The 69,484-nt window shown below is 52.1% G+C and overlaps 1 protein-coding gene across 3 annotated transcripts; it reads left to right on the top strand.

The window, feature by feature from the left end:
• Positions 1-10,152: 10,152 nt before the first annotated feature.
• ICE1 (interactor of little elongation complex ELL subunit 1) lies at positions 10,153-66,660 on the top strand. Of its 3 annotated transcripts, XM_047094242.1 has the most exons (19): positions 10,155-10,437; positions 22,666-22,724; positions 23,380-23,414; positions 25,862-25,880; positions 26,624-26,735; positions 28,242-28,318; positions 29,264-29,301; positions 31,410-31,492; positions 31,715-31,754; positions 31,840-31,896; positions 39,706-39,792; positions 42,551-42,963; positions 45,139-49,902; positions 51,040-51,208; positions 53,754-53,914; positions 57,052-57,242; positions 59,500-59,606; positions 65,168-65,266; positions 66,291-66,660. In XM_047094242.1, the coding sequence occupies exons 1-19, from the start codon at positions 10,354-10,356 to the stop codon at positions 66,470-66,472; spliced, it is 6,777 nt and encodes a 2,258-aa protein (XP_046950198.1). In that variant the 5' UTR covers positions 10,155-10,353; the 3' UTR covers positions 66,473-66,660. The 3 variants fall into 3 exon arrangements, with proteins under 3 accessions (XP_046950207.1, XP_046950198.1, XP_046950215.1); XM_047094251.1 differs by lacking the exons at positions 65,168-65,266; positions 66,291-66,660 and adding an exon at positions 60,267-61,659 and having other exon boundaries at positions 10,153-10,437; XM_047094259.1 differs by lacking the exons at positions 10,155-10,437; positions 22,666-22,724; positions 23,380-23,414 and having other exon boundaries at positions 25,092-26,395.
• The last annotated feature ends 2,824 nt before the right edge of the window (positions 66,661-69,484 follow it).

Raw genomic sequence — 69,484 nt, 5'->3', positions numbered from 1 at the left:
AACACCAGGTAAGTGGCTTCCCACTCTCTACACTTCAGACTCTGAGCTGGTTTCTGATGCTTCGACATGCCAAATTCACTTCTGACTCGGAGACTTTCTATTGTCACCTCCAGCGCCTGCAACTTTTTTTTTTTTTTAATACACTTTACTCTTTAGAGCATCTTTAGGTTCACAGGAAAATAGAGCGGAAGGTACAGGGTTCCCGCGTGCCCCTGCCCCCCGCACCGTGCTTAGCCTCCGACATTGTCAGCATCCGGGTGTTAAGTCTGTTACAGCTGATGAGCCCGCATGGACACATCCTCACACCCCGTCCATGGGGAGCGTTAGGGTCCACTCCTGGTGTTGCACACTGTATGGACTTTCACGCACGTACGGATGACGTGTATGTGTCATTACAGCACCACACAGAGTGGTCTCACTGCCCTCAAGATCCTCTGCGCTCTATCTATGCAGCCCCCCATCCCCCAACCTGTGACAGCCACTGACCCCTTTACTGTCTTCGCGGTCTTGCCTTGTCCAGAAGGTCACAGAGTTGGAGCCCTGCAACATGTAGCCTTTTCAGATTGGCTTCCGTCATTGAAAAATATGCATTTGGGGTGCCCGGGCGGCTTAGCTGGTTAAGTGTCCTGTTGTTGATTACAATCTCACTATTTGTAAGTTCGAGCCCGTCAGGCTCTGTGCTGACAGCACGGAGCCCGCTTGGGATTCTCTGTCTCCGTCTCTCTCTGCCCCCTCCCCGATCATGTCCTCTCTCTCTCTCTCTCTCTCAAAATAAATAAATAAACTTAAAAAAAATAAAATTAAAAATACGCATTTAAGATTCCTCTCTCTGTCTTTTCACGGCTCAACAGCTCAGTTCTTTTTAGTGCCGAATAATATTCCACTGTCTGGATGGACCCCGGTTTATCTACTCGCCTACTGAGGGACATCTTGGTTACCTCCAAGTTTTGACAATTTGTAATAAAGTTGCTGTAAACGTGTGTGCAGGCTTTCTCATGGAGATACGTCTTCAAGTCATTTGTTTAAATACCAAGGAGTGTGATTGCCGGAGCTCCCGGTGTTTAATCTCACAAGGTTATACTTTTATTCAGATGAATATCCACATATTCATGTGCTCATTGATCCTTTCAACAACTCTTTGGTGAGTGACTGCTTCTTCACTCCTTCTCCAGAAAAAAAAAAAAAAAAAAAAAAAAGCCTTTCCCTTGACTCCAATGGCCCTCTTCCAGCCACCGAGAACATCTCAAAAGCCACTGCTTAGATGTAGAGTGGCAGTTCCCCACCAGGGAGCTTCTGTGCCTTCCCCCCCCACCCCCACCTCCGCCCCGGGTCATGGGGCAAGTCCGGAGACAGCTACGACGACCACGGGACTGGGCCAGGCGTTCCTGGAGGCTGGCGTGAGACGTGGGGGACGGTGCACGGGGCATAGGATCGCCCCGGCTGGAGACCCAGGAGACCCGCTCAGAGTAGCCCCCAGCCTCAGGCCCCCTAGCAGAGCCCAGTGGAAACCCCCTACACCAAGCACACAAATCTGTGACAATACTTGCCCGCGTGGGACTGAAGACACCGGGGGCTAGGTCGTGCCAGACCTTGAATAGGGCTCACCAGACCTCAGGCAGTCCCGTGGATGATGGTAAGCAAGGTAGGGGTGCTAAGGGAGGGGAGCCCAGGAAACGTCAGGCAGTGCAGGAACAGACCAGTTCCAGAGCAGGTGCTCGGGGCCACGAGGATGTGGGCGCATGGGCGGAGGCCGTGGGACCTGAACCCACGGGGCTGGGAGGGCGCACGGTGGACGCGGGTGGAGGGGACGGCACGAGGGCCCCCCACGCGGAGAGGGATGGAAAATCAGAGCGGTCTCCGAGGAACCCTACAACAGAACGCCTGGCACCCTGTGAGGCCCACGGCCAGAGGTCAGCAGAGGGCTTAGCCTCTGTGCTGGACGTAGGGAGGTGGCACCAGACCCCCGGGGAGGGACCTCCAGGGCCGCGGCAGGGGGAGAGGGTGGGCAGTGCAGCTGGCAGGCGACAGCTGCCCTGGGTTCTGGGCGACTCAGCAGCTGGGACTCCCACGAGGGAGTCCGTCCTTGAAGGAGCCCGGCCTTCCCTGGACAGCGCCCCTTAGAGACCCCCTCCTTCAGACTTGCCTAGAAGGCCCAGGGATCAGTTCTAAACCAGCAGGCAGGTACTAAGGCAGCGGAGGACAGCCTTAGCGACGGCATCGGCGAGCGGGGATCCCTGTGACGCCTGCCTTGCTCCTGTCACCCCAATGCAGGGACCCACCCTCTCAGCCCCGAGGTGGTAAGGCTGGCCCTGGGGGACCTCCTCGGAGCGGAGCCCCCTTCACCAGGCCTCGGCTCTCACTCTGGCGCGGGTCCCTGTTTTCTCCGGGAGTGAGAGCCCTCCTCAAGGAGGCATCCCGGAGGAGGCCTGGTGGCAGGTGTGGTGTGGTGGGGACCAGAGCCCCGTGACAGTAGCTGCCTCCCATCGTGACAGTCTCTCCTGACCCAGCATCGGCCAGGCCCCGCCTTCTGGGCTTTCGTGCTCATCTCTGCATTGTCCTCAAGAGTCCTGCTAAGTGTTTGCCCAGAATCCCCCACCCTCTAGGTCTGACCCCCTCGATATCGAGTCCATTGTCCCCCAGGTCACACGTGGTCACTCCATCTGCCTAAAAATCCTGTGAGGTCAGCTGCTCCCAAAGCCGCCTTTCCCCAACGTTCCCTCTTAGGAACATTCCATTCTCAGGCTCCTCTTGGGGTCACTCGGCAGGTGTCCCAGGGCTCCCTCGGGTCTTATGTCCACGGCCCCAGGAGAGAGGACAGACATCCAGCATGGGCGGGCAGGAGAGCTGCTGTGTAACCGGAATCACGAAGGGCCTGGACGGACAGACAGAAAGGGCAATGTGAGACCTGGAATCCGAGTTTGGTGAGGGTGATATGGGTCGGTGCCCGTGGACCGGCCGGATGGACGTGCCTAGAACGGGGAGGGCCGGGCCATTAGAGGCAAAGCGCCCCTTCAGTGCGCAGAGTCTGAGGGCGAGGGTGGGGTGACTCTGTGACTCTGGACTGGGAGGAGGCCTGTCCCTGCAGGCGAGGGGGCCGGGAGGGGTGTGGCCAGGAGGCCGCTGGCAGGGAGCTTCCCTGGGCGTGCGGTGCCCCCTCCGCTCTCGTTCTCACGCTTTGCTGTCGGTGCCTTCGAAGCCTCGGTACGTTTGAACACAGGGCCTGGCGTTTTCATCTTGCACTGGGCCACGCAAATCGCGTAGCAGGTCTTGGCGCTGGAAGGTGCTGGAAGCTGGCTGGGCCTGGGGTGCGGGCGCCTGGAAGGAGCGAGTCGCTGAGGAGGGTCCAAGCAGACAAAGGGGCTGCGCAGGAAGCCGGGGAGCGAGCGGCCCGAGGGCAGGGCCGTGTCCGGCCTCCCCTCCCGGAGGCGCCGTGTGCCTGGCGCACGCGGTCATCCGGCGACCTTTGCCGCGTGATGAACGAGTGCCGGGGAAGGGAAGAAAGAAGGTGGACGAAGCGTGGTCTCTGGGTCTGGTCTCAGGGCACCTGGAGGTGAGCAGGGAAGAGGCCCCTGTTAAGGTACATTTGCAGGAAGCGCGTAAGACGGAGAAGAGCTGGGGGAGGCGGAGAGGGGCTGGGGAGGCGGCTGCCCCTCCGCCCCGGTCCAGGGAGGACAGCGGACGAGGCCCGGCGTGGACACAGCCAGGCCCCTTCACATCTCACATTCATCTTCCTCCTGGGAGAACGGGGCTACTGTGGGGAAGGAAAACGCAGGAGCCATGTGTGGCGGGGGGGGGGGGGGGGGGCACAGGGGCCTGGAAGGTCTGAGCAGGTAACACCTGGGCTGAGACCGGGTGAGGCAGAGGGCCAGCCAGATCCGGAGGACTGTGGGGTCACGTGGCACGAAGCATGGCCCGGACCGGAGCCCGGGGAGCCTTGGCGACGGTGGAGAGGAGTCCCAATCCTGTTTCTGGCGGAGAGGGAGACGGTGCATCGACCCAGAGCCTGTCCGCCTCTCTCCTGTCGGCGGTGTCGTCCTCATGGACAGCTGGACACCGATCTCGGCTGGTGGCAAAGGGCGGGAGCTGGCTGTGGGGGGGCTCCCGGGCCGTCCAGGGGCTGCCGGTCCCCGGATGGTAGTGGCGGCCGCGGAGGGGAGCTGGACGGCGGGGACGTGGCACCAGCAGGCCCGCAGGTGATCGGCCATGTGGGGAGGCGAGGGGGCCGAGCGGGGAGGACAGCCAAATCAGACAAGGGGACGAGGCACCAAGGCCTGCACGGCAGCACCAAGGAGACTCCCAGGGGAGGAGCCGCCACCGGGACGCCCGGCACCGCCCCTCAGTGGCGGCCCAGAGGGGCGTCCTGTGCAGGCCGCGCAGCCAGGTGCCTGGAGCCCCCTTCGAGGCACGGCCCGGGGGGCAGAGGAGGGAGGGCGGTGACCGCAGGGTCCGCACAAGTGCAGCAGGTGAGCAGGAACAACCCTGGGCAGGGCCACCGCGAAGCCATTCCACTGGCCGAGCTCTCTGTCGCCGGTCCCCACGGCGCGGGCTGTCTGGGGCCCCTGGTACCCCGGACCCCGTGTTGGGCCCGTGGCCTCGCAGGCGTCTCCGTCCACACGAAGCCCAGCACAGCTTGCTGGCCGCTCACCTCCTGTCTTGGGCTTGACTTCTCCCACCGGCCGAGCTCCAGCCTGTGCCGGGATGCCCCAGGGAGGCTGGGGGAGGGGGAGGCCTGGCGGGGTGGGGGAGGGGGAGGGGTTAGGGTTAGGGGAGGCCTGGCAGGCTTTTCCTCTGCTGCAGCCGGGGCCTGGGCCCTCCAGGCGGAGGAGAAGTTACGGTCCCTCGTGGTTGGTTCTGCGGTGACTTGGGTTCACAGGCTGCTCAGCTCGGGGTCAGAGTGCGACGTGGACAAGCAGGCTGTTGGGGGGGGGGGAGTCCCCTCCTTTCAGGACGGGGACCTCGGTGCTGCCAGAGGCACCTGCCACCCCGCAGGCTGCAGGCGACCTCGGGCAAAGGACAGAATCTGCAAGAACGGACGCCTGGAGGACGTCCCCTGGAGCCCAGGTTCAGAAGTGGGAGGAGGGGCCCTGTGGGGCTGGGAAGGGACTCTCCGAGGACTCAGATGTGGCCCAGGGCAAAGCGCGGCAGAGACACCGCCAGGGCCTGGAATCCGCCAGTACGAAAAGGGAGGCCGAGGCCCTTCTCCCTCCTCCCACCGCTGCGGAGCAGCCTCTGGGCAGAGTCTGCGGGCCCCCAGCAGCGGGAGCCCAGCGGGCCCAGCTCAAGGGTCCCAGTACCGCGGGGTGGGTAGCAGGGGAGGGGCGGGGCTGGGAGGCGGGAGCTCCCTACCCCTCAGTGCCCTGGGGCTCCTCTCTGCCCCCTGGGGGGGCAAGTGAGGAGCACAGAGGGTCTTCTGGGCCAGGCCCCTGCTGCTGACAGTCAACAGGGAGAAGGTAGTTGCACGCCAGGGGCCGGGGGGGCCGGGGAGTTCTCGAATGCCTCGGAAAACCTGATGCTGTTGAGCCGCTGCCCTGCCCTGCGGCTGGTACAAGACCCAGGAGGGGGCCCAAGCGGACCCTTCCCAGCGGCAGTGCTTCTGACGGTGGCGGAGGAGCCACGTTGGGCGTCCGGCTGCCTGCTTCCACTCTGCGTTGGCCGTGGCATCGGGTACACCTGCCAGGCAGCTTGCCTCCCTCGGGCCGCCCTCTGGGTCCCCGGCGGCTTCCACCAACAGGCCCACGATATCCAGTGGGCAGAAAACCCTCACCTTTTGTCCCCCGCCTGCGAAAGCGTGGTTCACTCCCCGCGCGCCCCACCTCCCACAGCCTCAGGAGTGGGTCCCCTTGGAATGACACCAGGGCACGTGCCTGGCTTGGGGTGGGCCACCCCACAGCCCCCTTCCTCCTTCCCTCCCTCTCCTTTGGGGTGGGTGGGTCGCACCCCGCCCACCAGCCCTCCCTGAGGGAAGCCTCTCTCCCTTGCCCCCGAGACCCCAACCTCCCTCTGCAAATCCCCAGAAGCGACTCGGGACAAGAGGTTTACTGCTGCCTGGTGTTCACAGAACACCCCACGAGGGGAGTGAGCCTGAACTCCCGTGGAAAGGATTATACAACCGTGAAAGTCCTTTAAAGTCATGCTTCATCATTAACACTCACATGGGTTCTGCATTCTCCTCCCAGTGATGCTTGTCTTGAAAAATGGATTCTTCGGCTTTCTGAGCGAGCTCCATCTTCCAGGAAGCGGCCGCGTTTCCCCCCAACTCTGCATCACTTCGAGGGTGGGAGCTGGGCTCTAAGCGAGGGCCCAGGGCCGAGTAGCGGCCCGTGGGGACAAGTCACTGCCGTAACCCAGGACAGTAAGTGACACCAGAGCAAAGGGAGCTTAGGACCATGCGTGATGGACTGTGAGGGGGCAGATGCTCCCTGAAAAGTACCTTCCACTGAGGACGCCACACAAATAGAACCTTAAATGTGGTTCCAAAGGCCATTTGTGTCTAAAAACACAAGGAAAGACTGACATCTGGTGGCCATTTGTTAGCATCTGGACATCACAGGTCCAGAAATTAACTTCTTCAGATGCTGTCTGAATTATAAACTGTCAGAGCTGGAAACCACTCCATGAAACATAGCCAGGGATTTTAAAAGACATCATGTGGTTTATTTTTATTACGCAGAAGCGCGTCAGATGAAGGAATAGCTCTTCGTAAAGCAAAACATAGGAACTTGCAAAGAACAAGTATCTTTCCGTTTTGAGTTCATATCTCCTTGGCTTCTAGACCAAATCTATTAACCATTTCAGGGGAAGACGACATTAATGAATTAAGTCATCAGTGTAACTAACCTCCAAATTATGTTACGTTCTAAAGCTTTAATTTGGAGATGTTACTGAGTATCCGGGAGGCCGTGAGGCAAGAACTGAGCCTTTGAGTCAGTTCCTCTAAACAACCGACTGGGCTCCACATGTACAAGGGAGCCCCCACATCAGAAGCCAGAATCTAGACATCTCTCCAGGCCTGAGGACGCTCGGACAGAAAAATGCAATGTTTTTCTTGTAAATTTGGTATGAAAAATTGATTAAAAAAAAAAAAAAAAACAAAACAAAACCAAACCCAAGAGACCACAAATTAGTTTTCTACAAGTAAGCTAAAGACATATTTGTTTTCCGAAATGGATACCATCGATAACTTGCTACTAAGTACTCTCTGCTTCATAGATCCTATGGATTTGGATCTGTCCTGGTTGCTTTTCCCCTAAATGACAGGTAATCCTTTATAAGAAAACACCGGCTCAAATAGGCCACTCACTTGACAATTTAAAGGCAGGTATGTGGTTCCAAATTCACTGTTCGTGACTTTCTGTAGTGTAGACGTTTGCTGGCTTTTTTCCATGACAACAATGAGACAGGTGTGGCTGTGGGGAATGGGGGAAAGAGGAAAAATGTAATTTTCGGCATTCCTCAATTAGTGGCCCTACGTCAGTTTCCATCACCACGTATAACATGTGGTTTTGTTCAGCTTGCAAGGTAAGAATGAGTTTTACATTTTTTTTTTAAAACTTAATTTATTTTTTTTTTCATGTTTATTTTTGAGAGAGAGAGAGAGAGGGAGAGGGAGACAGAGCGTGAGAGGGGGAGGGGCAGCGAGAGAGGGAGACACAGAATCCGAAGCAGGTTAAGGCTTTGAGCTGTCAGCACAGAGCCCCACACGGGGCTGGAACTCACGAATGTCGAGATCATGACCTAAGCCAAAGTCACATGCTTAACCGGCTGACCCACCAGGTGCCCCAAAATATATATTTTTAAGTAATGTCTATACACGACCTGGGGCTTGAACTCATGACCCCAAGATCAAGAGTTGCATGCTTCATGGACAAAGCCAGCCAAACACCCCAAGTTTTACATTTTTAAATGATTCTTTAAAAACCAAAAAATAATGACAAATACGCAGTAGATCTACGTGGCCCCCAAAAGCCTAAAACAGTTATTATGTGGCCCTTTGTAGAGTCTGTCTACCCTACGTTATACGAACAAAACATTTGTTTCTTTGAACGTCTTCAGGAATGGTTTGAGAAACGACGAAAATGCGCATTCAGTTTTGAATGTTAAATGCTTATTTTTTTTACCTTCACTTAAGTTGCAGCAAATTTGATTCACTCTGACATTCATTGAGTACCTACTGCGTACAGCACTTCACGAGGTTTATAAGGAAAACTGAGAGGTCTCAGAAGACATGACAATCACTGTAATCCAAGTCTAAATGCGGGGTTACAAAAAGATCAGTCAGGGGGCGCCTGGGTGGCTCAGTCGGTTGAGCAACTTCAGCTCAGGTCATGATCTGGTGGTTCGTGAGTTCGAGGCCCACGTCGGGCGTCAGGCTCTGTGCGGGCAGTTTGGAGCCTGGAGCCTGCTTCGGATTCTGTGTCTCCCTCTCTCTCTGACCCTCCTCTGCTCGTGCTCTGTCTCTGTCTCTCTCTCAAAAATAAATAAACGTTTAAGAAATTAAAAAAAAAAAAAAGATCAGTTGGTGCTAAGGGGAAGAAAAGAAGGTAGGTGTCACTTCAGGTTGTGGAATAAAATGTGGGACCTGGGAGGATTACCTGGTAGATGACAACCAGTAGACCTGGGAGGAAGGTGTTCCAGGCAAGGGGAAGAAACGGGCCGAAAGACAAAGGCAGAAAGGCAGCAGTGAGAGTTCTGAGTTCCAGCAACAGCAGGTGCGCTGTGGGTGTGGAGGGCAATGTAGAGGGAGATAAGGCTGGAGGGTAAGCTGGTGCCTCCTCCACTCAAATAACCTGGGGAAAAAAACACTCATTTGGGAAACTTTAAATAAAAGGGAAGTTACTGTTAAGACACGTTCGTCTGAATCAGAAGCCAGAGATGGAAAGTCACCAGGACGCAGACATGGTCTGCTCTCCCCTTTCTCTAATGGGTCACACGACGGTCTTCCGAGGTACATCTGCTTCCCGCTGCGCTGCTGCTCATCTCCTTTCCCCGTAAACCCTGGTCTTGTTTTCCGCTCAGGGGTAAATGGATCCGTCAGGTACTGGACCGCCTTAGGTGTCAACGACAGGAAATCTGGCTGTCAGGTCCGGAGCCCTGGTCCCTTGCTCCACAGCAAGTGGCAGCCACAGATTGTGTAAGAAGGGGCAGGGGTGCGGTATTTGTAGAGGAACCAGACTGCTCTCTGGGGAGGGCCGTTTCCCGTCGCAGTGTCCGTACTGAACATTTTGGAAAAAGCCGGTGAAGTCTGGTGTCTAGGTAGCACATACAATGCTCGTATCGAATGCTAAGAATTTGGACGTTGGGAAGCCGCGGGAAGTCTCTGAGCCAGGCAGTGATACGGCAACGAGCTGGGATCGTTAAGAAGAGAATTCTGCAGCCGGGGGATAAGGTGAAGACCTTCGGTCCAAGCCGAGGATCAGGGCCCGAATTTACCCAGGAATGCGGCCAGGGGGAGGAGTTTTGTTTTTTCCCTCTCAAGGGGTATACACTTGAGATTTGGGAGCGGCCTGCTACCGTCCGTGACTGGGGTCACCGGCCGCGCCCCAGCCAGGGCTTCGGGCCGCAGGGAGGGCCTGGCAGAGAGACCGACCGACCGACCGCCGCAAGCGCGGCCAGCTGCCGGGAAGAACGACGGTCCCGCAGGAAGGAGCGGCCGCTGTCGCGAAGGCCGCGCCACGGCGGGAGGACTCGCCCGGGGTCGTCCGCCGCACGGGGCGTCGGGAAGCGTAGTCCGTCCTTCCCCTCCGGGTACCCGGCCGGGCTCGGACAGAGCGGTTCCCTCCAGTTCCAAATCGCACACCTGCCCGGCCCGGCGCGGGACCTTCCATTGCTGCAGGCGCCTGAGTGACGTCATCAAGGGGGGTCACCGCCCCCTCGCTGAGGGCTGTAGGTGTCTATGGGAACCTGCCACACAGCCAGCCGGCAATAAAAGATTAACCCCCTACTCAGCGCAAGGGGTGCACCTCCGATGCCTCTGCTCTCCCTGACTTTTCCTTTGTGGGCGCCTCTCCCGCCGCCTCGGCTCGGCTCCGCTCCCTATTGTGCTCAGGCGGCGCCGCGGGCAGCCCCAAGCCGCGGAGAGGGGCGGGGCGAGCTAGGGCGGGGCGGGGTCCTGGCTGGGCGCTGTCGCGCTCGGGGGCCGCGCCGGGTCGCGTTTCTCTCTAGTGCCCGAGGCGGCTCCGGTTGGGAGAGCCCTTCGCCAGCTCCACGGGGACCTCTGTGCACGGATGGACCCGCCCGGACCCGGCGGGAAGCGGCCTGGCAGGCGGCGGCCCCGGCGGCGTCAGCAGAGGGAGGACAGGGCCCGGGCCGCGGGTCCCTGAGGCGCGCGGGCCCACCGGGCCCGGCGGTGGCACCATGATGCCGGGCGAGACCCATTCGGCGGCGCCCGGGACGGCGGCGGACCTCTCGCGGTGTCAGGGCTGCGCCTCCCTGCAGCAGGTGCGGCGCCTTCCCGGGCCGGGGGCGCGGAGGAGCTCGGCCGGCCGGGGCGTGGGGCTGGGGGTCCCGCCGCGCGCGCTGCGCCCGCTCCACGGCGGAAGCTCCCCCTCCTCCCCTGCCCGCCCCCCTTTCTACTGCAGTTGTATTGGGAACCGCCTCCTTTGCTTTATTTAGGCTTGCAACCCGGCACTCGTTTACCGGGATGCGGTGGTGGTAGCGGGGGGCAGCGTGAGCGGGCGCTGGCGGGGCCCCTTGCTTCACTCCCCCAGTCTCAGGGCTTCCCCGGGGCCGACGGGTGATGGGCGAAATGCTCGGGGCCGCTGCCTCTCCGAGGACGAGGTTTGGGGCTGCTCTGGCTCATCTTGAAATATTTCTTGCCCTGAGGCAGGCCGTGCTGGTTGGCGGGGAGGGTCATTCATCAAAGGCGTGCACGTACTGGAAGTTTCTAACAGCAGGAGGGACTGTTCTCTACGGTGACAGGAGAGGAGTTACTAGTGTCTGGCCCCAAGTCTTGTGAGGTAGTAGAAACGGTCCCAGGCACTTGTGTCCGACCTGATCCTCTTAGCTGTCTGATATCGAGGGTCTCTTAACTTCTGTCAGCACCATTAGTGGGGAAGTGGGGCGCCTCCCTGCCCTACCTACTAGATGTCATGAAGCTGTCACTCCTTCTGCCTGGTGTTCTAGGCACCAGGGACATAGTGAACAGAACACACGATCTGCCTTTATAAGTAAGACTCGTGTGTGCAAGTAAGACTTTACAGGATTTTAAGGATTGGGAGGAAAATAAAGGAGGAGTTGGAATGGTGGTCTTGCCTCTTGGCTGTGGTGGGGGCAGAGGGTTTTTGAGGGCGTGAGGTAGGGAGACCTGAATGTTGAGCCGAAGAGCGGGAGAGGACCTTCCTGCGTGGAGGGGTCAACATGGAGGAGCCAACAGGTGGGATGTTCGGAGGTGGGAGGGAGCAGTGGGTCTTTGGGGAGCAGAACAGCGTCTGCTTGGCATGGGCACAGTGTGGAGGGGAGAGTGGCTGCTGGGATGAGACCAGAGAAGAATGTAGGCCAGATAGGCTATCGAGATAAGGTGTTTTGTTTTTGTTTTGTTTTGTTTTGTTTTTAAGGGTGCTATCTGTGAAGTGATCCCAAATGTTAAGTGTTGAGAGCAGGGGAGAGAGAAAGGGAGTCCTGCACTGGCAGGAAAAGCGTTTCTGGGCTCAGCTGCTGCGCTGGATAGGTGTCTATGATGTGCTTTTATTTTCCCTCAAAACCCCAGGAACTTGAGTGAAGGTCTCTTGGATCTTTCATAAACCGCATTCTTTGGGCCAGTTTCATGCAAAACTATTTATAGGTAACCTGCTGTGTTTTAGGCAGCAGGAGGAAAAAGGCAAACATTCTTGATTTCTTGAGCTTCCATTTTAGGAGGTGGGGGGAGGGAACAGATTAAACAAGTTACATGAGAAAATAATAAATACGTTGGCGATAAATTAAGCAAAGGAGGGTAGAAAGAACAAATGGGCCAGGAAGGGGCCACTGGTTGGTGGAATTTACGTAGGAAGCCCTGGGAAGGCCTCTCTGAGAAGGTTCTGTTTGAGCAAAGGGAGTGAGAGAACGAACCCCGTCGACATCTTGGGAGGAGAGCGTCCCGTCCAGCAGGCAGATCAGGTGTGGACGCCCGACACAGGAGCATGCTGGATGTGCTTGGGAAGAGAAGACCAGTGTCGCTGCAGTGGAGTGAACGTGGATGTCATGCCCCTTCTAGGCCGCGGAACAAAATGCCGTAAAATACAATGGGAGTTCATTCCTCATAGTTCTGTTGACTGGGAGGTCTTAGATCAGCACAGGCAGATTTAGGGCTCAGGGCGGGGGGGGGGGCGGTGTGGTTCTGGTTCCTGGTTTGTGTCTGTCTGTCTCCTCGACATGTCCTCACCCCGTGTAAAGGGAAGGATGCTTTCTGGGGTCTTTTGGAAAGGGCACTAATCCCATTCCTGAGGGCTCTGCCCTCATGACCTAAACACCTCCCAAGACCCCACCTCCAAACGCTGTCACATTGGGGATCAGATTTCAACCTGTGAGTTTTGGGTGGAGTTTATTAGCAGTCAGGGAGTCTGATGAAGGCAGAATGAGGAGGGCCTGATTGTGGGGCTCTTCTGGACCACCGTAAGGATTTTGGCTTTTACTCTGAAAGAACAGCGAGCTGTTGGAGGCTTCTGTGCAGAACAACTGGTGTGAATTTCACTTTTCAGTTGTGGATTTGGTCCTCCTTCAGGAGCGTGGTTCCCCGTCCTCTGGTAGTTGAAAGTAGCAACTGTAGCTTTCTCGTGTGTAGGCCGGAAACTAAGTGTCATCCTTGGTTCCTGTCTTTCTCTCCCATCCTGCATCCAGTCTATCAACCCATTCCCTTGACCCAGCGTTCGTTTCCCCCCACTCCTTGTCTTCCCCGCTGCTGCCAGCCTGTGTGACCCAGCGCGATCTCTGGCCTAGAGATTCTCGCCGAATCTTGCCGAGGACTCCCCCTCTCCTGCCCTTGCCGCATTCCCAGACTTGGGTCTCAGAACAGCAGTAGGAGACCTGTGAAGTCTCTTCAATCCAGGGGCCTGCAGACTGGTTCCGTGGGGGGCAAGGTCATTGAGATCCAGGCTGTTGGCAGCTCCTCCCCTGGCCATCGCAGAGCACACGCCGTGCGGGCAGCAGGCAAGGAGCGGGCATGCTTGGGCTCCAGGGAAACTTGATTCACAAAAGCAGGGCCTGCCTTTGGAGACCTCTTCCCTAAATCAGGACACTCCAATGCATTTGGGGTTTTGCCTGGAACGTCTTTTTAGGGGAAGAGGAGGATGAGATACGCGTAGAGCCTTGAGCAAGTCTTTAATTTTGCAAAGTGAGGCTGGGAAAATAGGTTTGTGGCAGGCGATTGAAGATCTCGATGGTCACCACCTTACAGTTCTGCGTTAGTTTTCTCAGCTTATGGGCTAGAGCGAGGTCTTGTACGATTGCCACGTAGTAGCCGTGTCTTCCCTAAAAATAGCAGGTGGTGATGTACTGCTTGGATTGGAGGGGGTGCCACCAGCTGTGGTACGTGCTAGTGATAAAAGTCTGGGGGAACTGAAGCCTCCCAGGGATGGGAACAAAGAAGAAAAAGGTCTAAATGTGAGAATCTACAAAGAGGAGACGGGTCCCAGGTCTGGGAACTAGAAGACCAGAGAGTAAAACCTGAGCAGCTGAGCACTGGTGGAGGGAAGGGAAGTAGAAACGCGGCCGGAAGAGACGTTGGAAACGTGGGAGTGAGGTTCTGGAACGACCGCGGGATTGGGGATCCCCAGCCGCAGTCACACGTGGTGTGTGTGGCGATTTGTGTGGTACACCGTGCCCCCAGGTGCCCAGGGGACTTCTAGGAAAACAGAAGCGGCCCAGAGGGTACGCTCTATCACTTACGGAAACTTTGGAAACTTCTGCGGCAATCATGAGACGAGGTGCTGTCGTGAGGGGTCCGTGTAGGGAAAGCTGCTGGCGGAAGGCAAGTGTGGACCGAAGGGGACAGAAGGGCACAGGGACATGGGAGCCCGCGAAGTCAGGGTGGGGAACGTGGAGAACAGGGAGCAGGGATCTGACAGCCTGAGCGGGGTCACCTTTTGGAGAGGCGCCTCAGGACTGCAGCGGGTTCCACACTTGGGGCACCCTTGTGCCAGAGAAGCTAAGGGGGTGCCCTGCACAGAGAGGCTGTGTAGTGTCGCACAGCTCCCTGCATCTCGCACACCATGGGCAAGCAGGCAGGTGTCATCCCTGCGGGAGGCGGGTGCTAGGCCTTTGTTCCGGACTGTGGCGGGAGGCTGACTGTGTGTCCTAAGTCCCGCGGTCCTGTCCTTGCTCTGGAAATCTTCCCTCCTGCCCCCCTCCTCCTGCCCACTCCGTCTTTCTCTTTCGTGGTACCCTGCGGTCGTCGCTGCGTCCCGCAGGGTGCGGATTAACCACATCTTCTGCATCCTCTGTGTTTTGTGGTCTCGTGCCTCCTCTCCTGTCTCTTGTCACCCTCAGTGGTGATCATGGTTTGTCACTGAGCTCTGGCCCAGGGTGCGTATGGGTCCTGAGTGTGAGACGCCACGGGATCCAGTGTGGGTCCTTACTCTGTTGCCAGTGACCGTTCTTGAGCTGGTTGTTTTAGGTCTGGCACAGGCTGCTGTGTTCTGGAGGAGGCGAGGCCCCCTTGTCACCGGTTCCACTCCCTGCGGAGCAAAACCGTTTAACCCTGGGAACCCTGATGAGAGGCCGAAGCACATGGTGATCCTTTTGCGCTCGTGTCACTGGACTGGATGCGGGACACATGCTCTCTGGCCGTCCTCAGAGCAGAATCGAGCCTGTGATTTGTGTAAACTTGTGTTGGACTCCCACTGATAGTTGCCTGTGGTTTAGAACCTGAAACCTGTTCTCTCCTAGACATACCGTAAGTGGTTTGTAAGTGGTTGTGTTACAAGGGACACTCCCTTGTCCAGCATTGCCGGTCGTTGAGCAAATGTGTGTGCGTGTCGTGTCATGGTATGAGTTTGGAACACAGTCACAGACAGAAGGGGCTCGAGGCTCGTGTTCTAGTTCAGGTTACAGATGGCGAGAAAACCACAGAACAAGTGTGGGAAACAGGTACCACGTTGGGGGATGCACGGGGTACCCCGAGAGCACCGAGGGGCGGGGCAGCGGAAGGCGGCTTCCTATAGGAGGTGAATCTGAACTGAGGTCTGAGGATGATTCTTAGCTGAGTAAGGAGAGAGAGTGAAGGGAGAGTGCTGTGGCCCGGAGGGGGGCCACCTTGTCCTGCCTTCCCGGGAAGCGGAGCCACTCAGCTGGTCTGGCGGGAAAGTACCCGGAGCAGCGCTGGAGGGGGGCGTCCCTGCCTTCCTGCCGTGTTCCCGGCCACTCGACGCCAAGGAGTCCACGGGGGGGGGGGTCCTCGCTCACCGCTCAGGAGACACGCTCCGCTCTGGTGGAGATCAGTGTGGACTTTAAATGACTGCAGTTGATAAAAAGTTGGCCAGGACGAGGAGGCGGAGATGTGGCACCCTGGAGAGGATTCAAGGCGAGCAGCGAGCCACGTCACCCCCAGCCTAGGGGCTAATGGATTACTGTGATTTTTAAAATAATTTCTTTTGGAAAAAAAACAAAAAACAAAAAACGACTTAACTTAGAACGTACAAGAAAGTCGCCAGACCCCCCTCACCGATTGTCCAGGGGTTTGCTCGTGGGCCTTGTCCCTGCTGTGCACACACGCCTTCCCTGCCCTGCACGCGTTGGGCTGGGTTGCCCTGAAATCCGAGCGCCCTTCAGCATGGTGAGCCCGCTGCCCTCCAGTCCTGACGCGAGCGTCGGTGCAGCCGCTCACCCAGTCCCTGGGCCCCTCGCAGTTTGCTTCCGGGCCAAGGAGGAGCTTCTGCCTCTCGCTGGTTCGAGGCCCGGTCAGGAAAACGTGTTGCAGAGCACTTGTGTCTCTTCAGCCTCCTCTGTGGAGTCTCTCTCTGAATTTCGTGTCCCTGAAAGCTTCAGGAGCATAGCCTGTGTTCTCGTTGGCGGGGTCTGCAGACGTTGTGGGGGCCACGCTGTGTCAGGGCTCCGTGAGCCCACACCCGGGGCCAGGGGTTGGCCAGGAGCATGCACGTGAGCGCGCCCCCCTCCTCGCCAGGGGCCTTACGGCCGGAGGGCACAAAGCAGAGTCTGCCGGGCGGAAAGGCCCTGGGGTGGGGCCCTGAGGAAGCCCAGCCAGGGTGACTGGACTCGTGACGTTACCCAGCAGTGCTCAGTGACACACACGGAGTGTCTGCTGGGGGCTGGTCGGGCGGATACACACTCAGATTCCAGAAGGAAAGCAAGTTTCGGCAGAAACCACACTGCAGGTCAGCACAGGGAGCCACTCTTAGCGTCGAACGAAGGGTGGGAACCCTCTAGAATCCCAATTCCCCACACACCACCACGGGCACCCTTGTAGCAGGCCTTTCTGGGGACAGTCTCAGACCTGCCGCGTCCTTTGTTCCCACACGTGCCCTGGGGGGGCCGAGGGAGTGCTCCCGCCACCTCGTGAGCCAAGGCCAGAGACGCCGCGAACATCGCATAGTGCACGGCACAGCCACCGCAGACAGGAATCTGCCAGCCCGGATGTGAGTGTGGAGGTCGACCTGGGCACCGTACTTCTCCTGTCGCCACCTCTGCTAACTGACTTGCTGTCTGTCTACACGTCGTGCTGACCCCTTCTCTCGCCTGCCCCAGGCCCGCGGGCCGGCCCCCTGCCAGGTTGTCCCGCCCCTCCTCGCCCTGTGCCCTCCGGCCACCGCTCCCGTTCCACGTCCCTGGGAGAAGGGAGGGAAGGTAAGCAAACGGTGGTGCCCTTTACTTTCGTCAAGTGCTGGACGTGCGCAGTGACCGTCCAGAGGACCTTCGTGGATAAGATTGAAACGGCGCGCTGTGGCTCCCTTACGTGGGGAGTAAGTAGGGGTGACAGGACGTGCTGGTCCGGGAGCCGTATTGGCGGACGAGTGAGTGAGTGCGACGTAGGGCTGGAGGGAGACTCAAGGTGGGGTTAGCGATGGGGGACAACCGGGAGGAAGCCCGAGCCTTCCGGCAGATGTTGCAGCGCGACTTCCAGAAGAGCCAGACGGCTGGGAGAGAAGCCGCGGTCAGGGGAAGCCCGTCACGTCAGCCTGTCCTGGAGGGGAGCTCCCCACGCCTGCCTCCTTCCCGAGGCTGGGCGGCGTAGGGCCGTGTGCACTCGTAAATGAGCGAAAGTCACTTAGACACAGCCCGCCGCACACGCACAGCCCTGAGATGTGCTGGTTAGAGACGGTTCGGATCAGATTGGAGAGACACGGAAGACTTGTCAGGGTGCTGCAGGATCTGCCCGGATTTGAGCTGCGGTGAAGGCGGGCTCAGAGAGATAAGTCAGGGCCTCGAGTGCTGTGGTTTCGTCTTTGCTTCGTCTGCTTTTCCCCTGTGTGGTGCTGTGTTTTGTGGTTTTCATTTCTTACCTGTAGCAAATGTGGGTGAACACAGGTTAGAGAGGTGGCCAGATGGACAAGATGTGTCCACGGACGGACAAGAGCCAGCAGCCCCCAGCCCCACCTCCCTCCCGTCCCACTTTGAATTGTTCGCAGTGCGTTTTGTAATGAACCTTAATAGCGTTAAGTGACAGACTTGTGTTGCTGCTTCTTGCTCTTCAGTGTCAGGCGTCCTGTCGGATGGCTGACCTCGGCAGGTGCACGCTGAGCTCTCCTTGCAGCCGGGACCCTGCTGCCCCTGAGGCCCCTGCCCTCCCTCTGCTCTCCTGCCTTCTCAGCCCGTGTGTGATTTCGGTTCCATCCCTGCTCCGAGCGGATGCTTTTCTGACTGTATGGTCTTCAGAGCTGTACTCTGGAGTAAATCATGATTACTTTTCCTTTCTTGTGTTTTTTTGTTTGTTTCCCCGGATGAGCGATTCTAGCCTTAATTCAGCTTGCTCATCTTGAACATGTTAAGGACTCTTTGCTGTATGCCAGGGACGGGTTGACCCTTTCCTGGCTCATCCTGTTTACTTCTAATAGCAGGCCAGCTCTGTCCCTCCCAGTGCTCTGTCTCCTTATCTATAGGATTGGAAAGGGTCCTGAGGCAAAGGGAGGCTAAATAAATCTGCCCAAGGTTCCCCGGGCTGGAAGGAGGTGGGGCAGGAATTTGAATCCAGCTGTGTGGGACTCTAGAGGTTTCTGGAATGTCTCTTGCATGGTACTTAGCACTATAGAACGGCATCTGGAAGCAAGGTGGGGAAGATGAAATCCACTAGCAAAGAACTGGAAAGAGGATGGGAAAAAAGGAAGAATCACTTGTGTTTAAAAAATCATAATTTAAATGCATGGTGCGAACCAACCACGTTGACTTGCAGCTCTCTGCCGGTTAGGTCAGAATATCCTCAGGGCTTTCATTCCGCCAGATGCTCTGTCGTTTGCTCCTTAAGGGGGAAATTCCGTGCAGAGCCTTGGGGCCTGCTCCTTTCCGGGGTGCAGCCGCCTTCTCGATTCTCGTCACCTCTGTCTTTCGTGCCACGTCGCCTTCTCTGGGTTTACTCCACGAGTTTGGGGGGGGGTGGTCACGTGTGGTCATGACCTGCAGTACCTCCCTCAGTAAGGATGTCTGCGAAGTAGAACGTTTGTAGAACTTTGTAGAACTTCTGACTGGGAAGAGTCTATTTTCAGCAAACTTGAATTTACATAAAATCTTGTTGGAGGGAAAAACCAAGAGTGTCAGTCTTACCCTCCCAACTGATTGCTAGCGTGCACAGAATTTTACCTTGGAATTCACTTTTCCTTCAAAACTTTGCAGGGTTCTAGGTTTCCAGATTGTTGTGAAGGCTGAAGCCATTCTGGTTCCAGATTCTCTGCATGCGACTTGGCTGGTTTCATTTTTCTCTCAGCATTCCTGTAGGGTCTTTGCTGTGTCTCCGATGCCCTGAAACCTGGTGCTGATGTTTCCTGGTTTGGATTCTGTTTCTATTTATGTGCTGGGACCTTTCAGTTTGGAAACGTCTGGCTTTGGTTCTGAGATTTGTTTTCCTTGAGTATCAGAATGACTTTGATCATCTGTCCATCTTTCCTGTTACTGTGTCTAGAACTCTTATTTGTTGGGCATGTGGGATCTTGCCCTGACAACTTTAATTGCTTTTTATTTTACTTTGTTCTTAGGTCTGTGTTTCGTTTTATCTGGGGAACTTTTATTTTCAACTTTATCCTCAACTCTTTTGAGGTTTTTATTTTGCTTTCCTGTTTTTAATTTAGTTCTGACAGTTTTATTGAGATACAATTCACATACCATAAAATTCATCCTTTTTATGTGTGCGATTCAGTGGTTTTTAGTTCGGTCACAGTTTTGCAACCCTGTCACCACTTTGTAGAACACGTTCCTCTCCACCCGAGTCCCCCACCTCGCCCCTGCCAGGAACCTCTTGGGCATTAGCGGTCATTCCCTGTCTCCCCCGCCCCCCGTCCCTGGCAAGCGCCACTCTCCTTTCTGTCTCTGGATCTGCCTGTTACGGGCAATTCACGTGAATGGAGTCATACAGCCTTTTGCGAGCTCGTGTGGGTAGCGTGTGTTTGCAAGGTTTACCCCTGTGGTAGCGGGTGGCATTCATCCGTTTCATTGCCGAGTAATCACGTTATGTGGCTGTGTGACATTTTGTTTATCCGTTCTATTAGCTTATTTTTTACTTCTTTGTCTAGCGTGACTAATGCTGTAAACCACAGTGTGCGGGGTTGGCAGGGACGTGTGTTTTCGGTTCCTCGGGGCACGGACCTAGGAGTGGAATTGCTGGATGGTCAGGTGACTGACATTTGAGCCCTCGCCCAACTGTTCGTCGCAGCTGCACCGTTTCCTGCCCCCCACCCCCGACTCGGAGGGTTCCGGCCTCTGCATCCTCACCAGCACTTGGTGTTGTCTGTCACTTTGGTTTTTTTTTAGCCATCCTCGTGCGCGTATATGTTTTTAATTTTTAAGAGCTATAATAAAGTTCCTAGGCACTCTGTACATTCCTTTTTCAAATGTTGTTTCGTCAATGTAACATCACTTAACCTCCGCTCATACTACTGTTCTTGCGGTTTTCGTCTCAGTCTTTATTTACTCCAGGTTGCTTGGTCTTCTTTTGGTCTCTCTCGCTCACGTTCAGGGTTCTCTCTGATGGGCGGAAATCCTTGATTATTTGTTCGTATTAAAACTGTTGGCTAAGGTGCTGGCGGGAAATGCTGAGTGTGGGGCTTCAGGACCCCGGGCTTCACGCAGAAGGTCTGGCGGGCCGTTTATTTGAAGCAGATCTCCTGTCAGTACCTTTAGATCTCATCTGCAGGCTGGTTACACTTCCTCCGACAAAGTGTGGTCAGTCTCCTGCCCGGAGGGCAAAAGGACTGGCTGCCAGTGTCTGGGAGCTTTGTGGGGCCCGGAGGTGGTCAGCGTCCCCTCTGTGTTTAGGAGCGGCTCGTCCCTTTGTTTCTGGCACTGTGTTCAGTGTCCCGGGCAGAGAATTCCTCACAGCAGACCTTTTCCTGGATGGTGGCAGAGAGGTAGGAATTTGAGGATTAAATGCTTGCAAGAGAGCTTGCGACCAGTTCTCACGTTAGCGCCGTCTGCCGGCCTCTGGTCTCAGAGGAACCTGGTGTCCCCATTCCCCGCCCCCACCCCCTGCTCTCTTGAGCCCCCTGAATCCATGCTCTTGAATCTGCTTTCCAGTTGCCATTGGTCTCTTATTCTGCTCTCATCTTTGTGGGTCTTGCCTTTGGTGGAAAGTTCCTTGACTTCAGTTTTAGGTGGTTTTTGGGGGAGGGCGTAAAAGCAGATGCATTCCTTACCCTCTGGGCCCGGAAGTCTGTTGCTACACCCCAAATTTGTTAATGAAAGATTGTTTCTTCAACGTGGGAGGCCAAGTATACATTGAATACAAAAATGAATGGGCCCCCTGTTGCCCTTTTGACCTTCAGCGTTGAGAGTCTGGATTGTACACAGCACCAGAGCGGTTAAAGCTAGAAATACAAAATATGAAAGCCTAAAAGTACTAGGATAGCATAGAGGAGAATCCTTTTATTTTGGCCTCATGGGTGGGATAGGACTTTCTAAATACATCAGGAAGCCGAAATTTTGTAAAAAGTGACGGGTTCAACTCTGAGTATTTAAAACGTGTGCATGCCTACGTGGGTGTATTTCAGTGGCCACCTGACATACCGTATATGCATCTGTAACATTTAATGAAATGCCACTGTGCCTTAGATGTGGCAGCCCCTCGGAAAGGGCAACTTCCCCGTGAGCAAACAGTAGGAAGGAGCTGTTAACTAAGAGGAGAAGAACTGTGAGTAGCCGGAAGAGATTTGTCAGTCACGCTCCTAGAGAAACACAAATGAAAAAATAAGGGCCCTGATGGGGCGCCTGGGGGGCTCAGTGGGTTAAGCGTCCGACTTCGGCTCCGGTCACGATCTCGCGGTCCGTGAGTTCGGGCCCCGCGTCGGGCTGCGTGCTGACAGCTCGGAGCCTGGAGCCTGCTTCCGATTCTGTGTCTCCCTCCCTCTCTGCCCCTCCCCCGTTCGTGCTCTGTCTCTCTCTGTCTCAAAAATAAAAAAACGTAAAAAAAAAAAAAAAAAAAAATAAGGGCCCTGAGATTTGCATTGCCCGTAAGTGTCACTGCTGCAGGAGCCTGTCTGCACTTGATCCTAAGGACGGGGAGCAGCGTCTCACAGGGCATGGGCAGGGACGCTCGTGGGGCGCGGGTGAAGGCTGAGGAGAACCCGCGTGTCCCGCAGTGGCCCCTGGTGCCCTGAGCACACCCAGTGTCGTGTGTGGGAGCGGTTCCGGAGGGAGATGGGCGACGTGGAATCGAGATCTTTCATTGGGGGGTGGGGCCAGAAGAGAGCTAAGATTTTTTATGTCTTGCAGTGTATACAGTTTTTATTTTAACGATCACGTTACGTGTAGGACTGAAGAAGGTGCTCGTGGTACTGTAGAGGGAGATGTTTCTTTAATTCTCAAAATCATTTGGATTATCTAGAAAAAGGTGTTTTGGTATAATCAGTGAAAATAAGTACTTATTTCTGAAATATTTGCTAATGAAATGTGCAGACATGAAGGGGAAAAAAGTCACTTAAGGAAAAAAATTTTTGCTTTTAAATCTTAGAAACACTTTGAGCAGTGTAATTAATGATGTTTTCCCTGTCGATAGCAGCAATGTAGAGCCGGATTTGTAGTTAGTCCCTAAAATCTACAGATCCTTATAAAATGAATTTTTTTTATTGAATCTGGTCCCTATTTTAATATTCCTATTTGTCCTTCCTGTGTTTTTTTTAATTTTTAGTGTGTGTGTGTGTGTGTGTAACTTCTGTGTCTTTTTGGTTGTCTTCAATCCCTTCAGAAACAATGCAGAGTAAGTTGTAGACTGATGATGACTGGTAGTTGGTGAGCTAAGGTACTGACTACTCACCAGACTGTCATTGAGAGCACAAGTCACGGCCTCTGCACGGCTCCCTTGCTGTCGGGGAGAGAGCGTCATTCACGTAAAAATTCAGAGAGATACAGCATGGGTTCAAGATCACTCGGAGTCTGTGGGTCTGTGTTTGTAGGTAAAGCGAGTAGCGTCTTCATTTCTGCTTTTATGTCACAGAGTGAATGAACAACATGTTCGTGTTTCACAATACGTTACACAGAGAATCTGTGTAGAGTAACTTATGAAACAAGTAGCTGACTGTAGCTGTTTTTGTCTTTCAGAATTTAAACGAGTATGTTGAAGCATTAATTACCTTGAAGCAAAAAATTATTAATACAGAGTGAGTATGTTTTCAAGTGTTTGGTTGCACTTCATGAACCCAACGGATAAGCCGGAGCAGGTGGTGTGTTAGACCCCTGGGCCAAAGAGACCTTGAGTCTGTCACCTGGAGCCCGCGTGCTGTGGGCCACGGTGCAACTCACATTGCGTTACTGGCCCACAGGCCTTCACAGCCAGCCTTACAGCTTGGAAAGTGATCTGTCCTAGACAGAGTGGACATTTTGTTTCAAGCTGTTTTCTGTCTTTAAAGCCCTCTTAGCTTTAGGACTGGACCTCAGGTTTCCTCACAGTAAGTATTTCATAGTCATGGGATGAGATTTAGTCTTTTTTTTTTTTTTTTTTTTTAATATTCTAAAAGTCACATGAATTTATAGGCTAAGATGTTACTCCACTCAAAGGGATTTAAATTAAAAGTTCACGTATCAGTGCAGCGCTGCCTCTAAGGGATTGAAGGTGATGTGTACATATATATATACATATATGTATATTCAATATATGATACAGCTGCGATACATACACACACACACGCATACATATTAAGCATAAATCTGTTGCCAGAAACCTAGGAACAAGGGTGCCTGGCATATTTTGAAATGTGATTTTAACAATGTATTTTCCAGATCAAAAAGGTAACGTAATTCTTTTCTTTGTTGCAGTAATTTATTAACAGAATATCAGAAGAAATGTGATGATATCCTTTTACCGGTTTTTTCCTTCGAATTGTAACATTTACATCTTTATAGTTTCTTAATGAACCGTAGGGATTTTCAGTTATCTTTCGGAAGGTGGGATTTACAGCCTCTAAGGAAGGAACACAGCGTGGACGTGAGTCTCTTCCTGTGACTGCGTGGAATGACAAAGACTGTGAGTGGCCGTTTTAGAACAGTCTGGTTTTGTCCCTGGCTTCGGTTTTCTTCAGGTTTCCTGACTTTCTTTTTTTTTTTTTTTTTTTTTTAATTTTTTTTTTTTTTTTTTTTTCAACGTTTATTTATTTTTGGGACAGAGAGAGACAGAGCATGAACGGGGGAGGGGCAGAGAGAGAGGGAGACACAGAATCAGAAACAGGCTCCAGGCTCTGAGCCATCAGCCCAGAGCCCGACGCAGGGCTCGAACTCACGGACCGCGAGATCGTGACCTGGCTGAAGTCGGACGCTTAACCGACTGCGCCACCCAGGCGCCCCATAGGTTTCCTGACTTTCTAACGCGTGGGTCTCTTTCATTTGTCCTGAGGAGGTGTGACGTATGTTCTGCGGGTTTAGGAATAGCGTGAAGCTGAATGTTTCGGAATTTCTGAAAGACTTGCCCTGTAGGAATAATCAGAATGTTGGAAAATTGACTTTTATTAATTAGCTTTCTGATTTGTAGAGAATTACTATAGATATTATCCCTCATCGGGGTGATTTGTGTTGACAAGACAGGTGTGGACTCGTGGTCAGCATTTGTTCAGTAACCGTCGAAGTATTTTGTTGCGAGTGTGCAGATGGTGCGTGTGATTCATTTTTCTGCATTTTGTGGTGAAAACATTCATCACGAAGGAAATATCCCCCTTAAAAAGTAGCACAGGTGTATTTGTGAGGATTCGCTGAAGTTCAGCTTCAGTCTCGGGACACATTCTGCTGTTCAGCCTTGTCGGGAACCTGAGGCCTGCTTCGATACTCTTTCTGACTTTCCTGAGCTTGTGTGTGATCGCTGATGGTGTGTGTCGGTGCTACCGTGTCTGACTTGTGTGATTCGAGTAATGAAATGAAGGCGTAAGCTTTAGACTTATTTTTAGTACTGGATTTTTATGTTGAAAACAATAGGTCAGTGAAAGCCCCTTGTGCTTTATTTGTTGAAATTCGCAGTCTGTTTAACTAAATGTATATTATGGTAAGAGCAATGATATTTTTGATAGTAATGATATCTTTTATATCTTTGATCATGAAAGCTGAACAGAAACAATTAATAGAAATACTTTTAATTAGCTGAATAGGGAAATAGGCGATTCCAGTATTAGAAGAGTATATACTTTCATTATATCCTTTTTTGGCATAAATTTTTGAGGTAATTAACACATGTAATCTAGCAGGAAAACTGATTTACTTTTCAAAAATTTGTCAAATTTTAAAGTCAAAATTGTTAGAATAGTTTATTAAAAACTGGTAAGCCTCGGGCTTAATTCTTGAATGCGCGTTCTGTGCTCTGATCCTCTGCGGCCTAGCTGCGTACTTGGCGTTGGTCCCAAGTACGGACTTCTGTACCTCGCGTGGGCAGTAGCTTGCTCTCGCAGCCCACGGTGCTCGTGGTGCAGGTTTAAATGGCTTTATTTTGTAACTTCGTTCCTACTTTTTTGTGTAATTCTGGTTGTTGTGTTATTTCCTTTTTCTGAAGGACAGAGAGTATATTTTATTTTTCCTTTCGATATTTTTGAACTTTGCTTTCTTGCAAAGACTGGTAAGAGTGAATATAGTCCTTGATCTGGAGCAGTCTACGTATTCGGGGAGGAGGATGGAGGTATGATGTTGTAGACATTTGCCACATTGTGCTGTAAACGTGGAAACTTCCAGGAGGTGAAATTTAAAGGGATAATTGTTTTGTTCTTTTAGCACGTTTTCCTGGCAGCATGAGATGGGGGTGAAGTGATCATACCATGGACGCTGTCAGAGTAAGGTCGTCTAGATTTCCTGTTCTCCCTGTGTTTCTCTTCTCCTTGCTCATTAAGTGTAGTGGTAGATGGTTTGTGCAAGAACCTAAACTCTTGTTTGCTGGAATTATGCTGGGGACCATCTGAGAAATCCACGGTAGGTTGTTACAGGATTTTGTTACTTACAGGATTGGAGATGTTGCTCGTTGGTTGAATGTTACCTTGTGTTTATTCTTGGAATTTCATATTAATCTGTATTTAATTGAATACCTTGTTTCAATTTAGAGAAGTAGGTGTTTTGACTTTAGGTACATGGTATGGTAAATAGAATAACGTAGTAAAAATTTTTATTGCTGTGTTATAAATGGCACGTGAAATAATTGTTTTCTAGGAATTGTGATCTTGCCTGTATGTATATTGAACAGAGATTATTACAGATACTTTTAAAGTGAGTTTGATCTTCAGACGAGTGTCAGTAGATAAAACTCTCAAGAGTTTTCTTTAACAAGTTTCACAGCTGCAGTTTGCAAGAAGGTAAGCTACCTGTTTTCATCGTTGTTTTGGGGTGGACATTTAAAAGACTAGATTTTTTAAACAGACTCAATCAAAGTGTCACATAGGATTGATCCATTGTATACAGTGTTGCTTTGATGGTCATAATAGAAAAAGATTTACATTTTTATCCAAATCAATTTCTTATCAAGGTCTTCAATTACAGCCTGGCATTTGACTTTTCAATACTTGAACCCATGGCATTGCCATCGAAATGAAGTTTACTGTTAATCAAATTGTAGTCTGTATGAATTGGACTGTTAAGTGCGGTTATCTTGTGCATTTTAAACAATTTTAAATGGACTTCACATTTAGCAGTGTCTCATACTCTGAATACATTCGTCACCTAGAAGAAGGCAAAACATCGGTATGACCTGGATCACAAAGTTGCCCGTCACTTAGTTTGAGTAAATGGAGATGACTTCCAGATCGGAAAAGCCAGAGTATCTGACAGATTGTTCTTTAACATATTCTCCGTCAGACTGAGAGTGTCTCAGGTAGCTGTTTCATATACTTTTTATTAGAAATAGACTATCATGTCAGAGGAACAAAGGGCAGCATGAAGGTCATGTTGATGTAAATAGAGAGAAGGCATTTCAAATGAGACATTCTCTTGTTTCTTTTTTGTTCCAAGTTAGAGAAACCAGGAAATCATCAGTAGGTCTGTTTAGTAACATGCTGGAGATACTTTTGCCGACTGACGCTAACGCATTGTCCATTTTTAGAGAGAACAGTACTCTGCATCACCAAGTGGAACAGATGCTTCAGAAAATCTCTCCTCTGCAGAAATGTCAGGAAGAGCTGGGATCTTTAAAAGCAGAGCTAGAGGAGAAGAAGGTACCTGGAGGGATTTTCCCACAAAGCTTTACCTTCCGTAAACTAAGGTCTGCTTATTCACTGTCATTGGAATGAGGGGGCATTTTACGTCTTCACAAAGGAAACAGGTGCTAGTCAAGAAGCATTAAGCGTATTACTATTTTTAGAGAAGGTCGCATGGGTTGATTCAAGGCTTGATCCTCATGGTAATTGCTAGCCCTGTAATGCTGTGTTCATGGCTTCTGTGTTCTTTGAGGTTCTCCGGAGGAACCTGCTAACTGTGGGTTTTTAGGGCTCTTGCATGTCCTGCGTTGATTGCCTATTCACGTTGGTCTTGCTTTAGTTATAAAATGAAAAGCAAACATTCAAACTTAAAGAAAGAGAATCATGTTCTCTGTTTCAAAATCAAGTTGCAGTTTATTTAAAATTCTGTAAACCTGGGGGGTGGTGCAAAAAAAGTGCTGTAAACTTGCACTTCAGTATGAATTTCGGCTTACTCTTCCCAGGAGTCTTAGGAGAGAATTTATGGCTTTTACAGGTAACATAAGTCAGAGGCCAGTAAAGTTGGTTGCTTGGTTTGCTTGAGACATGTCGTAGCTAAGCTGGGACAACGCTGGTCTTCTCAGCCTGTTCTCCAAGCCCTTGTCACGGTAGTGTCTGTGCCTCCCAGTCTTCACCTTGTGCTGTTCTAGCAATGTCGTGCACCGATCGGTTGTCTGACCTGCTTCAGCAGTGACCGGTCGTAATACTTTTGTAGAAAGTCCTTATTCTGTGTTGAACGATGCGAAGAAGGTGAAACGGAAACAGCCACAACATTGAATTTTGGCTGCCTCTGACACATAATCATGTCGGCAGCCACAGCCGAGAGGAAGCAGGAACACTGGCGTCAGACCCCAGTGACAAGCCCTCATTTGTCACTCGTTCTCTGTGGCTCTAGAGGAATAAGTCAGCTGTGGATTCTCAGACCCCTCATGTGTACAAGGGGGTCGTGAAACCCCTCTCGGAGCTGTGGCAGTTAGAGACCCCGCATGTGCACGTAGTAGGAGACAGTGCTCAGTGACAGTCTTTCCCGTTCTGTGCTGGCCATCAGGACATACACGTTAATGGGTGTTAACACATTCTTCCCAGTTATCGTTAAGTATAATGGTTTGTTTATATTTTTGTATAGTAAAAATGATAGCTTATATTTATTAAGCTCTAAAATTTCCTCAGATTTTGTTGAATTTTAACTGGTTGAGACCAAAATATTTGCTAATCCGTATTACAGAGATTTGGAGTTGCCCTAAAATTAGTACATTTTCACATTCTTAGTAGCTTTCTTTGATGAGACTATTACTCGTGTTAAATTTATGTTAAGGATCTGGTTATCTTTATTAAAATGTTCAAAGAATCATATGGTGGTTTCCTGCCTAATGTATGTATTCATCTGGTTAACTTCTTACTGTTAAGTGATAATAATTTTGCTGGTCAAGGTCAAAATAAGTTATCACTGATGCTGATAAGATAAGATATGTTATCTTTTTTCAGAGTTCTCTGAAGTTGTACCAGGACACTCATCAGGAGTATGCTCGTGTGAAAGAAGAATGCTTGAAAACAGATGCTCAGTAAGTGTTAAGATAACTGTGGAAATACGGTTTTGCTTTTCCAAAAGAGCTAATGCTTCCATCGGTACCATTTGTCTCTCTGTCTTTGGGTTGTTGCCTATAACTAACCTTGTGGCTGTAAACGAGTCGGTCCTTCAGCCTTAGTCTCCACATCTGTGAAACGGAGGTCACACCTCGCGTGAAGGTTGTAAGAAGGACTAAGAAGCCTGGGCGCGTTGAAGAGCTGCACAGAGAAAGAACTCCAGAGTTTTTATGTCTGCGCGTGCACGCACGCGTCTCCGTGTGCCTTCAGACACGACCGTCAGCTCCTTGCCCTGTGTGCGGTGGGGTCTTTGTTACCATTAATAAAAAGAGCTGTCTGAAGGCACCCAGTTGGTCACTTCCCCGCTCCTCACAAAGCTTGGGAGCCACACACACAGTGCGGTGACGTGGACCTGACGCGGTGGTTACTCAGAGACGGTTTCTCGGAGTTTCCCCTCGCTCTGACTCCAAAGTCTGTCTGAAAACCGGTGCAGCTCGGCAGCCCCTGCCTCCTGGGACGTGGGACCGTGAGCACTGCCGGCACGTGCACCCCAGAAGTCCCCCCGCCCGCATCCGTGCCGCACCGCTTGCGGGAGCCCGTCTGCACGCCTCGGCTCGGCCTGGCGGCGAGGCCGCTGCAGTTCCGGGAAATCCCAGACTTGGCGGAAAGAGAGTTTTTTTAGAACCAGTGCATGCTAAGCCGCGTAGCGCTCTCTCTTGGGTTTCCTCTGCCTTCAGAACAGTCGCTGGTGATTTCAGTGGTCGAGGTGCGAGGCTCGTCATGACTGATCATGACCGACGTGCCTTTGTTGTGTAAATTGTAGCGATTTAAGAAAATCTATGTACCGTGAATTGTAACGTACATGTTTCTGGTTTGAAAGCTGACTGTTTTTACCTTTTTAACTTATAAAATTGTCTCAATAGGAAGAAGAAGCTAGAAGCCAAGGTGAAGAAGCTGGAAGGTAATGGGCACTGTTGTCACCTCGCTGGTGGGGTCACTGCTCTTCTCACCAGTCCCACCGGTGACTTCACAGAGTTGTAGTGCTTGGCCCGGTGGCTGCGTGGTTCTCGAGGGTGGGCCCTGAGTGGCCGCGCCGAGGGCACAATTAGCGGGAGGGTCGACGGCAACGCTCCCTTCCGGGGGAGGAATAGGAATATGAGCATACTGTGTGGCAAATCTCTGAAACGTGGCCCAAACTAGGAGCGGCCCGTGTTTTTACCTTCAAAAGCAGCAGTCAGGAAAAGGATTTAATTCGGAAGTTGAGTTTTAGGAGGCTTTCTCATTGTTCCCTGAAATAAGAGGTTAGTAGAAAGAAAATACTTCTGGTGCCAGGAAACTTGATGTTTTTAGATAGTTATGACACATCCGTGGGAAGGTTCTGAGAAATTGCCTGCCCTGGGTATCATCCCTTTGTCTCTGACCCCCTCCCCGCCCCAGCGTTTGGATTCGGGCTCATTCTACGCTGAGTAGGAAGAACACAGAGGGACCGCGAGAGGGTCAGCTAAGTCCTCACGGGACAGCTAATAGCCCTTTCAGGAACTGATCTCAAGATCTTTCCTTTGGGTTCTTTCCCCTTTCGTTATGTGGTTGGGACACGGAAATACATCAGGGAGAGACCAGTGGGGCTTTGCGGGTCTCCGCGTCCCCCTTTCATTCCTGCGTGGGCTGTTTCATCAAGCTGATCCCACCTTCCTTCAGAGCGTGGTTCATTTTTCATGTAGTGAGGAGTAAGAATTTCAACGTAGTTGGATCGGGCACGGAGAAGAGACTTAGCTGAAAATATTTCTCATCATTAATTTACCTAGACTGAGCCTACATTTTTAGATTTAAACTCTATAAATATTTTAACAAGTTTTCCTCTGATTGGGTTTTTGCACAAACACTGACAATACGGTAGTAAACGTGATATGACTGTGTTTGTTTATTGCTTTCTCTTGCTAGTGTGTGGAGAGAAGTGTCTATTTTAGGGAATGTTTCAAAGACATCTGAAATGCCTGGGAGACTGTGTATAGCTCTTAGAACAGATTTCCTTTGAAGCGAAAGTGTAGCCGTTATTTCCCGTGTGACAAAAATATTTTTTCCTCGTAAGCGATATGGCATAATAATCAGGTAAGGAAATGCTCAGGCTTGTCGGAGCAGTCAGGGATGGATCGTTACTGCAGTGGTTTATGGGAGCTTAGTTTTCATGGCAGTTGTGTCTGAACATATTCAGATGAAGTCAATGCTGGTTAGATTCTTTTTTTTTAATTTTTTTTTAATGTTTATTTTTGAGAGAGAGAGAGAGACAGAGCATGAGCAGGGGAGGGCCAGGGAGAGAGGGAGACACAGAATCCGAAGCAGGCTCCAGGCTCCCAGCTGTCAGCACAGAGCCCAATGTGGGGCTTGAACACATGAACCACGAGATCATGACCTGAGCTGAAGTCGGATGCTCAACCGACTGAGCCACTCAGGCTCCCCTAAATTCTTGATTAATGTATTTGGAGCGTGTGCTTCAGAACCAAAAGCCAGATTGAAGAATTTGCTGAAGATCCAGGGAAGAACTATAACAATTCCTTAAAAGTAGGTCTAGAGCAAAGGCACTCGCTAGAAGTATGTACTTGAAGGCAACTCCAGGAAGGCATAACATAGAAGAAGCATGGCAAAGATTGCCCCCCTCCCCAACACAGAGAATGGTAGGAACTATTCCGAGAGGAAGCCACGCTTCTGACACGTCTGAAGCGTGAACGTTGCTTCTTGCTGAAGAGCAAGGGGGAGCAGTGCCCCTCCTTCTGGAAAGTTCATGTGTATCGGGTTCTTGCCTGACCAGAGGACACAGGCTGGCTTGTGCTGGGATCGGAAAGGAGTCTTAGGGTCTGAGCCAAGTCTGTGGTTTCACAGACAACAGGCTAAATGCAAAGTGTTCCTACATTTATCCCTGACCGATAACATGCTGAAGGAGCAGCGACTTACAAAATTTGTGTTAAAGTTCTGTGAAGTAAGGAAAACTCAGATTATATTTTGAGTATTATGCGAACGGTAGTTGTAAAGTTGGTAAATTATCGTTCTCTCTCTCCGTTGCACTCTTGAAAGAGGCTGCTGTTAAGCAAACTCAGGACTTCAAGCAACTGAGGACTGAGAAGAAGATACTCGAGAAGGAATTTAGGAAGACACAGGTAACAGATAATAGCACACACACGTGGGAACTGCCAGCCTCGGGGCTTCGTACTGTCCGCCAGCCCAGCGGGTCCTGGTCCCACGGGAGTCAAGAGCGGGGCCACCCCACGAAAGAGTCCGCAGGACCCGCTCAGCTCCCTGTCTCACATTGGGTGTGGGGCGCCTGCGCTCTGTGTCCCCCTCTGTCCCCTACAGACACTGGCAGCCTTTTGTTTTCACAGGAACGGCTGGATGAATTCTCTAAACAGAAAACTGCAAAGGGTGAGTATTCACTTCATGCCTACTTAAAAATCCTGGCTCGACATGCAGTGTTCTTTATTAACAGTTTTCTCCTCCATGATTTTAGAGTTGAGACATATTGGAACACAAATTTCAAGCGATTCTTACGGAAGCATAGATAAAAGTGAGTATATTACAGATTTCTTTTTACTTGTGCGTGATTTCAGTGGTTTGGGAGGTGGCTCGCTGCTCTCACCTGTAATTAGGAAGATTCTGAGGTTTAGCGGGTGTTCATGTGCGAGGCGTCCTGTCCTGTTTTACGTCTCCCTCAGGTCTGCACGTGTTACCACCTTGCTGTCTGATCAAATAAAATAGCGAATGAAAGACTCAGAAAGCAATATTGTTTGGAAGAGGAAACTGTCAGAGATATAATTTCCAAACTTGTCAATAAATAAGTGTAGTTTTCTTACGAAGTTTCTCAAGTTAACTTATAAACTTTCTTAGGTGCCAGATGTATAATCGTTGTTAAAGTCAGGCAGGAAAACTGGAGTCAAAGCCCTCTGCTGTATTTTTGGAGGACAGAAGCATTTGGGGGAGGCCAGCATTTATACAGGAAAGTAAAAGGGCAGTCGTGGGGGAGCGAGGGGTTGCGTCCGTGTGCGTTTGTCGTTCGGTGTGTTATCTTGTAGGCAAGAAGGTCTGACTCTGGAAGTTGAGAAATTGGCAGTTTTTGCTTTAATCTTCCTCTTTGTTGTTTGATCTTTGGCCATTTACTTTCCTTCTTTTTTCTTCACTTTTATTTTTCTTGAGAGAGAAAGTGAGAGTCAGGAGGGGCAGAGAGAGAGGGAGAGAGAATCCCAAGCAGGCTCTGCACCGTCCGCGCAGAGCCCGACGCGGGGCTCAAACCCACGAGCTGTGAGATCATGACCTGAGCTGAAGTCGGAAGCTCAACCGACTGAGCCACCCAGGCGGCCTTGTTTTTCACTTTTAAAACCTAGATTGTGAATTTCTGCTCTACCTGTCTCACACTTTCTCGGGAAGGGATGGATTGAAAATGGTAAATAAGTAACTAATGGTATTTTCATTCACCAGCGTGTTATTTCTCATCCAAACGGAAATTACTGAAACCACTCGTGTTTTTCTGGGCGTGTAGATAGTGTCTCTTCGGAAGTCTCCTTTACCTTGTCTCTGCTTCCTTTTTTTTTCTTTTAATTCCGAGCATAGGACCAGCTTTTCCTGGGCTTGAGGCTTTGATAGTCGACGCCTTGCAGTTGCCTGGACCCCGGTTGGCCGTTCACTGCTCTCGCTACGTTCCGTGTGCTCTGACTCTGCTCTTCCTGCCCTTACATGCGGGAAGCCAGGCTTTGGGCAGACGTGCTGCCCAGGGAAGCAGCGGGCACGCTGGGCTGGCCCCTCGCAGCCACCTGCCGGCTGCCGGTGTCCCCGTCTTCTCTTCTGCGCTGACGGGTGATTGAGGATCTGATGTGCTCAGGCCTCGCCGTCTCAAACCGAACCCCCCCACCCCATCCCCTTGGCTGCTCTCTAGCCCCGCGTTCTGTTTTCTTTGGTCTTTTGCCTCCCCTCACCGTGACGCTGAGCGTATTGTCTGCTGTACGTTTTACTTCTTCTAAGTAAGTGAAGTCTTTGGGCATCTGTGAATTATTTCACTGAGGACCTTGGTGGATTTAATTCCCAAGTAACACTTTTTCTCTTAATACACTCTTTTGGCCCTTCACACTTGTTTGAATTACACACGTATCCGCTTGTATGTGGGTATTCTTTTTTCCTGTAACTGCAGTACAGCACTGTCAATGTTTCTTCTGAGTTTTTAACGTTTTCTTTCTTCTAGCCTACTTTACTGTAAGACTACAGCATATAACGTGTATAACATAAAATATGTGTTATTGCCTGTTATGTTATCAGGAAGGTTTCAGGTTAACAGTGGGCTATTAGTAGTCAGGTTTTAGGGGAGTCACAGTTACATGTGCATTTTCAACTGCCGGGGCTTGGTGCCCCTGACCCCATGCCATTCAAGGGCCATCTATACTTATGAAAGAATTCATCAGTTGGAGTATTGGGTTGACTTCATTTTTAAAAAGTCTGCCTGAATGCCACCTTTCCCTTTTATTCCTTCTGAGTTCCATTAAAAATGGCAGGGGAAAAAAAAATAACACAGAACTGTCCTTTAGAGTTAAAAAGTGGATGTAGTGGAGGAAGACGTAAAGCAGGTGGCTTCAGTTGGTGATGAAACCCAAAACGACAGAGAAAACAGCGGCCGTCAAAAAGCAAGTTTTATCGCAGAAGCCCTATGTTGCTTCCACTCAGGGGCACGGGCAGTGCGAGAAAGAGCAGGACAGGACAGGTTTGCCAGGTGATTGATTCAAGGGTGAACATTTTGTAGCCTTTCCACGTCACAAGCCGTTTCTGGAACTTGTCCACACGCTGTGGCCCAGAGTTCGGGTCTGTGAAGTGTCACTTGTGGCACAGGAGGCACTCGGAGTGGGTGTGGATGTAAGGAGATCAGGAAGTTGAGGAAGGATGGCTGCTTTGAAGGGTAGCCACTCAGGTTCCCAGAAAATGGGCTGCGTACGTTCTCCGGGTAAATCCTCGTAACTGGTTCACTCTGCATGCCTTCCGTCCGAAGGTGGACACCTATAGGTCCGTGAGATGAGACCCTTCGTTTGTTGCCAGGGAAACGGAGGCTGAAGAAGTAGACGCTGGCTCTCCAAGACGTCCTGCCTCGGTTTCCATTGAAAACTGAGAGGCAGCAGTCATGTGAAAGGAGGCCACCACACTCAAGGAGAAGAACCCTGAAGAAGCAGGATTAAATCATGAACGAGGAGAAAATGTTAAAAATAGAGGTAATGTCGTTAGAGAAAGTCTAAGAGCATAGCCATCGGCTGCTGCTGTGAAACTGAGCCGGTGGGGCTCTCGACTGCGGAAAGCCAGATCGTCGATGTCCCCATGGTCCTCCAGCAGGACCTCTCGGAGGGGAGGACAGAGCCCTCGGGACAGAAGGTCGGCAAGAAGTAGTTGAAGGAAACTTAGGAGCAGGACACACACGCGATATTTGTGTTAGAAAGGCCTTTCAGGTGTTGGGTGTGACTTCTTGTGCGTGACCTTTGTTTTTGGCACGTCGTAGGAAGTATTTTTAAAATCGAATGGAGTTGAATATAGAGGGATGGATAAAGAAGTTTCAAACAAATGCTAACTTGAAGCCGTAATCAGGCAAAAAGTAATTCCAGCCTGGAAATGAGTTTACATGAATTAAAAGGGAATATCCAGGTTGATTAAGTTGATTGATCAGTTGGTGATTGATCCGTTCGCCAAGCAAATGCTACGGTCATAGACCTAAAATCATGAAACTGCATCAAGTAAAAATGCCTGGAAATTCTAGAGGGAATAGTCACATTGTTTCCATAAGAGGCCTTAGTATTCTTCGCAGAAACAGTTGATTTTGTAAAAGCAGACAAAGTAGGAGGTAGAGTTGATTTCGTAATTGCAGATTGGTGATTTCCATCTAATGCTTTTAAACCACAAACGTAGAATTCTTTAAAATACTTTTCAAACATATATGAAGGTTGACTACTAGACAGCAGGAACTATAGCCTAATATATCATTAAGATACCGATCTTTAACAAGATGTTAACAAAAATCCTGCCCTCGCCCAAAGGGGGCAAAATTACTTACCAAACCTGTCTGGTAACTGAATGTGCATAGACACAAACCACCTCTTGGATAACAGAAAGTAACTGAAATACTCAGCCCTTTTGGAAGCAAACAGTAGGGCAGTATTGAAGTCTCTGCGATCCTGTCAGTATGGCATTCACAGGAACGAATGGGCCTATGTGATTATTCTGGAAAGCAAGACCTACAGAAGGTGAATAGCAAAGTAAGAAAATGCAACGGAAAACAGAAACTAAGGAGAATGGGAGGAAGGACCTAAGTTAATGAAATAGGAAACAAAGCAATTGACTTGGGGCCATTAAATGGAAGGCTGGATCTTTGCAAGGCCGGCAGAGCCCACAGCTCCTTTCGGTGGGTGTGACCGAGACAGGAAGGGACAGAAGCCCGAGGACTGGGAAAACTGGAACAGAACTGCAGTTAGAGAATTACTTAGTTCACAGATTTATATTCAGATTTGATCGTGTTTGTGAAATGGGCCATTTTCAAGGAAAGCATGCTCAGATTGAGGCGGGATAGTTGTAAACCTGAACAGGAAGAATAACCCAGAAGAAATTAAAATAAAATAAAGATCTAACACCGTCGAAGATCCAGACGACTTACAAGGGAGCTCTGTAAAGGCGCCAGTGGATGAGACGAATGTCTTTATTGTTTTGTATTCATTTCAGAACTTAGAAAAACACGGACCGCTTTCCACGTCACTCTCTCGAACTCAGATAGGCCAGTACCAAAGGCGGCTGAGAATCCCGTGCTCACATCCTCAAGACTCCAAGCACGGTCACTCAGGAACGTGGCTGCAAGGCACTAGATGAAGTTTTGGGGACTCAAGTTTAGTAGTAGTAGAGAACACACACAAGTCACGACTCACAGATTTGTCTCAGGAATACCACAACAGCTGCCTAAGAGAAAAAGTACCCGTTCCTCAGGGGAAAATATCTGGTGAGGTAATAATAGAATAACACATTTTGTTTTGTTTTGTTTTGTTTTAATTTTTTTTTTTTAACATTTATTTATTTTTGAGACAGAGAGAGAGCATGAACAGGGGAGGGGCAGAGAGAGAGGGAGACACAGAATCGGAAACAGGCTCCAGGCTCCGAGCCGTCAGCCCAGAGCCCGACGAGGGGCTCGAACTCATGGACCGCAAGATCGTGACCTGAGTTGAAGTCGGACGCTTAACCGACTGAGCCACCCAGGCACCCCCTAAATGTTTATTTATTATTGAGAGAGAGACAGGGTGCACAAGTGGGGTGGGGCAGAGAAAGAGGGAGACACAGAATGGGAAGCCCGCTCCAGCCTCTAAGATGTCAGCACAGAGCCCGATGTGGGGCTTGAATTCATGAAATGCGAGATCATGACCTGAGCTGAAGTCGGATGTTTAACCGACTGAGCCACCCAGGCGCCCCGAGAACAACACATTTTGAAATCGAGAGAGGTGAAACAGAGGAGCCTTGTCACTACCGTGAGAAGCGGACGCGCGTGCTTTCTGTGCCGTCTACTCTGTGTGGGCTGGAGGCCATCAGCAGTGGAGCAGGGCCAGCACAGACGAGGGCGAGCTGTAGATCCGATAAGGAAGGCTCAGAGTGGTCATCACTGCGGATGGTAAGACTGTCTTCCGGACTCTGCTGGCAGAGTGTGATGTGCGGTGCCCAATGGTGACCTGTCAGAATAGGGACGGGACAGGAACAGCCCATCCTCCAAAGGCGGCGGGACCGTCAGCCCTCTAGGAAGAGAAAACCTATGAACCGTGTGCGCCGGGCCTCAGTGGGGAAAGCCATAAACCCCGTGGAGAGTGTTAAAGACCAGAACGTGTAAGGGAACGTTATGTTCCTGGATCAGAGACTCGCTGTGTAAAGATGTGAGTTTTCCCGTCTTACACAGACCCCGCTGCGGTTTCATATGGGGAAGGACAAGCAGGCGGTCGAGGCTTATCAGGAAGAATAGGTATTCAGAATAATCGAGTGTTTGGGAAGGAAGAACCTGAGCAAAGCCCACGCCCACCCAGACATCAAAACGTAACTGCGAGCTCATCATGATGAAGGAAGCGTGGTGTTAATGTGGTGTAACTGACAAGTCCGTGGAGCAGACAGGCTCAGAGATGCTCGTCAACGCCTTAGATTCTGATTCAGGGAGGACTTTACAGGCGTGGGGGAAGGTGTGCAGTTGGACCCAATGAGGTTTCCTCTTCACAGCTGAGTGAGGAAAGCACAGGGTGGATTTTTTCCTGCTTTACTGGGAAGGGCTACTTTTGTTTTGTGTTTGTCCGATAAGTAATGAATGCTCAGTTAGAACAGGCGTAGTTGTGGGCAGTAGCCTCCGTAAGGATAGAAAAGTAACTCTATTTCCTTTTTTTTTTAAGGTTCCTTGTTTGCTGCTTTGGGTATACGTAATAAGCAGGGATCCCAGTCAGGTCATTTAAGCAAAGGGCATTACAGTGTTTGGAAGGAGGCTTGGGGGTAGGGTAAATCGCCTCGTAGATAAGTTGCTTGTTTAAGAATTTTGGAACTCAAGAACGGATGTGGCTCACAAACAGTGCAAGTCGGAAGCTGACCTGGCTCAAGAGAGGTTGGAAACGTCAGACTTTTAAACTTGCCTGTTACCGTGTTCTCACCACTTATCCTGGTCCCCTTTCTGGGGCCGTGCAGTCCACCAGCTTCCGTAGAGCCGACCTTTTTCAAAGTATGAATTCTTGGCAGATATTTTGGTTTAAAAGGTTGGTATTTTATCCTCTCTAGAACCGGATTAAAGATTTCAGTACTTTCAATAAGTGCTTCCGGCTAATTTAAGAGCTTCAGGGAAACTATAATAGAGCTTGAGATGGCCTGAAATTCCCTAACACTTAAAGGGCATTTTTAATTGAACTTTCCTTAGCGTCGTTGGTCTTTTGATGCAGATTTGACCACAGGCTCTTCGTTCATACTTAAGTTTTTAAGAATATTTTTTGTTCTGGGAGTTTTTTGGAATGTATGTACACATTAATGCTAAACTCACTTAAAAACCATAGTGTCATATTCTTTTTTTTTTTTTTTTAAAGAACTTTTTAAAATTTAACATTTATTTATTTTTGAGACAGAGAGAGACAGGGCATGAACGGGGGAGGGGCAGAGAGAGAGGGAGACACAGAATCGGAAGCAGGCTCCAGGCTCCGAGCCATCAGCCCAGAGCCTGATGCAAGGCTCGAACTCATGGACCGCGAGATCATGACCTGAGCTGAATTCAGTCGGACGCTCAACTGACTGAGCCACCCAGGCGCCCCCATAGTGTCATATTCTTAATGTTACACGAATTTCGTTAGGCCTGTCTTAGTTACAAAAATCTGAATTCACAGATCGTCAAGGATCTAAATCTATAGAAATACTTACCTTTCAACCTGAACCGATGGTTCTCAACTATTTTAGGAATTCAGACCCTTTTGAAAATTCATACAAATTCAGAAACTTTCACTTTTCCTTATAAAAGCATACGCTTCTCTGTGTGTCTGTGTGTGTGATGATCCCTTCCTTTCCAAGTGTTTATAAAATCTTTTTTTTTTTTTTTCAACGTTTATTTATTTTTGGGACAGAGAGAGACAGAGCATGAACGGGGGAGGGGCAGAGAGAGAGGGAGACACAGAATTGGAAACAGGCTCCAGGCTCTGAGCCATCAGCCCAGAGCCTGACGCGGGGCTCAAACTCACGGACCGCGAGATCGTGACCTGGCTGAAGTCGGACGTTTAACCGACTGCGCCACCCAGGTGCCCCTCCAAGTGTTTATACACACGTATTTTTGTCTCCCACCCTGTCACCCCTGAAAACCATTAATGGATTTTTCCATTATCCGCGAAGCCCCCGGGTCAGTTACAGCGTGGTCAGTTCTCACCGGTTCTCTGACACCCTGTTGTGACCGAGGGTGCCTCTCTGCCATTGTCTGTCGTATACGGGGAGCCGGCGTCTCCGACGTCGGTCATTCTGGCCGTGCTTCCGTCCCTCATCTCTCACCGCCTTCCGTGACAAGGCCAGAGATGTATTGGGCCCACGCATATACAAAGACGATAGAGGCCTTCGACAGCAAGTAGATTTGGTCCTTCGAATCCCGTGCCCTCTCATTCCCCCACCCCTCGAACAAAACCAAGCGTGCATTCAGCTTTCAGTGTTGAGCTGAAGCGTCGCAGGCCTTCCCGTCTGCAGCTGAGCGTGTCACGCGCGGTGGTTGCGGTCGGGGGGCGGCGTTGCGGGAACCTAGTCTGGGAACTCCCGATTTCCTACGAGTGTGTTTGGCCTTGGGTGGACTGGGCCAAGTGACCTGTCTTTAATACTTTGCTCTTTTTCACAGGAAAAGTAAAGCTGCTTCTGAAGGAACTCTGGCTCTGTATAAACACAACACACAGACTACCTGGTGAAGGCAGCAGGTGTGTCCCAGGTGAGAGCGCAGCTTCCGCAAGCACTTCTCATACGTGACCGTAGAAGCGTCTACCCGGGGGATCGTATGCCTTTAGTCTGTGACGTCTCCCGTTACAAGAGTGAGATGGGCTGGTGTGGGTACCTCTCGTTACGCGGAGCTCCTTTCCCTTCAGCGGGGCCTGAAATTCGAATCAAAAGAAAATTAAAAGCGCCTTCGGCTTTCACCGTTTAAGTGGCGGCTTCCAGCAGAGAACGTGCAGGGAAAGTGGACGGACACACGACGGAGCGCGTGTGGCGGGAGCCGGCAGGACGCCGGGGGGCACGGCCCTTTCTGAATCCAGTGGCAGCCCAGCCGCGCGTAGTGTTCCTGCAACTTACCCAGTGCCTTTGCTTGACCTTGTCGCCTCCACCTGCCGTACTCGCGTCGGCTCCTTTAGAGGACCGCTGTGGTCAGACGAGAGCCCGTTTCCTTTCACGCCGTCACGTCACGTGGTCACCGCGCAGCGCCACCCCTGATGCGTTTTCGGAGGTTTGACCTGATCTGCAGGACACCCCGATTTGCAGGGGAAAGCTGCCGAGGCGTTCTCCCACGTGCCCACGTGCACCCGACCCAGGATTTAGGATTCGGAAATCGGGGTTGGTCGTACCAGCGGGGATGGGGAGAAGTTAGCGGTCTCGCGTTAGAGGAAAGTGTTTCTTGGCCGTTTTTCTTTCGTGTAACTAGTTTCTTGTGGTTAGCTGCTGTGAATTGCCAGATCATTGAGGATCTAAATCTGTAGAAACGTGGACCTAGTTTTTACTCTCCGGCTCTGAAGGCAAAGTTCCTGCAGAAAAAGGTTGCTAGACAAGTTCCTGGTTCTCATCAGTGCTCGATTCGGAACTCGTGAGGTTTTGTGAGGCGAAGAGAGGCACGGTGATGGGGTGCTTTTAAGCAGATTGTCACATTCTGGGTAGACGCACCGCCAACGGGCCGGTGGGGCCTGCGTCTCGTGAGTCCGTTTCTGCGGTCCCGAATCGCTCTCTTCGTGCCTTCAGGCAGAAGCAGCCGGGGACTCTTCCGCCTGCCTCAGCAGGTAGTAGTCGTGTTTTATTATGAGCACGCGACTTCTTGTCGTTAAAGGTGTTATTGAAAGGGCTTTCCGTTTAATAATCCGATGTTTTTATTTAAAAGCAAACTATTTTGAGGGGTAAGTCTATGGCTTGATGGTAACTTTTTCAAGTAAAAAGGAAAACGTGGCATCTTTGGAATGTTAAATCCTAAAACATCTTCTTTTTCTTTCGAATTTTTTGTGTTTCTAAGAGAAAATTCTTAAAAATAAGGCAGAGAATCCCCTCAGGCTCCTCGTCCAGATTCCGCTGAATGTCACCCTCAGTGCGGGTCTCTGAGCCGAGCTGGGCCTCACACGGACGCCTCCAGTTCCGCTCCAGTTGTTTCCATCCCCGAGCCCTCGTTGCCCCTCGCAGCGCCCCCAGCCCGCGTCTCGGCCCCCAGTCCGCGGTCCGTCCATCTCGCTTTGTCTCTTGTCTTTGACGCCTTCAGGGAGGGAGGAAACCCATCAGTTCCGTCTGCGTACCGTCGTGTCGTGCTAGGTGAAGACTGTGTTTATGGCAAGAGGTCCCCAGTAGCGCCTGGCGCCGTGCTCCGGCCGTTGCAGGGGAGGGGGCGCGCACGGGGTGGGGGGGCAGGGCTGCTGGCGTCCACCCGGGTTCTCCACCGCAAGTCGCCGTGAATCGCCTGGAGGGGGACCCTGGGGTGCTGTGCAGACAGTCTCTTTCTCTCCCAGTCGAGCCCACTGGCAAAGCCCCCGTGCTACAACTACCACTTAGTTTGTTAGCAATCTTGCATTTCTCTCATCCCTTCTACACACGTTAATCGGAATTCTGTATTTGCATCATAACTCATCGTATCATTTCATTGTTCAGATTTTTCCCACTTGGTGATTGGGTCCATCTTCAGGTCGGCTCCGGGGCCCTCGAGGCACCCCCAGCCTGTTTGGAGAATTTCTTTCTGGCTCTGTGAGATGTTCAGGTCCCACCCCCCCACACCCCCCCCCCCCTCCCCCGGCCCTCCAGTCAGTCAGTCACTTCTCCAGGCAGCCTTGAGTCCTTGTGTAAAACATATGTTTACAACTTTCATAGATGACAGATGGTTGTTTCCAGTTACTTCCCAGGACACAAACATCCTCCTTGACAGTTCGCTACAGTTCACCAAAATCAAGACCCCCAAACCATTGGCTTTTTACTGTAATTTTCCCGGTGCGCTGTGATATAAAGCATTTATGTGACCTAGCCGAGTCCCTTAATTAGAGCGTTGTATAAATGTGACCACTGGATAGGCTTGATGTTGGCTGATTTTTGATTGCTTTTCAGACATGAAGATCATGTTCCCTGTCAGCCTCTATGCACAGAGCCGTTCCTCCCCAGTACTACTCACTGTGTGGAAGATTTACTGAGAGAAGGCACGTGCCGTCCAGGCCCGTTACCCGCCGTCGTGGTGCCCTTCCGCCCAGGCACCGTGCTGCTGGTGGGCGGGGGGCATCCCCTCCCTCTGCCTGCCGGCCCTCTTGGCTTGCTTGTTGCTAGGGAACTGTGCTTATGGGAAATGTGCTCGGGTCTTCTAGGGTGATCTGTGGGGAGGGATTGGTAGGTTGCCTTTTAAAGGATGTTTCTGTTGATTCGAATTTACTCGATAATACAAGCATTTTGAACGTTTAGCATATTTTTTGTAAGTTTTCTTGATATTATAGATGTTTAGTATTAGCTTTTGTCTCCCACAGAAAAACCCGCCAAAGAAAACCCCCCCGCACCCAGAGAGTCCCGGGACGCTGGCGCACCCCCTCCGGCGGGAGGCGGTCCCCTCAGAGCCGCAGCCGTGCAGACGTGCCTGACGGAACTGTCCATGGAGATAGAGGGTGACTTCTCTGCCTGTAAGAGTGTGGGAACAGAGGGGCCCGGTGCCGCTGCTCACCATCCCGAACGCGTGTCTCCCGAGGGCCGGAATCCTGAGGTCTCGCTGCACAGGAGTGAGCAGGACAGCGCTGACTTCTCTGATCGTGATCGCTTTTTTGATGAAGATCTCCAGGCTGCAGTCGACTTCTTCAGACTTCCCCCTCCTCTTTTGTCTCCGGTGCCGTCCCCGCCTCTGGTGTCCTTACCACACCTGAGCACGTTACCTTCTTCGCTCGCACCTGTGAGTTTGCGCTTTGGATTTGAGTTATCCAGTGGGCACGTTGCCCATCCTGGCACTTAGCTGTGCTCGGTGGGAGGTGCTCGGTGACACTCGGGCCAGATTTTATTGGGGACGAAGTGAGAACTGCATAAGGCGTGCCCGTGTTCTTGGGACCAGCGTGGCTGCCGTGACACTGGTGGCTTGTGTCAGGGTCGTGTTCTGTTTGTCTTTATTCACAACCAAATCCTGAGTCCCTACAAACAATGTGTGTAGGCACAGAGTTGGTTTCAGAGATGGGGCATCCCTGTTTGTAGCACGCATGCCCGTTAACCCGCGTTTGCCAAATTCCCCACCTTCGCTTGATGAATTCGTCATCTTTTCGTGTGTTTGCACGATGGTTTGTTGTAATTTCTTAGGAAGCCAGTCTCGATAAAGCAGACTTGTATGCTTTTTGGCTTAAGGAGCAGATAAAAGCATTGCTCCTCTGAGTCGCTCCCTTCATTTGGGAAGCAGTGCGTGTCCGTCCTGTTCCGGAGGCCGTGCCCGGCACTGGGAACGCGAGGTGACGTGGTTACCACTCGGCGGGGGTCGCGCCTGGCAGTGGGGTGGGGAAGGGCGCAGGCGATTGCGCGGCCGTGACGGACACCGCGGGGCTGGAGTGGACCCAGGCCGGAGGCTCGGCCCTCGGGGAGGCCAGGGCGGGCAGAGAAGCTCTGGGAGGACAGGAGCCCGCTGAGTGTTCAAGAGGGCAGCGTGTGTCCGGTGCCGGAGCTCTTTACACACCTGTGGGACTGAAGGTGATCCCGTGCCAGAGGATGTTCACGTCGACCAGGCGTGCGAGGGCCGTCTGGGGCCTCGGGACTTTCCAGTTGATCGTGGGGACACTGGGAAGCGGTGGATCCCGGGAGGCCGATCGGCTGGTAGGTTTTCAGTTGGAAGGTTCCACTTGGCCTCTGTGTGGCAGAGTGCAGGCGGCGGGGAGAGTCCGGAGGGAGGCGGAGCGTGGACGGGGACGTCACTGGCTGACTCAGCCGTTGCCAGCCTTCTCCACAGGTCACATCCCTGCAGCGGCACTGGGGTTCAAGGTGGGGTGGCTTGAGAAATGGTAGGAGGCGAACGAGCGGCCTCTGGCGAGGTTTTCCACGTGGTGGAAAGGGAGGTTCAGGAGTCAGCGATGCTGGAAAGGAGAGGAAGGAAGAAACCCTGTGTGGGTGGGAAGGCGCGGTGTCAGGTGCGGATAGAGGTGTGCGTGGGTTTCCAGGCGGACACACGCGTTGCGACGTTAGGCCCACGGGCGTGGGGCCCGGGAGGAGGCTGCGGCGGGCCCAGACGTCGGGGCTCCCCAGCCTCGGGGTGTCACAGAAGCCGTGGGACTGGGATGTTGTTCGGTGTGGGTGGGTAGCAGCAGAGGCTGGGGTCCCAGGAGCGCATCCGCCTGTAGGTGACCGCATCGAAGAGGAGAGGAGGTTGAGGATGAGTGGCAGGACAGGAAGAGAACCAGATAAAAGTGCCTAAGGTTTCAGGGGAGGAAAGGATTGGCTTAGTGGGGCAGGCGTACGTCCGTGCTGTTCAGCGCCGGTCTTCCCCCCCGCCGCTGGTGGGGGGTTTCTGGAGCGGAGGCGGAGAGTGGGTTGTGTGGGAAGGAGCAGTGTTGTGTGTGCACCGTTGAAAGAGTGGAGCCTGTCCGCTTGTTAGCGGCACCCCGGGTGCAGCCTGGTGAGAGGGGCTGTTGGCGTGAGAGGTCTACGTGGCGTCACCAGAGCGGGGGCCAGGTGCACCGCCCACACGGGTGGCGCTGGGCCAGAGTGACCCGGAGGCCGGGGACTAGAGGGCAGTGCGTCCCGAGTTGGACACCGCTGTGCCGGGAAACGGAGGGGAAGAGCTGGAGAGAGGGACTGTTCGGGCCGTAGGAGAACAGACCGCAGGCCACGTGGGGCTGTGAGTTGTGGGAGGAGCTGGCGGTGGGGGTGGGGCTCTGGGACAGGGTCAGGGTGGAGGCGAGGCGGTGCTGTCTGTGCTCCCGCTGCCGCTCGCCCGTCGCCTGTGGGCTGCACTCGAGGAGATGCTCCTTCTGCGGATGGGTGTTACGGGCTCTTCAGGAAGCAGGAGTGTGTTCTGTGATGCGTGCGATTGGTAAGTTGTGTTCACTCGGTTCAGTTAGTCTTAACTAACGGGAACAACTCCTTCGTTTTTCAGGAAACCTACTTCGGAGAGTATACGGATTCCAGTGACGATGAGTCGTCCCAACCTAGAAATTCTGCCGCGTCTGTTTCAGAAGATGAGACGTCTGAATCACATTACTTTGGCTCATCCAGAAGAAGTGATGGAAGGAGGGATACGCGGGAGGAAAAGCTCACATCGCACGAAGCCTCCAGAACTCTGACTGCGCTGGAAGTAAACGGAGTGACAGCGGTTGGGTTTGGGACAGTCACAGAGGCCCTGAGAGAGCCTTCAGCCACACGCGCTTTAGCTCGCGAGCAACCCTGGGCAGTGTCCTCGGAAGCCACGAGTGACAGGGAAAGAGGCATTTTAGATGAGGCACAGAGACTGAGAGAGGGTCGCGAGGCGGACAAGTCGGTGCAGACAGAGAACACGCTCGATGACACCGTAGGAAGCGTGTGTGGGGGGACGTCTGGCCGCCAGGCCCAGGACGGGGCGGCGGCCCTCTGGAGGGCTGACGTGCATCACCCTCCCCTCGGCAGCAGACCATTCAGTGACCTCGTGGAATCTGAAGGACAGACCCTGCTGTCTGAAATGATAGGATCGCCCAAACCACAGTTTACTACGTGGACACTGACAAACGAAATCCCTTTTGAATCGGATCATGTATCCATTTCTGACCACTTTCAGGGAATGTGTAGAGTGTTGGGAAAAGACAGAGATGTTCGGAGGTTCATTTTAGGAGCCTCGCCTGAACCAGCAGACGACGCAGGTCACACAGTGGGCACCACAGGGCTCGGTGTTGACGCCAGGCTTTCTTCCTCTCCTACCTCGGGGGCGTCGTCTGTGTGCAGTGACTCCCAGCCTTGCTCTGATGCACACCTTCCTCCTGACTCCGCCCCCACCGACCTGCAGCGCTCAGAACAGAAGCTACGAGCTGAGGCCTTCACCTTGCTGGACCTGCAGCCCGAGCCCCCAGCGTGTCCTGCCGGAGAGAACCATCTGGAAAACAGCTTGTATGCTTTGAGCGCCGAGTTGGGAACATCACATTTTAATAACCTGAGTAGCAGTGAGGTCGAGGGCACAGACGTTGGGAAAGGCATGCCCAGAGTCTGTTCACTTCCACAGTCGGTGTTCATAAAAGCTGCGAAAGAGGCTCAGTGTCGAAGTCAGGGTCTGAGAACTGAGCCCTCCCTGACCAGGGCGGATTCCACGCCGTTGGTGGAGTCTCAGTGCGGCTTGACCAAGAGTGGGTTTGGCTTCGTGAAAAGCCCTTCCTGGCACCAGAGTGACCTGTTAAGGAGAGGTAGCGAGGAAAGGCTGAGAGCTAAATCAGAACACGAACACAAGACTGACCATCAGTTACAAAAGGCAGGGCCAGCCTTAGAAAACAGGGGAGCCGCGTCCAGGCCTGAACTCGCCAGAGAAAATAACCCCGCGGGGCTCAGGGCCACTCCGTCACTGTTGCCTAACCAAGTTTCGGTGATCACCAAGCAGGCCAGACCCGAAACGGCACACGGGGCTAGGTCAGAGCACTGGGGGCCGCAGAGGACTGAGCCTGCCTTCGCGATGGCGTCTGGAGTGGGACGTGGTGGAGAGAGAGAGGACCCGGCCTGGAATGTGCCAGGGTCGGCTGCTACGGGGGGGACCTCGCCACAAGTTTCTGCCTCAAGGAGAAAATTAGATTTCAATTTTCCAAGCGGTTCTGTACCTGTAGAAAATCCTCACTGTTCCACAAGTAGCAAACTGTCTTTCCCTTGTGAGAAGATCCCAGTCCCGAACCAGGATGTCCTGACGGGAGCCCCGGCCCAGGAGGCAGTGCAGGAACAAGGTCTGCTCCTCCGCGCCCCGAGTCTGGACTCGTCCGGGCTGCCTGTGGATGGACGCCTTCCGGCCACGCCAGCACCCGTGTCGAGAAGCTTTCCTGGTGCAGGAGCACCGTGTGAGGGCTCGGGCAGATCTGGCGGGGGGGCCCTGGCCGTGTCCGAGGACCCTCCTGGCGGGCGGCAGAGCCTGAGGGGGTCTCTGGAGCTGCCGTCGCCGACCCCGGGCGGCGCTTCTCCCGGAGACCCAGGCACCTCCGGGACGGCGCTCCCGTCGGCGGGTCTCGGAAAAGATGAAGAGACGCGCGGCGTCCCTCCGGGTGCCCTGGCCGCGGCCCCGTGTTGTTACACGGGCATCCGGGAGGCGGCAGGCGGTGACACGGAGGTGGAAGAGAGCGAGGCGCCCAGCTGCAGCGAGGGCGAGAGCGAGCCCGAGGCCGTGACGGGGGCCGCCCAGCACGGGGCCGCCAGCGCCTCCGGGGAAGGTGGGGGAGCCCTGGGGGCCAGCGCGGCCGAAAGCAGGCCCTCCGTGGAGGTGGGGTGTCTGACCTCAGCCCTGCAGGACTTCAACATCAGTACTCTCTCGGAGATAGACGGACTTTCTACGTCCGAGGTCGTCATGTTTCTCGAAAGTTGTCAGTTAAGAGATTATAGTTCCGGGGACTCGGTTTCAGAATGTTCTAGCAAAGGAACCCTGAGTAAGGACATGAGCAAAGAGTTAAAGCCAGGTGAGCCATCAGGAGAAAAGTACAGGAAGCAGCTGTGTGAAGAAGAAGCGCTCGAGACCCCGGAAGAGTGGCTCGAGTCCGAGGAGGAGGACGGGCCCCTGCGGGGCACGCGGCGGCTCTCTCGGCGCTCTCTGGAAACGCTGTCAGAGGTCCTCACCAAGATCGGACAGGAGCTTCAGGCCAGCTGCGAGGGCCCCGCCGGAGAGGATGCTGCCGATTTCGTGCTCTTCAACGTGCACGACGCCGTGACCGCCGGGCCCGTCCGAGAGCACGGCCCACCTCGGGAAGCGGGGGACCCCTCGCCACTGCCCACGGGTACGCCCCCTCCAGCAGCCGGCCTGGCCGGCGAGGGCGGCTCTCCCGGTAGCGGTCCCTCGGGGAACGGAAGCGCCCTCAGCGGACCCGAGGCCGCTTCCCACGTCACCAGCCCGAACCGTGGTGGGGAGGAGGGCCTGTCAGAAGCGGCGGAGCCCTCAGCCCTGGACGCCGACTCGGGAGCAGGGCAGACGGCGGAGCGCGGTGCCGGAGGGGAGGCGGAAACGACATTCCAGTGCCAGATCTCTACGGTGACCTCCGAGGTGATCAATGTGCTGATCAACAAGGATCAGAATCTAGTCATTGAAAAGGGGGACCACTGGACCATCATCAACGGGGTGGCTCTCATGCCAAACGTGGACCAGGTTATACTGTGCGACACCCCGGAGGACGTCGCTGTCTCCCCGGAGCCGGGAGGCCCGGGAGCCGGTTTCATCTCCGTCGCTGCTGTGGACAAGTCTCCAGAGACCGGTCACCCTGGCCTTGCGTTTCCGGAGCCCCAGGGCGGCAGCCTCCCCGGTGCCCAGGAAGAAATCTCCAGCAGCAGTCAGAGCACCAACTTCGATAAAAGTCGCTTGCGCAACAGGCCGGTCAAACCTAGTGTGAGGCTTAGCTCCGAAATCTACGACCAGAACTTCGAGTCTCAGGTAGTGGCGTCTGATCACACGTATTTTAACTCAAAACTGGAGCCATTTGGCAAGAATAAGAATCGATCCAAGGTGACCAGCAAAGACCAGTCAAGCAAGCCAGCGAAGACCTCGGCGTCAAGCAGAGTTGAAGCTAATCAGAGTGAAGGCTCCCAGTCGTTTTTAGGGGAAAGAGAGAACACAAAAACCCAGAGAAGTCAAGCTCAGACCATCCTAGCCAATGCGGACACGTCGACCCCCACAGACTGTTCTGACACCCTGAGTAAAATACGGCAGGAGGTGGGGCCCCCTCTGCCACCCTTGCTTGCTCCTTTGGTTGCCACCCCCCCACGGACTTCCCGGCCGGTGTCTCCTCTGATAGCCGCTTCCACTCCCTCCTCCCCCGCCTCTCCCATCGGCCCCATTTCTCCCTTGTGTGAAATCCCGGTGCCTCCTGCGATGTCTCCTTTGCCGGAAGAGCCCGGATGCCCCTCGCCCCTACGCACATCCCCGTCCCCATCCACCGCAGCAGCTGGCGAGAGGATCCTGTCGTCTCCCCTGCAGTTCTGTGCTGCGACGCCAAAGCATGCCCTCCCTGTGCCGGGCCGCCTCCCCCCCTTTGCTTCCGCCCACACGGCTGTGGCCGGACCCCAGGAGAATTCCGTCAAAATCCTTGACAGCATGTACCCGGAGTTGTCTGCCAGGGCCCGCACCCTCAACATCCTCAAAGGGAACATTCAGCTCGCCCGGGGCCCACCTGCTGACTGTAAGAACTTAGCAGGGCCCGTCGGTGCCATCACAGGATTCAAAGCAATCACGTCAACGTCAACCGCCTTTGTGAAAACGGGGGGCAGCTCTGGGAGTGACTGCAGTCAGGATAAGTCCAAAGATACGGGGACTCACCAGGACTCAGGTGGGAAAAGGACGTTGTCTGCATCTACGCTGAGGAGCGCTAAGAGACTGCGGCTGGACAGCGGGTCCCCAGAACCAGAACCCGGGAGCACCGCCACAGAAGGAGTCCACAAGACCCTCCGGAGGAGCCTCCCTCAGGCCGAAGGCGTGACGACAGAGGAGGAGAGAGGTGCTCTTCCGACCGTCAGTACAGCCTCACAGTTGCCTCCAAACCCGAAAGAAACCGTAGAGTCCCACGACAAAGCCATAGCTGACGCGCTGAAGAAGATTGCAGAGTCGTCTTTTGATCTCCTGCCTGTCATTCGGAGTCACGTGTATGTGGGAAATATCTCCAAAAAGCCCGTAATGAGAGATCAAGAGAAGGAAGTTGTTCACGAATTCAGCACAACCAAAAAGGTATGTGGAACTTTTCTGTACGAGCGTTAGGAACTGCATGTGCTCGGAGACGCTGTCTGCTCGCAGCCCGGTGGTAGATGGCCCTGAACAGGACTTTTATTCCAGAGGTGGACAGTTGCCCGTGTCCACATTGTGACCCATACTTGGTTTCTAGTCAGCATTTTATACACGTGGGATGTGATAAGGCAGTGGAGATTTGATCACTTGTATTTACCAAACACCTGATAATTTGGAAGGAAAAAAGTGTCAGGACCACAGTTGCACATTTTCCATCGATTCTGGCCTGTTGAAAGGCTCAAAATGATTTGTGTCAAAGCAGCAGATTTGTCTCCTGTAGCGGAGCCTTTCTTTTCCATGAATTGCACCATATACACACCCGAGAGTGAGCGTCTTTCGCAAAGATAGCGCGGGGTTTCCCGTCCCTCCCTTGATGTACGTCACGCACGGAGCAGGACCACGTGCTGGCTTCCAGATGGGGAGAACAGAAATGGGAGCATCGTGTAGACCGACAGGTGGTTTAGTGGGGCCTTCACAGGGCTGTGACTTCTGAGTGCCCATGTCGACACCTTGTGCGGATTACTTCCGGTGCCCCTGCTGTGTTGCTTGCCCGCACCTCCTCGCAGTGGAGTGGTGGAAACGCGCACGTGGTTTCCCTGGGTCGCGTACTTCAGAAAGCACAAGAGGAGTACGAGTGACTTTGGAAGGTTCGTTTGAAACGAACAAATGGATCAAATCATTTAACGCCCTCCTTCCAAAGTGAGACAAACGTTGCCCGGTGTTTTTAAGATCTAAAGGAGTTCAGAAAACAGGAACTGGAGTAGATCAGAGAGTTACTTTAGCGGAAAGCAAGGAAGTGTACTTTGGTGGGGGGGTGGCGGCTTCAGGGGCCCAGGCGTGCTCGGGCGCGGCCTGTGGCCCCTGCGGGCAGCCCGCGGCCGCGGCCCCCGACCCCCACGCCGCGTGGCTCACTGGGCCGAGCGAGGTGGGTTGTCTTCTGCAGTCACCGCTCTCCTCTGCTTGCTGCTCCGGGGCACGTCGTGTGGTCCCGACAGACTTCATTTGTAAGTTGTGGCCGTTGTTTAGTAAGCAGAAGAAATGTCGGTATACGTTGTGTTTTCTCTTTGTGTTTCGACCCAGCATCTAGCAGAGTGCTTGCTTCACTCCATCCTCTCAGAACTGAAGATTCAGAAGATCTCCCTGGAGCGCAATTACATTCACGCCCTCTGCAGGGTGTACGTGGGAATATGCCGGCAACTGGGAGACTTGGAGCGAGCCCGCCTGTTTTGCTACAGCCTACTGAAGGAAGGTGCGTTCACACGGTGGTCGTTTTGTGTTGACATCTGTGTACTTACCCCGTGACACTTGGTCTGTACTTGCAGCCGAGGGATCGCTTGTATCTTTGCAAATACGCAAGACGTTGGTGCGTTTCCCCGAGGCCGTGAAGAACCTTGGCCGGGTGAAGTCGTGCCTCGTTGCCCGGGGGGCAGTTTCCGTGGCTTAGCTGCTCGTAGCAGCACGCGCGCGTTCCCGCTTGTGCATAGAGTGTCGTCATGACGTGTGCCTGTCTGTTCTTAGTGTAGCCACTCGAGAGTCAGGTGTGGGCCACACGAGACGGGAGGATGCTTTTATAAGGTCGGTGTCACAGCGTGCTGCCGTGTCGCTGGCTGGAAGAGGCGGCATCTGAAATGGAGCCGTAAGGCCCACAGGACGAGGACCAGAGACGTGGAATCCTAGGAGGGCTCCCCTGGGCCCCCCTTGCCCCTCCGCTCCCTCTGTGCCCTCCGTCCCCGCGGACGGGTCAGCACAGAAGCCTCCTTCCTGATCACACGTCATCGGTGGCAATGTTTGTGAACGGTGACACGGCGCGTAAATGCGACTTGACTGCAGCCCAGGAAGTCTGACCTGGATCACGAAGATTTCTAACCTTCAATCTTTTAATCTTCCGGGGGGGCGTGTGCATCGGGTGACGGGACGTGTCCGCTGCCTGCGGGGCTGCGAGTGAGGCTGCTGTGTGTCGCCCTCTCCCTCGCCTTGTTTACTCTCTCAGGCGCTGCTTTCTTCAGCGGCGGTAACGGGGTGCGCGCCAGGCCTCGGGCTCGGCTCGCGTAAGGCATCGTCGGCGGTGGGCAGGAGAGAGGCGAGCTGTGTGCGCTCTGCTGAGCCCCCTCCGGGGTTCAGCCCGCGCCCCTCAGGCTCGTGGGCACAGTTTTCTCCCCTGGGAAGCTTTCCCTTTAGCTTTCTTGGGGCTCACATGGTACCTCCCACACGGACTCCTGCGGTCTTTCTCCTGGCGTTTTCTTCATGGCCCTCACCCCCGCTTCCATTGTGTCTGAATCTGTTTGTCTTTCTCCTCCACTAGATTGCATGCTCTGTAAAGGAGGAACTTCGTCTTGTCCCCACTTATTCCGACCCCAGGACAATGCGCTGTCCACAGTCACGGAGTATCTGTTGAACGAGTGAACGGATAGTGCTGTGGAGGGAGGATTTGTGAGTGTCTGTGGGGTCAGAGAAGCTCTCCTTGTCAGAGTGACCTTTGAGCTTGAGGTGGCAAGATGCCAGGCAGTGTACCCAAGAAAAGCGAGGGAGAGAATGCCAGGCAGAGGAAGCGGCATGTGCAGAGGTCGTGGGGCAGGACCCGAGATTTCAGAGAGAACAGATCAAGAGAGTGCAGTGAGTTGATGCTTTGGTCGTCTGCTCTTTCAACACGTTGCAGCGTTAGATGAGATAGAACAGGAAACGGAAGAGATGCGCTTCCTGCCAAACAGGGTAAAAGTCTGTGTTTGCTGGCTCAGCCACGTTGCAAAACACTGGCAGTTTCTTATAAAATTCAAATACTCGCTTACCAAATGACCCAGGAATCCCACTCGTAGGTCCTTGCCTAACAGAAGTAGAGACATGCGCTCACTGGACTGGCTCGCGGTTGTTCGTAGCATCTCCATCTGCAGTGGCCCGTGGCTGGAAGCCCACATCCCTCAGCAGGTGAAAGAACGAGTGTGCTACATCAAGCAGTTGACCACTGTTTGGCCACGCAAAGCGAGGGACCACTGATGTGCGTGGCAACACGGGTGAACCGCAGAAGCATTCTGTGGAGTCAGGGAGCCGGACGGAAAGGAGTGCGTGCTGTCCGAACCCGTTCGTACATATTTGAGAAAAAGCAACTCATTGAAAGTGACAGCGGATCAGAGTTGTCTGTATCTGGGGCTAAGTGACGCACTGGAAAGGGTCAGACCGTGGGAATTTGGGGTGACGGAAATGTTCTTAAATTGATTGCGGTGGGGGCCACGCAGATCCATTCATTCACCAGACCGTCTGCTTGAAAAGGGTGCATTTTGTTGTGTGTGAGCTGTACGTGGCTTAGGTTGATTAAACAAAGCCAGATGTGGGCAAGAGCATTCACGATAGAAGATCATCCTCCGCAGTGTATAAAAACGTCTCTCCAAGTCAAAAGCCTTTTATAAAAGTGTTGTACCGGTGAGTTCTGTCTTACAGATGCATAAAAACTGGCCTGAAATGACACTTAACAAACGGGAAGGTTCTAGGGTTGGGGAATCTGGAGAGAGCGGTTTGCCTTGGCTTCGTGTTTTGGATTCCCTGGCTCTTTTCATAATTCAGTGGTGTTTCTGAGCTGTCATGGTTCAGATGTAATTAAGGAAGGTTTGCCAGAGCGAAGGGTTTGCGGGAGAAGGAAGCAGATTTTGAAATAACTGCGGCCGGGGCCTCTTCGGGCTCCCTCCCTTCACTGTTCGGAGGCCTTGCGAGGCACAAGCACAATTATTAAAATTTGTTCTTAGCTTGTAATTTATTCATTTGATCAGATGTAAAGGTTTATTGTCTGTCTGTCTTTCTCATAGATTTTCCGGAATCAGAAAAATTGACTTTGTTCATTGCAAACATGTGGCATGATATATTTATTTCCCAGTCGGTGATTAATAAAGCAATGCAGCTGGTTGCCAGGCAGCGTGCGAAAGGAGAGGTTCGGAACTGTCTGAGAGCGTTCCTCAACTGGGAAAAGGTGAGGCTGGCTTTTACTTATTGTCATAACCGTGCTCGTAGATCTTACGTGAATGTACTCACTCGGGTCGTACTCGTTCATCAGCATTTCAGAGACATTCCTCTTTGTATGAGATCCTTTAAAATACCATCTTAGCCCAAGCTTATGCGTTTAGTTCGGGAAATGTGCACGGGCCAGCTTGGGAAGAAGTGTAGACTTACGTGTTGTGTTGATTTAACAAAAGTTTCTTCTGTCCACTGGCTTACGGCTGATGAAGTCCACGTGTGTGTGTGCAGGGCCCAGAGGGGCTGTCTGCAGTAGGCACTTGGAGAGGCAAACAAAATGGTGAGGTGAAAAATTTCAACTCCTCGTTTTGATGTTTTTCAATCTGTACTCTCTTTTTCTTTTTGGTTGATGGGATTTTTATTTATTTAAGTACTTTGTTCCTATGTGTTTATTTGGTAACTGAGTGCTAATACGGCATCTAGGTTGGTATTCCTTTATGTAGAGCTTTTATCGAATGAGAATCCCTGGACGTTGAATTGCCGGTGGGAAACTCGAAGAGATGTCGAATTCAGTGACGGGTTGACTTTGGTTTGTTTTCAAATGACTGCGTATTAACATCCTCTTAACATTATCGTGGCTCATGCACGTAGTGGAATTTTATATGCCGTTTCGCTTTCCTTTTTGGTACTTTTTGATATTAATATTCGTTAGACTTCTATTTTCTTATGAAAAGTACAGGAAAGGGCTACAAGTTAAGGAAATATTTAAAAGCAAGTCTGTTATCGTCTGCTTAGCAACTTGTCTAGACAAAGCAGAGTGTAGTCCTGGGAGGCATCATCAGATTCCCATCAGTCACTGAGTCAGAAGGGCCCTTCCGTCTCCTGCCATCGACCGCGATGGCCACCGTCACACCCCCACCCCCAGGTCCCCCGCGGGGCCACGTGCCTCTGCCTGGTCCCCCTGCTTGTGCACTGGAACCTGCTCCTCTGGCCTGTTCAGGATGAAACCAGATACGGGTGATTTGATGATAAAAGACATTCTTTATGAAAAAAGCAGAATTTTAAGAAATGTGTTTGCCATATATCAAATAAAAATATCAAGTCCAGGGGCGCCTGGGTGGCGCAGTCGGTTAAGCGTCCGACTTCAGCCAGGTCACGATCTCGCGGTCTGTGAGTTCGAGCCCCGCGTCGGGCTCTGGGCTGATGGCTCAGAGCCTGGAGCCTGTTTCCGGTTCTGTGTCTCCCTCTCTCTCTGCCCCTCCCCCGTTCATGCTCTGTCTCTCTCTGTCCCAAAAATAAATAAACGTTGAAAAAAAAAATTAAATAAAAAAATAAATATCAAGTCCAGGGTATACAAAAACGAGTAATACTTGGGGGAAGAATGCCATTATAGTACAAGACTTGCAGATTTTCTCTCTCAGAGAGACAAAAAGGAGTAGACGCACTGGAATTCATTAATACGTAAAGTAAACTTGAATGAAGAATATTAATTTTTCTGTTTGCCTATAGCACAGGTACAAACCCATCATGAATTTGGTTACGTGAAAACCTTAATTCTTAAAAAGTGAAGATTCCCGGGGCACCTGGCTAGCTCAGTAGGTGTTAAGCATCTGACTTCGGCTCAGGTCATGATCTCGCAGTCTGTGAGTTCCAGCCTCGAGTCGGGCTCTGTGCTGACAGCTCGGAGCCTGGAGCCTGCTTCCGATTCTGTGTCTCCTTCTCTGTGCCCTCCCCCACTCATCTTGAAAGTTGGCATATACGATCCTGGACAATTGGGGAATAAGGAACACAAAAGTAAGATCAGTGTTTCGCAAGTCATTGAAAAGGAAAACCCTTCATACCAAGGATCTCTAGTTTTGGGAAAACTTAGACTCACTAACATAGTTTAAGTGTTTTCATTATTAAACCGATAAAGTGGCTGATAATTATTTTAAAAATTAAAAATCTGAGAAGCAATCTGAAAAAAAAAAAGAATATAGCTTAAAAGGTATGAAGCAGTGAACAAAAAGAAAACACATAGAAGAAAAACACATTGCCTTTAAAAAATAGTAACAAAACAGCTCTCAGGTCAGACTAATGAAAAAAGAGAAAAGGGAAAATATTGAAGATTTCAAAACGAGAAAGAAAATAGAACTGCGGTCGTAGGATAAAGAGTGCAAGAAGACCACTAGCCACAACTATGGTGGCAGATTTGGAAGCCAAGGACGGTTTCTAACGAAATAAACAGTATCAGATTTGGTTTGGGGGCAGAACACTTGAAGAAACAGCTGTTGTCAGCTAACGTTTATAGAAGAGGTGGAAAAGTTGATGTAAAACATAAAAAGCATGTATAGGCTCCCCCTGAATTTTGCTTCACCTTATAAAGAACCAAGTTATTCTAGTCTTTTGCAAGTATAAGAAAAGATTGAAAGCTTCCTATTTACCGTTGATAACAAAACCCAATGGAAAATAGGACGAGAAAGAACAAGTTGTAAGTCCACTGTTAGGTATTTATCCAAGAAGTTGAGTTAACGTCCACACGAAGACATGTGTGTTCTCGCGCATCGCCTGAGGCCGGAATGGCCCCGAAGCCTGTCAGTAGGTGAGTGGATAAGCACACTGGTCCGTCACGTAATGGAGAACTGTTCAGCAGCAGGGAGCGTTCAGACCGCCAACAGGTACAAGGACGTGGGTAAATATCAACAAATGCAGGCAGGTGTGAATGAAGCCAGGCCAAGGAGTCCAGTACTGGCTAACTAAATTGTATCAATTTCTGTAACAAGACTGATATCTAGGGTCAGGAAGATGTTAGAATTTAAAGGACTTTTTTGAAGTTAAAAAAATGTTTTATTATAACTTTTTAATTCTTTGCTTTGAGGTAATGACAATTTGCATTTCTATCTGGATTGCAGCTGCTCTGTTTTCTACCTGACTGGATTCTGCGTCCTGCCCGGAGCGTTTTTTGTGGCCTACCCACCACTGGTTTATAATCAGCTTAGGACAAGTATTATAACTAAGATAAACGTAGTTCCTTATTCCAATACAGCTTTCAAAAGGTGTCTTAAAATTAAATGATTATTCATGGGATGCTTGTTACACTCGAGATTACAAATGAAAGGTGCTATATTTGAAAGTCTAAATTGTATTTTGTTTTTTTCCTTTTTCGTTTGCTAGAATGCTCCTGTGGATGTGGGTTTCATGGTTTCTAAGCTGCTTTTGACCATACAGCTGTGTCCAAAAACAGAATTCCAGTCCAGTGAAAAATTTGGTGAGGATTTGAGTGATAACACTTGGGAGTACATATTTGCCATTGACCTGCTGTGCTGCCACCAGAAATGGATTTGGACACATGATAACATCATAAGGTACGGCCGTTTCACTGACTCAGAGCCGGGGTGTTGGATTGGAAGGTAGTCTGTTGAATGGTTGCTGAATTTGGTTGGAGCAGATTTTGCTGTTGAAGGCAGTGGAAACATGTACAAATGACATTTTGATTTGGGTCAGAGTTGGAAAACTACCCTTGAAGGACTCGTATTATCGTCACATGTCTTTGCTTTGTTTTTTTGTGGTGCCTGTGACTTCTTCCCCTAGATTGTTTTATTACCACCTCTGTCCCAAGGGGAAAGGAATCTCCTGGAGGAGGGGTGTGGGCTCGCTGGCATAAGCCGGCATGCGGAGCAGTGTCCACCGAGGGAAGTGCTCAGCCAGTAGCGTAGGATGAAGTGTGACGATCGTATCTTAACCTTCAGATACTTGGGGAAACCCACGCGAACAGGCAGAGTGAGAGTCCAGATTAGCGGCTCTCCTCACCTGGCCTTTCAGGAGAGAACGGAGTCCCAGGCATCTGTTTTATGTAACAAATCTGCCTTTCTCTGGGCTTGGAGAATTCTGGCACTGGCAGCGTGCCATCTTTGGGAGACCGGGAGGTGGGGAAAGGAGAAAATAGCTGCTCAAACAACTGTTCTTATCAGATCTTAATTGTCTGGGGACCTGACTTAGAAAGGCTAAGGGTTTGGGGGGTCTTTTGATTTTATTTAATTAATTAATTAATCTATTTATTTGAGGTGATTTATTTTTGAGAGAGAGAGTGAGAGTGTGTGTGTGCGTGTGCTTGCATAGGGGGGTTGTGTGGGGGCGGGGAGGGCCCGAGGGAGGGGGAGAACCCCAAGCAGACTCTGCCCTGTCAGCGCAGAGCCCAGTGCAGGGCTTGTTCCCACGAACCATGAGATCATGACCCGAGCCAAAATCAAGAATTGGACACTTCAACCAACTGAGCCACCCAGGCGCCCCAGAAAGGCTGGTTTAAAGGAGTTTATGACCCGAAAAAGGATTCACAAAGGATTGATAGTCCGTATCCTGGAGATACTTGCATGTATTCTGTGGGAAAGTGTACTCTCCTTTTTTTCTCCTTAACACTAGGGAAAGATTATACTCCTAAATGTGAAACAGTAGGGAATTGAACGATGGTACTTCTGTATAACGAGGTACGGCTGTGTTAAAATACACAGCTACAAACGGATGCTAGGGTAGTGACATGATGGCATCTCACAGTCCTTTGCTGACAAGTAAGGAAGTGACAGCCGTCTGCCCAGTGCTGTCAGGAAAGGCACATGGGCCTCCTGTGGGCCTCATCCCCTGGCTCTTGGTGGGAGCCCAGTGGGCAGGGTGACCGATGAGACCACTGGAAGTGGTTCTCACCAGAGGTCCTTTGGCCAGTGCCCCCCCGCTGGGCGTGAGGACAGGGTGTGGAAGGCCGGGATCTCTGCCTGAGCAACTCCAGTCCCAGAGCCCTAAGCGCTGTGGTCACCCTCCCCAGGTTTTTACGTACATGCACGTGGAGAAGCATGTGGAAAGAAAAATCTGGAATTAGTGGAGTAACATTCTCTGCAAATGTGCTATTTGGGGCACTTTTAAGTTACATTATTCTCCTGTGTGTTGTCACTCAGCTTTTCGAATACTACAAATGCTATGTAAGAAGGAAATCGGGTTTTGGAAGGAGAGAAGGCAAAGAGGAATTGGCAGTGTTTCAGTCAGTAGAAAGTTTTGACAGTGTGGTTTTCTTGAGCTCCGTGCTCCTCCGAGGACACGCTAGGCTTCTGGGAAACAGAGGCCACGCGCACGTCTGGAGGGTCCCAGTGAAAATCCAGACCCCCACCGCCGCCAGTTCTGGGACCTGGAGACCTTGTTCAGCTTCTCCACTCAAAGCCTTGTGAAAAGGGCGGAAACAGAATCAAGATGCAAACATAGCTATTTGTAGCCTCTTTGAAGCCAGTGTGGGCAGAGACGCCCCGAATAGTTGGAGAGTGTGTGAGCCTCCCGTGACTGTCCTCATTTTAACCTAAAAAGTTACATCTTCAGAAGTCCCTCTTCTCCGGCGCCTGGCTGGCTCACTTGGTAAAGTGTGTGCCTCATGATCTCAGGGTTGTGAGTTCGAGCCCCACGTTGGGCATAGAGCCTGTTTTTATAAATAAACAAATGAAATTTTTTTTAAGAAGTCCCTTTTCTTGACTAATTGTCTTTTATGGGCCAGTTTCAAGTTGTTGATATCTGAGCGGTGACACACATATGTTCTTTTCCTGCACATGCACATGAACACGCACGCGTGCTGTTACTGTTTTGTAGTAAAGAGCTGTGGCCCGTCATGGATAAGTGGATAAAATACCGAAAAGGACATGCAAACATTGCATATACTCCCGACATTATTATAGCATCAATTCTGAGGCTGATTGGTGAGTTGTCTGTTTTATTAAGCCTTTTCTTGTTATTGATCGTATCTTGGTAGGGGAATAAAGGTATAATAATACACGTTGGGGGAAACTTGACCATAACGAGTGACTTTATCACCATCACAGTAGATATTTTCTCACTTACTCTCCTTACTCCTACTCTTACAAATTCTTGTTTTTTCCCACTCTGCCAGAGATGAAGTTTTCGTGCCAGTATATTTTGTGTATGACTGAACGTGTGCTTCTCAGTTCGTACTGTTCGTAGCCGCACAGGCACACACTGCCATACGCCAGCCGGGGCACAGAGTTGCTCTAAAGGACACTCTGGTCTCATTTGGTTCCTGAAAGTCGGCTGCCTCCCCGCCAGACCCCCGGGTTCTTTCCTGTTTGCCTAGGCAGGGTCACGTCCTGTGGTGCCGTGACTGGGAACCAACTTTGTTTTCCTCCAAGCTGATATGTAGGAATGAAAATCGTTGTGTAAACATATTTTAAATGAGGCATCTCAGATAAGGAGGACCTCAGTGGCTTTTTGGTTCTGCTCCTCCCTGTCTGCCACAGATTTTTATTTCTTAGTGTTACTCACTTTTTCCTCTTTGCCTCATCTCTGATGAGGTGCTCTCTAAGCCCTGCGGGATTTACGTGATGACATCTGTTACCTTTCAGAAGGCTCTCCTTACTCGGAACTGACTTCTCTGTCTGCAGCATGTAGCATTGCCCCCCGACACACAACAAACAAGGTTCGTCTGATAACCTGCATTGTAGCCCCTCAGATCCTTGAAGGTACTTCCTGCGACTTTCAAGTATCTCTAGAGTTGAATTATTTAGAACTTCAAGACAGTACCGCTCAAAAGAAGGTTTGAGAGTATTATTTACGTTGTCTAAGTAAGTCTTCTACTTAGAGCTGTCTGTGGCTGCTTTTGTTACCGTCTCAGCAAGAAGGTATTCCTGCTCTGTATCTGCTTCACATGCAAACCTAAGAACCTTGCGCTAAGTAAATGTGTAAAATGGTTCAAGACGGCAACCTGCTTTCAAGGAAGACTCTAATTTCACTGGAAAGGACAGAAAATACACTTGGAGTGAAGTGTGCGAGCCCGGAGTGATTGCCCGCGACCGTGGAGGAAGAGAGCCACCTGCAGAGATGAATAAGGCGTGGGTGGTGGAGGGGGCGAGCGGCTCCGTGGGCGCTGCCGCCACACGGGCCCTGCAGAGCCCCTCCCTGCAGGCCCCCGGGACAGTCCGTGACAGCAGGAAGCAGGAAGGACACGAGGGCCAGGGGGCGGCAGACGGGCCGTGTGTGTGTCTGCACATTCTCCTTTCGGTAGCATCTTCTCTTACAGATGTTCATAGTTTGAACTGATTTATTTTAAACCGAGAAACCTTCTTGAAGAAAAAATTAGAAAAAGATGTTAAGTCTATAAATACATATATCAACCTCCATAAAGTATCTTTGGATTTTGAAACGAACACGAAACTTTTTGAAGTCAACGCTTACAAAATACTGTGTGATTTTTGCCGCTGTTGTTGCAGGAGGTTGTCCATTTACACACTTGCTGGTTGTGACGGGAGAGGAAGCGGGCGTGGGAGAGCGGAGGGCTGCGCTTCTGGTGGCTTCCGTGCGGTCCCCGTGCACCTGTGGTGGAGGGTCGGCCCCACACGTGCTTCGCCCCTGAAGCTGGCTCTCCGGAGTCCGTGCCTTCCACCTTTGGCCGGTCGTCCAGATTCCCTGAGAAGCTTCTTAAAGAATATGTGTACACTCACATAATTAAGCCATATGTAATGAAGTTACATAAGCTAGGAGTAAACGATGACGTGCACTTAACAGCGTTACGGGATGAGATGATAACATATAAACACATGAGTGTGATTCGGAGGATGGATAGCTAGGAAGTGGGAAGGGTGAAAATGAGCGCAGGGTCGGGCCTGGAGGGTTCTCCTCGGGTCTGCAGACACCCGGCGTAGCCGCCGCAGCATCCCTGCCCGAGGCGGGTGTGGGGAGGGCCGGCGGGCAGAGGCCGGTGCCCGAGAGGGCGGCTCAGCTTGGCCAGCTCTGGTCGTCTGTGGGCGCCGAAGCCGTGGCGCTGGGTGATGGGGGCGAGGGGTGGGGACAGAGGCGGGTGAGGCCTGTGTTCTAGAACTGCAGAGCTCTGAGAAGTTGTGTCCGCGCCGGATGTGCACGGACCCCCTGCACAGCTGTCCCATTTGGAGTTTGAGCCGTTTCTGAGAGGAAACTCCATTAGAGAACCTTCCTGCAGTTTCTGAAGCTGACGCTATAGAATTCGGCACACAAACTGGTGAGCCGTGATTTTCCTAATAGTGACACACTCATCATTCAAAGAATAGAGGAGTCGTCTTTATTTTTATTTCCAAATTGGCAAAATCCCAAATGAATTTTCACTCCATGGGAAACCCAAGACGCTTTCTGTCAGAACAGCCCGGGGTTACCTGACGTTGGATGGGGGGATGAGCAGTGCTGTCCGCAGGTGGTCGTACATGATTAGTAAGTGGGGTTTCTTCTAACGTGCTCGAGTGATAGCGTATTAGAGCATTTTGGGGAGTGTTTGGGTTGTTCTAGATCAAGGGGGATGTGGAGAAGTGCTAGAACCTGCTTCAGTCTGCTCATTTCAGGGCAGCGGTGAGGCTAGGGAAGGTCAAGCCCTCGTCTGAGGTCCCTCGGTGCTGAAGGTGGCCGAGCGGAGACAGAAGTCTGTCTGCTGCTGGACTCGGTCGAGTGCAAAGCCATGTAGCACCACCTTTGCCCCTAAGAGCTGGGGAACCCTCCGGGGCCCACCTGGTATTCAGCCTAGAAGCCAGGGGAGCACTGCCCACATCAGGCGTTCGCAGGCCAGGCTGAAGTAGCCTCTGCTTGTCCATTTCCACCCAGCCTTTTGCCAGGCCTTTCTTTCACCCTTTCTTTGACGTCGCCTCAACTCCTGTTTTCCGTGGCCTGCCCGCACCTGCAGACTTGAGGGAACCCTGGGGGGCTACTCGGTCACCTTCCCCGCAGGCCCCCAGCTGCCTCCCTCATGCTTCCCTGAGTGCTGGGGGCTGTTACCTTTGACAGCGAGGTGAACTCCGTGTTTCTTACCTGTGTTTTCACGTGGCCGAATCCCCTGGACTCAGGTTCCTTCTGGGGGGACTGTTTCTCCCGTCTGTAGGGCAGATTTGTCTCTCATCTTTGTTCTCGTGCATTAAGGTCTTTCCCCCAAGCCGCCTACCTCTGACTCATGATTACTGATCATTTGATCCTTGAAAGTTCCATTAATTTAAAGAGCTTATAAAATCCAGTCCATTAAGTACTTTTAATTTAAAGAAAAGGGGCCATTATATTATCTGGGAAGACATGCGCATCCCGGGCTGAGCGAGCCCGTGTCTGTTTGGCACACGCCCTTCCCCCTGCTCAGGTGCCACGTGTATGTTGAGCACCCCTAGGAGATGGCCTCAGAGGACAGATGGGGGCAGACAGCAGTTTGATCTAATTGGAAGCAGATAATTGAGTGATCACTGATTGAAATCCTGATCTCTAAAGTACATTACTTTTCAACCTCGGTGAGAGATTTCCCTGGAATTATCCAGATGTCTATAGTTTCATCCTGGATTCGAAATTTTCCAGGCATCCATCCATCAGTAGGAATTTATCGAGCTGTCTGTGACAGCATTTGGGCTGCACGCAACCAGTACTGAGTTGGTTCCTGTAGGAAATGCTAAGTGATGAAGGTTACTTCAGTGTCCTGTGTCTCAGTTTCTCCGTGTTCAAGATGGCAACGAAGCTGGTGGCCTGGGTTCGTACATAGATACAGCTGAGGGTGTGTGTAGAGTTGAGAAAACGCAGACACAGAAGAGTGAGATTACAGGGCGAGGTCCTAAAAACTCAGGAAAAGGACTTGGATAAAAGGGCATCCAAGTTCGTCTGGAATCCCCTTCCTGTGAGAGAGGGGGGGCGGAGAACACGAGGCCGCACCTGGAGGGAGGGAACGGGGTTCCACCTCGAAGCAAGCCCACCTCCAGGACCGCGGAACACAGGAGGGATCCGGGTGGGCGGGGCTAGGCGCGTGGCATCATCGCGCTTCCTCCGCCTTCAGCGGGATGTGCCCGCCCCCCCCCCCCCCCCCCCGCCCCCGGGAGGACCCCCGGGGTTGTCACTGCAGGTCCTACTGACTGGGGGAGAGCTTCCGTTAGCACTTAAAGCCAGTAATGATAAACCGGTGTTAACATAAATGACATTCTCCGTGGAAAGTGGTTGCCAAACAAAACCGACCTCGAGGAGAACGGTTAACTTGCTGCAGATCCTCTTTTCTGCCAGGATCCGGGGGCCTGTCCGCGCTGCACCGGGCTCTTGCAGTGGGTTTTTTGGTTGAAGTGTGTAAAGAAAATCCGGCTTTGTACGGAGCTCCCGAGTGTTTTAATAGCCCTTTTAGATCATTGTGGATATGCTGGGACACCACGTAAAAATTCACAAGTGCCGACTCCCTAAACGGACGGAGTGGGGTCTGAACCGTCACCAGGGGGCCTTCCTGCCGCATCACCCGCTGGTCACGGGTCCTGAGGGCTCCAGGGCGACTTCATAAGGCGCGCTGCTCCCTCGGAAAATAGTGATTTGCACAGATCTTCCAGCCGTCAACAACATCCAGAAGACAGACATTAATATCGTCACAATCTCATCAGAGAAGTCTTAAATTTTGAAGCTGTCAGGCGCAGGATGGCTGGTGGAAGTTTTTCCAAAATTCTAATTTGGCTTAAGAGCGCACATTTTGTCACCGACAGCAGTGATAAATTTCCTCGCTTTATTCGTTTTTGAGAAGAGGTCTGTCTGGGTCCGAATAGCTGTAGGTTGTCAGTCATTCGGCAGAGAAATGTGGGCGTGTCTCGGAAGAGCACAGCCTCCCTCCCGGTTCAGGCAGCCCCCTCGGTGCGTTGCCCCGGCCCGAGCCTGGCCAGGCCCCCGGTGTGCCGTGTGCCCCCCACACCCACAGCAGCTTACGGGCTGCTGGCCGGGGCAAGAGTAACAGTTGGTGCTTCGGAGGGGGCATCGTTCCGCGAAAGTAGCTGTTTTGACCGGGAGCTCCTGGTGGCAGCAGTGGCCCCCTTGCGGCCGCTGCCGTGACTGGTGCCGCGGACCCAGTCGTCCGATCTGCGCTGGTGTTGAGCCTGGGTCTTATCTCAGCATCGGGAAGGAGGCAGGTCGCCCCTTAGTCCACGTTGTTCCGCTGTGAAAGTCATTTGGACCCTGGGGACCGTGCAAACCACGCGCTCCGCTGAGCTCCCTCTCGGCTCCCTCGGCGGAGAAAGCCGCACGTGCGTGCCGCCCTCGTGTGACCGGAAGAAGGGACGGTTAGTCATCCTGGCCACCGTTGCCCCCACCCCCCAGGGGCACAAGGGGCGCTTTAGGCGTCCCGATGCTTTCCTGTTCCGCCCGCTCTCGGGTGAGGACAGGGAGCCGTTTCAGCTTGAGGGTCCTTCACCTTAATGTGCGGAACGGCATGAGAGAGAAAACGTGAATTTTACATTCTCGGGAAAAGTTGTCCTGTAACCAAAGACCGTTTACGTTTCGGTTTGTTTCCCCCCAGGTCGGTTGGGCCAGTTGGGCTTGAAGGAAGGGTTCCCGTCTGCTGTGAAAAGCATCAGCTCCGTTATCGGCATGTTTATTCAGCATGCCCAGGACGAAGGTAGGACCCGTGTCCGCTGAGATTGTTCTGAGTCCCTCGCGGCCCCGTTAAGCCTCTTGTGAGTTCCCACTGTGCGCCCTGCTCTGTGCACCTCTCGCTGCCGTGCGGCTGGGGGAAATGCGTGGTTTTCCATTTTTTTAAATGTGTGCCTATTTTCGAGAGAAGGCGTGTGCGTGAGGGGGAGGGGGGGGCACAGAGAGCGGGAGAGAGAATCCCAAACAGGTTCCACGCACAGCCCAGAGCCCGCCACCGGGCTCGATCCCAAGACCCTGGGACCGTGACCTGAGCCGAAATCAAGAGTCAGACACACAACAGACTGAGTCACCCAGGCGCCCCCCCCCACCACCTTTTTAAAATGTTTATTTGAGGGGTGAGTAATTTTTAAAGCTATGTTTCAGAACTGACGTTTGAGCACATGTGGGTTTTATGTTGTGTTCTTTGAATTGTAGTTTAACTGAAATTCAGCTAAATTAAATTTTCATTAAAGGACTTGTAAATAAACTTAAGCTAAATGAGAAAGAATCCTAGCACACGTGGCCTGTGACCTCGCTGTAACCTACCATCCTCTGCCGTCCGGCCTCTCTCAGGCACATGGGGGGGGGGGGTGGCAGTGCGCCCCGGGGAAGGGCTTTTCTTCTCCTCTCGTGTCTGTGTTCGTTTTCAGAGTAGCCCTTTTACAAGCACTTGCAGTGGCTATGTAATGGAATCATTTATTTGAGGAATGCTCCGGGATCCGGCTTCCATAGCAACATAAATGTGGAGCGTGATCCTTCCGGAGCTTCCTGCTCGGACACCACGGCCGTGCCCTGGGTGCCGGCCTGCACACGGCTCTCTTGCCGTTTTGTTTCTTGCCACGTGTGGATGGGTCTTCGTTAATTTTTTCACTGTGGGTTTTTTCTCTGATACTTTTCACTGCCGGCAGAAAGTGTCCTGTGTGTGAAGAGTGTTTCCACAGATTACGGCATTCAGATTCTGAATAACAAGCGTTTTCTTGCGTAGCGACTGATAGGAAAATTCTTTGCAGATATACCGTGGGGCATACAGCTAGCAGCTGTGTACGCGCTTTGCGATCTGAGTCCCAGCAACCCAGCGGAGATCTCCCGCATCCTGGAAGCCTGGCGCAGAGAGACCTCTCACAGCGTTCCCTCCGCGGTGCTCAGCTGCCTGGAGGAAGTCAGCTGCCTGTGCGCCGAGGAGGTGGGCTAAGAAGCCGTGCGCCCCTGCGTCTAGAGAAGTGCCTTCGCGTGTCTGAGTCCGGACAGTTGAGTCAGCTCGCAGAGTCCCGACTGAGGCTTCGGAACGTCGCCGCAGAGGAGAGGATGTCCAGGCGCGCCCGTCACTGTGGCGAGGACACCGGAGCCGGCAGGGGCCGGGCCGCCCTCCCCCAAACCGCATACATTTCACTTAAGGCTGTTGTGATTCCATGACATGTGGGTTGTATTATTGTGTCTTGGTCAAACAACAAAAACTTGAACTTAGCCCTTTTTTGCTGCAGAAAGTGTCCTTTTAGTCGCTTTTTAAAATTGAGTGGCATTTTATAATGAATTTAATATAAAAGCATTGATTTGGTTCCTGAGCTAATTTTGGACTTTGCGCTGGAATGGTTGACTAGGAAAAAATAAATCGGCTAAGAAGGAGCTAGAAGACTCTTCCGCGGTCTTAGCTGGAAACGGACTGTTCCATTGTTTCTCCAGGTGGGCGCACCACGGGTGAGAGGGAACCCGGGGAGAGCCTTCGGGCCCCGTTGTAGCGCGTCTTCTTCCTGTCTCTGCGGTTCCTTAAAACCCTGTCACTCTAGGAGGACCAGGAGCGCCTCCGAGCAAAGGTCACTTGCAGGGTCGTGTCCGCGACGTGTATCTAAACGATTCAGAGGCCAGCGCGGGTGGGTCTCTGTGTGTGCCGTGTACATATGGACAGTGCTATAATGTGTTTCACATTTGATGATATTCCACTTTCGGAATTGTAGTATTTGTACATAGAAAATGGGTTTAATAACTCACCGTGGTTCCGATTTGTCTTATATTCATCATTTCTTAAAACTCTTGTATGTGTTTTTTATAATAAAAAATAAAAAGTAAGCCACGCACGTGATTGTTCTCATCCGCCAAGAGTGACACTGGGTGTTAGTTATCAGCAAAGGTGGAAAATTCTCCACTCTAACCAAAGGGAAGACGGCCGCTCCAAAACAGGAATACGCCACGTGCTGTTATCACGCCGGTCGTGAGTGTTCTCCGAGATGCTCTTGGCGTCACTGGATCCCGCGTAACTATGTGCTGATGGCCCCTCTTTGTTTACGTACGAATATTGCTACCCTTTAAAAAATCACATCCGACAACTCTTTTGTCACTCCTGCCTCGTGTTTTTAAAACAGTTATAACAAACATAATTGACATTTATAAATAACTCTGCGCTGCCCTTTGGAAGCTTTTTGTTGGCGCGTTGTTCTTTCTACCAGTATTTACTGAGCGTGGGCTCCGTGCTGGGGCCTCCCTGGGAGGAGCTGGGGAGCGGACAGCCCGGGCTGTGTTCTCAAAGACCAGTGAGCTGCCGGGAGAGAAAAACCCGGCCCCCCAGTGAATCAGCCGTCTGAAATTGGAGCAGGTGTAGTGAGGTCAACGTGGAGGTTTGTGCCGGAACAGCAGGGGAGACTCTGTCTGCACCGGTCCCTCTGAGGCCATGGCTGGCAAGCTGGGAGCTGGGCGGAGGGAGCGAGCCTTGAAAGGAGACGAGTGACCCTCCCGGGCAGGCGGCTGGCTCTGAGAGGGAAGAACCCGCTGCGTGCGGGAAGGAGGCCGGTGTGGCCCGGGCACGCTGTGGAAGGGAGCGCGTGGTGTTTGTTCGGTCAGTCACACAGGCAAGGGCCCGTCGCCGGCACCCGGGGGCCCCGGGCACGTTCATGCTTAGAGGGAGGTTTGACCGAGGCGTCCCACGAAGTCACCTTCCACTGTGGCAAATGATGGGAGGAGGGCAAGAGGGAAGCAGAGACCCGTCGGGAAGTCTGGGGAGAGCACAGGGCGGCAGTGCAAGGGGTGAAGGGTGGGGGGGTTTCAAGTCCCCCTTGGAAGTAAGGTCACTGCTGAACTATGCATTGCGGGAGGGGCAGGTCGGAATCGGGATCCCCGGGTCACGGAGTCGGGCACCGGGGCTGGGGACAGGTGCAGAGGCTGGTGGTTGGAATCACGAGTCCTAGGTGTGCGTCTGGGATGTGGGGACCACGAGACATGGCAGTGGAGGGGGCAGCCTTTACGGGCAGAAGTCTGGGGGTGGATGAGATCGGGCAGAAGTTGGGGAGTCGACGGCGTAGGGAGGCTATTTTGAAGCTGTGTGTGTGATCACGAGGAAGGAGAACTTGCCAGCTTCGGTACCTCCTGACATTTGAGGATGTGTGGGCCGGGGGCAGTGGGGTGGCCCCTTGGCGGCTGTCTCCTGGCCGAGGCTAAGAAGGCAGGGAGGCAGGCAGGTGGCCGTCTCTGTGCTGGAGCCACGAGGTCAGGTGAGGTGATGCATTTTGCCCCCCGCGGGTGGCGGGGACTCACTGATCCTTTCCCGAAGGAGAGGGCGTTAAGGGAGAGAGAAGAGTGGGTCCGCGGACAGGCTTGTGGGAGAATCTGCCTGGTAAATGGACTGGTTATAGGCTTCAGAACGGCTTTGGACCTCGGTAGGTGTCATTGGTGGAGAATGCTGGCATCCCGGCAGAACACCGTTGCAGGTTTTATCACTTAGGGGAAACGAATAAACAACCAAGGGAATGTGCAGTTGAACCTGGAGTTGGATGGAGCGTTAGGCTAGAGCGGGGTCCTGTGTGCCCAGGAACCACACAGGGTCTGGGCAGCCCAAGCCGGGCCCCACACAGCTTAGGATTACAGCCCGGGGCAGGCCAGGCCACGCACTCTGGGCTGGGCCCCCTAACGCTAAGGGCACAGGATGAGGAGCTGTCGCTGGGACAGGGGCGGTGAGCCGCGTGGCCGTCCCTGTCTGCAGGGACTTTGCTCGGGAAGTCCCCGCTCTTCGTTCCGAAAATCAGCCCGCATGCGGCCCTTCAGGCTGCCATTTTCCACCCTGATGGCACTCGGTCACTGCTTGCTTCGTTTTTCAAGACATGTGCTGGCCTAACTCACAGATTGAATTTCTGCAAGAATTAGGAGCCTGGATTAATTTGGGAATGGGAAGAATTGCACCGTGGCCATTAGAGGGCGCTGCAGCCTCGCCCGTGAGCAA

Source organism: Lynx rufus, unplaced genomic scaffold (genome assembly GCF_022079265.1).
Source record: "Lynx rufus isolate CCGP_SWC_20201006 ecotype Redwood Valley unplaced genomic scaffold, mLynRuf1.p SCAF_1, whole genome shotgun sequence".
NCBI classification, from domain to species: domain Eukaryota; kingdom Metazoa; phylum Chordata; class Mammalia; order Carnivora; family Felidae; genus Lynx; species Lynx rufus.
This window is presented reverse-complemented; position numbering and strand designations above follow the sequence as displayed.

Excerpts from the sequence above, each read along its gene's own strand:
- ICE1 (XM_047094242.1), top strand. The coding sequence starts at position 10,354 with ATGATGCCGGGCGAGACCCATTCGGCGGCGCCCGGGACGGCGGCGGAC. Across the intron at positions 31,755-31,839 it reads TAAACAGAAAACTGCAAAGG|AGTTGAGACATATTGGAACA; the intron begins GTGAGTATTCAC and ends CCATGATTTTAG. Across the intron at positions 49,903-51,039 it reads AATTCAGCACAACCAAAAAG|CATCTAGCAGAGTGCTTGCT; the intron begins GTATGTGGAACT and ends GTTTCGACCCAG.